The 67,332-nt window shown below is 47.3% G+C and overlaps 5 protein-coding genes and 1 long non-coding RNA gene across 21 annotated transcripts; 2 read left to right on the top strand and 4 right to left on the bottom strand.

Moving 5' to 3' along the window:
- The first annotated feature begins 26,704 nt into the window (after positions 1-26,704).
- On the top strand, positions 26,705-32,019 carry B4galnt1 (beta-1,4-N-acetyl-galactosaminyltransferase 1). Of its 4 annotated transcripts, none has more exons than XM_076854785.1 (10): positions 26,705-26,928; positions 27,466-27,630; positions 27,759-27,865; positions 28,291-28,331; positions 28,436-28,616; positions 29,597-29,695; positions 29,887-30,077; positions 30,536-30,676; positions 30,886-31,126; positions 31,673-32,019. In XM_076854785.1, the coding sequence occupies exons 1-10, from the start codon at positions 26,711-26,713 to the stop codon at positions 31,888-31,890; spliced, it is 1,602 nt and encodes a 533-aa protein (XP_076710900.1). In that variant the 5' UTR covers positions 26,705-26,710; the 3' UTR covers positions 31,891-32,019. The 4 variants fall into 4 exon arrangements, with proteins under 4 accessions (XP_076710900.1, XP_076710901.1, XP_076710898.1 ...); XM_076854783.1 differs by having other exon boundaries at positions 26,711-26,928; positions 29,597-29,704; XM_076854786.1 differs by lacking the exon at positions 29,597-29,695.
- Positions 32,020-32,486: 467 nt separating this feature from the next.
- On the bottom strand, positions 32,487-39,122 carry LOC143397960 (solute carrier family 26 member 10-like). 4 transcript variants are annotated; one of them, XM_076854782.1, is made up of 18 exons: positions 38,765-39,122; positions 38,271-38,381; positions 37,583-37,740; positions 37,223-37,387; positions 36,799-36,951; positions 36,014-36,096; positions 35,718-35,865; positions 35,508-35,621; positions 34,678-34,755; positions 34,495-34,590; positions 34,030-34,136; positions 33,846-33,915; positions 33,658-33,774; positions 33,495-33,528; positions 33,333-33,415; positions 33,189-33,243; positions 32,968-33,074; positions 32,487-32,657 (listed from the first exon to the last, which is right to left on the bottom strand). In XM_076854782.1, the coding sequence occupies exons 1-18, from the start codon at positions 39,105-39,107 to the stop codon at positions 32,619-32,621; spliced, it is 2,061 nt and encodes a 686-aa protein (XP_076710897.1). In that variant the 5' UTR covers positions 39,108-39,122; the 3' UTR covers positions 32,487-32,618. The 4 variants fall into 4 exon arrangements, with proteins under 4 accessions (XP_076710897.1, XP_076710894.1, XP_076710896.1 ...); XM_076854779.1 differs by lacking the exon at positions 37,223-37,387 and having other exon boundaries at positions 38,765-39,110; XM_076854781.1 differs by lacking the exons at positions 36,799-36,951; positions 37,223-37,387 and having other exon boundaries at positions 38,765-39,110.
- Positions 39,123-40,160: 1,038 nt separating this feature from the next.
- LOC143397959 (uncharacterized) lies at positions 40,161-44,993 on the top strand. Of its 4 annotated transcripts, none has more exons than XR_013091222.1 (4): positions 40,161-40,576; positions 41,141-41,505; positions 42,176-42,269; positions 42,586-44,993. It is a non-coding gene; the product is annotated as an uncharacterized LOC143397959 (long non-coding RNA). The 4 variants fall into 4 exon arrangements; XR_013091224.1 differs by having other exon boundaries at positions 42,176-43,047; positions 44,475-44,993; XR_013091223.1 differs by having other exon boundaries at positions 41,172-41,505; positions 42,176-44,993.
- On the bottom strand, positions 40,938-48,021 carry Arhgef25 (Rho guanine nucleotide exchange factor 25). Of its 4 annotated transcripts, XM_076854777.1 has the most exons (16): positions 47,858-48,021; positions 47,489-47,603; positions 45,048-45,262; positions 44,818-44,913; positions 44,661-44,737; positions 44,424-44,490; positions 44,142-44,245; positions 43,864-43,933; positions 43,655-43,744; positions 43,470-43,562; positions 43,236-43,286; positions 42,959-43,036; positions 42,557-42,757; positions 42,148-42,328; positions 41,643-41,854; positions 40,938-41,401 (listed from the first exon to the last, which is right to left on the bottom strand). In XM_076854777.1, exons 1-16 carry the CDS (start codon positions 47,954-47,956, stop codon positions 41,291-41,293), a joined length of 1,860 nt encoding a protein of 619 aa, XP_076710892.1. In that variant the 5' UTR covers positions 47,957-48,021; the 3' UTR covers positions 40,938-41,290. The 4 variants fall into 4 exon arrangements, with proteins under 4 accessions (XP_076710892.1, XP_076710889.1, XP_076710893.1 ...); XM_076854774.1 differs by having other exon boundaries at positions 42,557-43,036; XM_076854778.1 differs by lacking the exons at positions 47,489-47,603; positions 47,858-48,021 and adding an exon at positions 46,187-46,719.
- Positions 48,022-48,371: 350 nt separating this feature from the next.
- Positions 48,372-53,591, bottom strand: Dtx3 (deltex E3 ubiquitin ligase 3). Of its 3 annotated transcripts, none has more exons than XM_076853053.1 (6): positions 53,384-53,591; positions 52,008-52,070; positions 51,747-51,823; positions 50,662-51,391; positions 49,389-49,606; positions 48,372-49,042 (listed from the first exon to the last, which is right to left on the bottom strand). In XM_076853053.1, the coding sequence occupies exons 3-6, from the start codon at positions 51,773-51,775 to the stop codon at positions 48,967-48,969; spliced, it is 1,053 nt and encodes a 350-aa protein (XP_076709168.1). In that variant the 5' UTR covers positions 51,776-51,823; positions 52,008-52,070; positions 53,384-53,591; the 3' UTR covers positions 48,372-48,966. The 3 variants fall into 3 exon arrangements, with proteins under 3 accessions (XP_076709168.1, XP_076709170.1, XP_076709169.1); XM_076853055.1 differs by having other exon boundaries at positions 50,662-51,410; positions 53,384-53,590; XM_076853054.1 differs by lacking the exon at positions 52,008-52,070.
- Positions 53,592-54,752: 1,161 nt separating this feature from the next.
- Pip4k2c (phosphatidylinositol-5-phosphate 4-kinase type 2 gamma) lies at positions 54,753-66,211 on the bottom strand. Of its 2 annotated transcripts, XM_076854772.1 has the most exons (10): positions 65,968-66,211; positions 63,228-63,325; positions 62,164-62,260; positions 61,703-61,846; positions 58,807-58,953; positions 58,583-58,621; positions 57,851-57,964; positions 57,220-57,487; positions 56,957-57,060; positions 54,753-56,788 (listed from the first exon to the last, which is right to left on the bottom strand). In XM_076854772.1, the coding sequence occupies exons 1-10, from the start codon at positions 66,136-66,138 to the stop codon at positions 56,708-56,710; spliced, it is 1,263 nt and encodes a 420-aa protein (XP_076710887.1). In that variant the 5' UTR covers positions 66,139-66,211; the 3' UTR covers positions 54,753-56,707. The 2 variants fall into 2 exon arrangements, with proteins under 2 accessions (XP_076710887.1, XP_076710888.1); XM_076854773.1 differs by lacking the exon at positions 58,583-58,621.
- Between the last annotated feature and the right edge of the window lie 1,121 nt (positions 66,212-67,332).

Here is a 67,332-nt window from a genome sequence, read left to right as displayed (position 1 = left end):
GATTTGAACCCAGGGGCACTTTACCACTGAGCTACATCTTCAGCCCTTTTTATTTTTTATTTTGAGACAGAGTCTCACTAAGTTGCTGAGGCTGACCTGGAACTTGTTATCCTCCTACCTCGGCCTCCCAAGTTGCTGGGATTACAGGTATACACCACTTGGCCTGGCCAAAATAATTTTTATTTAAAATTTTTTTTTACAAAATAATTTTTAAAAAGAAGAAATTCAGAGGATTTACCCTAATCCATTACACAATTTAGTATAAAACCTCAATCATCAAAATTATCATCAGGGGCTGGATGTGATGGTGAATGCCTATAATCCCAGCAGCTCAGGAGGCTGAGACAGGAGGACTGTAAATTCAAAACCAGCCTCAGCAACTTAGTGAGATTGTAAGCAACCTAGTGAGAACCTGTCTTAAAATAAAATAAAAAGGCTGTGGCAGGTGCTCAGTGTTTAAGCACTGTTGGGTTCAATCCCTAGTCACCACCCCCCAAAAAATTGTCATACATGTGGCCGGGCATGGTGGCGCATGCCTGTAATGCTATCAACTCTGGAGGCTAAGGCAGAAGGATCACAAATTTGAAGCCAACTTTAGCAACTTAGCAAAATAAAAAATAAAAAGGACTAGAGATGTAGTTCAATGGTAAAGAACCCTGGCTCTTCCATTCACAAAACCAATGAAAAAAGTTGTCATCAACTTGAATCCACACAAAAACTCCACATGGATATTAATAGAAACTTTATGCTTAGTGTCCAAGACTTGAAAGCAATCAAGATGCCCTTCTGAGGGTGAATGGATAAATAACCTATAGTACATCCAGACAATGGGATATTATTCCATTATTGTGTATATGTTCTAATTACTCTATGATTTCTACTTTGAACCAATTAAAGTCTTGTGAAATGTCTTCTTTTCTAAATATTTGTGTTTATTCTGTGGGGGGTTGGGAGTATAGTTCAGTGGTAAAGTACTTGCCTATTATGCAGGAAGTTCTGGGTTGATCCCCAGTGTCACCCCCCCAAAAAAAACACAAACACACACACACACACACGCACACACACACACAAAATCACAAAAAACTACCATAATGGGGTAATATAGGCATACATATAGATTAATGAAATATATTTGCAAGGCCAGAATAATCTTCAATTGATTTTTGGCAAAGATGCCAAGGTAATTTAATGGGAGAAAGGGTGAACTTATTAACAAATGGTGTTGGGATAATGAAATATTCACAAGCAAAATTTAGATGCTTGACACACACAGAAATTAACTCCAAACAAATCACAGACCTAAATATACAAAGTAAAACTAAAATTTCTGCCAGATGCAGTGGTGCACGCCTGTAATCCCAGCAACTCAGGAGGCTAAGGCAAGAAGATCACAAGTTCAAAACCAGCCTTAGCAACATAGTGAGCCCCTAAGCAACTTAGTAAGACCCTGTCTCAAAATAATAAATAAAAAGGCTGGGGATGTGGCTCATTGGCAAAGTGCCCCTGGGTTCAATCCCTGGTACCAAAACCAAACAAACAAAACTATAAAACCTTTAGGTTTTATTTAAAAAATTCTTCATGCCTTAGGTTAGGTAAAGATTTGTAGATGTGACACAAAAATACAACCCATAAAATTAAAAATTATTAAACTAGACTATATAAAGATTTAACCCTTTGGTGGAGGACAGTTCTAACACTTTCTTGCTTGCATTTCTCAAGAATAACAAAAGAATGTGCTGCGAGTGTAATATCTGGAGATAGCGAGAAAATTCCTGAGAAAGCCAGGACTTATGCCTGCCCTGCTTGGAAAATGTAGCATTTTGACATAAGGAAGAACTGCCTGGGACAGCCCAGGCTTGATTCCTCTCTCCTTGGAAGCAGGACATCACTCACAATCTTACCAGGTAAGTCACATGGACCCTGAGGTAGATAAACCAGGTGGGTTACCCTTCCAGGTCTGTTAGCTGCGGTGTCAATGGGATACATGCAATCAAGGTTCCATCCATACCTGGCACCTTTTTTTTCCCCTCCAATTTTGGAGTTCTGGGATCAAACCCAGAGCCTCTCAAGCTAGGAAAGTGTTCTACCACTGAGTAACAAACAGTCCCAGCCCCTGCCAGCTTTCTTGAGTCTTGGGAAATTAGCTTACATGGATCTTAGGCTTCTGTTGACCCTTGTTATCTATGTGAAGTAATAAGCCTGATCCATGTAACTTGTTGCGTATGTGTGTCCTGTCTCATCAGACTGAGTCACCTTTGTACCCAGTGCACAATGAGCCTGCTTCACAAAATTGGCACAGCTTTCTCTGCTTGCACTGACAGGGAAGGCAATGGCCTCAGCCTCAATACGCAGAACAACCCCAGGTGATATCATGAAACTTCACCAGTATCCACATCATTGACCACAAGGACCACATGTTCATCCAGATGAATGTGGCCAAGGTTGACAAGGTATGTGCAGGTTTAACTGCCAGTTTAAAATGTAAGCTATCTACAGAGTTATCGGCAGGATGAGTGACTCAGAGATGACTCCATTCTCCAACTGGCCCAGGCCAGTGACATCATCTCAAAGAACTTCTGACTAGAGAGAATTGTGAATGTGGAATATTTGTCATGAATAAAAAGTGAGAAACAGAACAAGTAAACAAATTTTGGTATAGTGGACAGAAAGGGTCTGACAGACAGTAGCTCACAGTCAAAAAGGAGGCAGGCACTGACTATCCACTAGTACCTGGCCTAGGATAGAGACCTCAGCCTGGGAACACAGGGCTAGACGTGCAGCTGGATGACTGATGAAGCCTGATAAGTGGGACATAGGTCATTTACATAGACATACTCCTGCAGATGTGGGTAAGCTGACTGGGCCAGAAAGAAAGCAATGTGGAAATGGGTGCAAGGTGTACCCTTGATTGCTCATTTCAAGGGCTGAGAGCTTAGAGAGTGAGCACTCAGATGGACCTTGAGTTATGAGAAAGAGGGACTCAAATGGCCCTTGAAGCATCTGAGAGGGAACCAACACACACAATGTGGGTCTTCAAGAAAGGATACTCACTATCCAAAGGACATGGAGGCAGACCGTGGAAGTTTCATGCAGCCTGACTGGTGTGTTTGTTTGATAAAGAGGCATTGCAGATCCAAGTGCGTCTGTCTCAATAGCGCAAATAGAAATGGGGCCAAGGTCTCTGGGTCCTCACTGGAGGATAATGACCCTATACTTCTGTCAAAATAAAAGAGGAAATAAAAGGCGAATTCAGATTTTTCTGAGGTTCTTAGATACTGGAGCCCGCACAACAGTATTTCCATTTCCCTTAGGAGAAAAAAAATTAAACTGAAGACAGTGACAAGTTTTGGGATGGATGTGGTGACGGATACATGATGCTTATTTGGTTATTGACATTATCTGCTTATTGGTGGGGCTCTGTGGGCCATTCTGTGTGCCAGTGACTGTGACTCCCACCACTGAGAGCATTATAGGCATTGAAATTTTGGCTGCTTGTGTCACAGGACATCACCACCCCTTGAGGGGGTATGCTCCTCACAGCTGAGATCAAGCCACAACAGTGACACATATCCACTCTTACATGCTCCAAAGCAATCCAAGCCCCCATGTGTTATTCAACAAATGCAGTATTAAAAGCAGATCTTTCAGCTGCTTTTATTTTAATTTAATTTTAGCTTTTTGAGATGGGGTCTTGCTATGTTGTTCAGGGTAGCCTCAAGTTCCTGGGCTCAAGTGATCCTCCCACCTCAGTATCCAAAGTATCTCAAGGCCTGTGCATGCACCCAGCTGATATCCCCCCCCTTTTTTTTTAAGAGAGGTGAGAGAGAGAGAGAGAAACAGACAGAGAGAATTTTTAATATTTATTTTCCAGTTTTTGGCGAACACAACATCTTTGTTTGTATGTGGTGCTGAGGATCGAACCCGGGCCCCACGCATGCCAGGCGAGCGCGCTACCGCTTGAGCCACATCCCCAGCCCCCTGATATCCCCTTTTTGAATGGCAAACACTTGCTTTCTGTACAGGCTCAACAGAACTCAATAATTAAATGGAAACTGTACATTCATGATGGAGCTTTATCTGGGCATGGTGGTACATGCCTATAATCCCAGCTATTCAGGAGACTGAGACAGGAGGATTGCAAGTTCCAGGCCAGACGGGGCAACTTTGCAAGACCCTGCCTCAAAATAAAATTAAAAAAGGGCTGAGGATGTATCTTATTAGTAAAGCATCCCTGGGTTTAATTCCCAGTCCATACACACAAAAAAAGATAGGGCCCAGCCAGGACCCCAAGGGACTAGTGGTCTCCATAAACAAATGTTTACCAGGAGGGATGAAGCAACCTATAAAGGATGACCAGTCTCCTCCTGTGGCTACCTGAAGTCCAAGACTCAGAGTCATGTGTACCAACAACGTAACATGGTTTACTCATGGCTTTGCAAACATTAAATATGACCACCATCTGGCCAGTGACTGAATATTCTTTGATTGACACTAGACAGAGATATTCTGCCCAATGGCAGAACTGTATGCCAAACTACATACAATGATGATGGTCATGCAGGCCACCTTTACCACCAAATCTTGCCAACATCTTAGCCATCTGATCAGAAGAATGGCAACTGAATGACTGACTACTAAAGGACCCCCAGTGTGCAGACAAAGACTATGGTAACAGCTTACTACCTAGAAGGGACAAAACATGTGTCACTCATATGGATAGTGGGACTGCAATGACAATGAGAGAAACAGGTTACATTTTTGGATATTCCATGGGAGTTCACTCTTACCAAAAATCATCCTTCACTGTCCAAACAACATGATAATGGGCACACTCTCATGGAGTGTGATACATTATACCCTGTCATCCACAGGTCAACAGAGCTTTAAGTGATGGAAAATCCATCACATAGCAACTGAAGAATGAACATCAAATGGCTTTGTGGTGGAAGGGCAACCTGTATGACAAGGACAGTATGGACATTAAGTACTTCCCTCCAATGCAAGGGAAACACAACCCTGAATGCATGGTGAGAAACACTGAACTTGGTGGGGGTGGAGGTAGAGCAGGCAGCCACCAGACTAGGCTACACTTTCAAAATTCCAGTATTCCCAGCCATTCTTTTTCTCTTTTTGATCTTTGGAATGCATGCTCTCAGGATGGTTTGCAGTTTAGGTCACCATAATCCCCAGCCACAGGCCCTCAACTGTAATCTGAATATGATGCCTCTCAACCTTCTTCTCCCTTACTTTGCCTCACCTCTGTGGGATCTTTCAGGGTGGGAAATGGGACCAACGAATATAAGGGTGCTGGAGTCTCTTTAGTGGTACCAAGGCTATCTGGTCTTTCCTTCTATTACCAGGCACATCAGGTTTGTACAGACTGAAAGTTCTCTTCCTGAACTGGATGGTTGAGTCTAAAAGGTCTGGGTCAAGAAATAAGAACAATGGATGTCCACAGAGGTAGTAGCTTCAGGACAGGGACAAATAGGCTGGGTCACTACACCAATGCAGCCCAACCCCTATCTAATAAGTAAGAAACACCTGAGACCTGAGGGGATAGGTGTGCAACATAACCTATCATTCTGCTTTTTCCTCAAGGATGAAGCAGCAGAAGACTGGGAGCATAATGCCCTTATTAAGTTCTCCTAAGCTGTGACCGCCAAGATAACCTGATGAAGTGCTGGATTTGCCATCCAAAACCTCATACTTTTACCACCAGAGTATTCTTCTCATCCTGCCAGTGCTAAACAACATCGGCATTCCTAATGCCACAGTGCACCTTGACTAAACCCTGGCTTACTGAGTGAAAATCTGACACCCAGTGTACAGGACAGAACTGAAAGCGCCCTGTTATAATTTAATTATCTCTGTGGCAGAGTGTCACAACCACAACAACCTGTTTTAGGCAATTCCTCCTCATTTCAGGATATTGCTTTCCCAATATATTCTATAATTATTCTTAAGAACTACAAGCAAGATAGGGAGGAAGACTGGGCAGGTCCAAAGCTACCCGGGGAACTGTCCTTCAGACCCCTCCCCAACAAGATATCCTCCTTAGCAAAGCTAGTCCATTTCATGTGCCCATAGACCACCCAGTTCTGGAGGCAGAGGTTTGTCTTCTCAAATCCTTGGAACACTTTGACTGACACAGTCTCAAGGCAGCTCCATTAAGTCATAGTCAGGATACATTTTACAGACCCAGGAGAGCCACTTAGTACTACTACCACCAGCAGGACAGCCAGACCTGTCCAAAGAAGTGGTCTAGCCCAGGTTCTAATGATTGAGTAAAAAGGCTGTAATGGTTAATTGAGATTGTCAACTTAGTTGGTTTTAGAGATGCCTAGGAAATGCCTAGGATTAAAAGACTTCTAGGTAAGTTTTTGAGGGTATTTCCAGAGGCAACTGGCATATAGGACATCAAACTGAGGGATGAAATCCACCCTGAGTGTGGTGGGCAGCACATCCATTAGTCTGGGGTCCTGGGTTAAACAAAAGATGGAAGAAGGAGGAAGCTACAGGGTCTGCAAATGCGATTCTTCTGGAGCAGGTGAATATATTGCTGCCAGGGGATATCAAACTCACTCTTCAGTGTGAACTCTCACCAGCCATTCTCCAGGGAGTTTCCAGGCCTTCTGTCTTGGTCTTGGACTGCATCAGGTCAAAGGATCTTTGGCCCCCTGTAACAGGAGTTCACTTGATGCTTTGACTATATCCCTTGTGGCTTTGAAACTAACATGCTTTTTTCAACCTTCTTCTCCCTGACCTTCTCCTCCCTGATCTTTTTCCTAACCTCTTTCCTGATCTTCTCCTCCCTGATTTTCCTTTCCCTAACCTTCTCCTTCCTGATCCTCTCCTCTCTGATCTTCTTTTCCTTAAACCTCCCTGATCTTCTCTTTCCTGATCTCTCCTCCCTAATTTCATTTTATCTGAATCACCCCTTTTAAAACCCCCTGTTTCTGCTGATGGGCAGAATCACACAGCCTTTGGGATGGGAGCCCCCTGTGTTTCTTCTTTGCTAGCTGTGTTTCTCCTTTTTCTCAAAACCTTGTCCTCATTATTGGATTGGCATTGGAGACAAGGACTAAGCTTTTGGCAACACCCGCATCTGCACCAGCAGTCCTTCTTTCAGAAAACTCTAACTTGTGTTTCAACAATGCTTGAGGTGTTGCTAAGCATGGTGGTGCATGCCTGTAATCCAAGCAACTTTGAAAGCAAGGCAGGAGGCTGGTAAATTCAAGGCCAGCCTGGGCAACTTAGCAAGACCCTCAGCAACTTATCAAGACTGTCTCAAAATAAAAAATGAGAAGGATTGGGCTGTAGCTCAGTAATAAAGTTCCCCTGGATTAAATTCCAAGTTCTGAAATAAAAATAAAATACAATAAAACACAATGCTTGAGGTGTTTATATAGGTACAGCAGGTGTTGACAATCCCACACACACCTTCCCAGAAAGTCTATAGCAATTCTGTTGTTTGGAGAAACAGTCCAGAGAGTGTTGAGGGATTTCTAATGGACTGCCAACACAGCAGCAATGAGGGAGTGGACACTGGCTCCTATGTATGGTAACAAAGATCTCCTAAAGAACATAAGCCCAGTCAGTTACACCTCCTGGCAAGTCCCAGGAAAGCCTTATATACAGCCACAGACTGCTGACCCTGCAACATTTCTTTTTTCCTTCTTTTTTTAAAAATTATTTTTGGTGTTGATGAAGCTTTATTTTATTCATTAATTTATATGTGGTGCTGAGCCACAACCACAGCCCCCCCAGCAACATTTTTTATAAGGCCCTTGCTTAGCATCTGAATGGCCATCTTAAGTGACAATTGCCATTTTAAGGAAAAAGTTTCACTTTCCCACCCAAGGGCATTTCTGAGAAAGACTCACCACTCCTTCATACCTATCCAACCCTTAACTGCCCGCATTAGGACTCGCCCAGCTATGATTCCTGAGCCTCCCCAATGAAAGTCCCAGAACTCAAGCCTGTTTTGCCTCTCTCTTCTATAGAGAGATGGCCTTTATTTGTCAGCTCTGACAAACTCTTGTGTGTATCCCTGCCTGGTCTCTGTCTTTCATTTCTTGCTTACCTGTCTCTCCTTCCTCACTTTCCCTTCAATTCTCACTCTCAGGCTTCTATCTAGGGCATTTCCAGTAAGCCTGCTTAATGTTTTGCATTTCAAAAGTTATCATTAAGAAAATGAAAAGAGGGGCTAGGGTTGTGGCTCAGCAGTAGAGGGCTTGCCTTGCATGGGTGAGGCACTAGGTTCAATCATCAGCACCACATAAAAATAAATAAAATAAAACAAAGATATTGTGTCCATCCATAACTAAAAAAAAAAAAAAGAAAAGAAAGAAAATGAAAAGAGCTGGGTATACGGGCTGGGGATGTGGCTCAAGCGGTAGCACGCTTGCCTGGCATGCGCGGGTAGCTGGGTTCGATCCTCAGCACCATATAAAATAAAATAAAGATGTTGTGTCCACCGAAAACTAAAAAATAAATTAAAAAAAAAAAAAGGGGGCTGGGGATGTGGCTCAAGCCGTAGCGCGCTCGCCCAGCATGCGTGCGGCCCGGGTTCGATCCTCAGCACCACATACAAACAATGATGTTGTGTCCGCCAAAAACTAATAAACAAATAAATAAATAAATATTAAAATATGTATTTAAAAAAAAAAAGAGCTGGGTATGGTGGCCCCTGTCTGTAATCCCAGCTACTCAGAAGGCTGAGGCAGGAGGATTCAGAGAGTTGAGAGTTTGGAGCCAGTCTAGAAAATTTAGCAAGGGACAGGCATGTAACTCAGAGGTAGAGCATTTACCAAGCCTGCATAAGGCCATAGGTCCATAGATCCAATCCCCAGCACAACTCAGCACCCTCTCCCCTAGAGAAAAAAAAAAGAAGAAAAAAAAAACACAAAAAAAGTCAGATGCAAAAGAATGCATATTTCATGACTCAGTTTCCACAAAATGTGCAGAAAAAGCAAATGTCCAGAGAAAGAAAGTAGAACAAAGTTTAGCTGGGCAGGGAGTGGGAGAGGGTGTTGACTGAAAATGGGCACCAGGAAAACTTTTTTGGGGACAGAATGTTCTAAAATTTTATTGCTGGGTTGAGTGTACAACTATACATCAAATAAAAACCACAAAACTCACCCTATGTGCATATATGACCACCCGACCAGTGTGACTACATCTGTACAACCAGAAGAAAGAGAAGTTATACTCCATTTATGTATGATGTATCAAAGTGCATCTGTCTGTCATGTGTAACTAGAACAAAAAAAAAAAAAAAACTCAAAAAACTACACATTTCAAGGGTAAACTTTATAGTTCGTAAATTATATCTCAATAAAATTATTTAAAAAATAAGTGTTGGGGCTATTGCTCAGTGGTATAGTACTTACCTTATACATGTGAGGTACTGGGTTCGATCCTCAGCACCACATAAAAATAAATAAAGATATTGTACCAACTACAACTAAAATAAAATTTTTAATATTTTTTAATTGTTGATGTACTTTATTATTTATTTATTTATTTATATGCTGTGCTGAGGATCAAACTCAGTGCCTTACACATGCCAGGCAAGTGCTCTGCCACTGAGCCACAGCCATAGCCCCCCCTTTTTTTTAATTATAAAAAAAAATTGCCAATAACAAATGGTGAAATAAAAGGTAAAAACTAAAACGAGGTCTCAGGCAAGTCAATAGCATCTAGGAACTCACATTTGGAAATTTAAACTATAGAAAATATAAAAGGTGATTAGTACAAAGCTGGAAAAATGGTCAGTTTGGGGGAGAGTAGGGCTGAGACTGGAACAAGGCACATGGATGGATTTGTGGAGAGGCTGGCAAAATCCTGGCTTTTAACCTGGCTAGTAATTAGTTTCTCTTCTTGGAATAACTCAGGATTGTCTACATGTAATTTGTGTTGTATTCTTTTAGAATTATATTTTTAAACTCACAAAAAATTAAAGGAGAATATTTAGGCTACTAAATATAAAAGTGATGTACCAAAATCAATCACATTTCCACATACCAGCAAGAAATTATGAAATTAATCATTTAAAGAGATATTATTAGCTGGGCATGGTGGTGGTCATCTTGTCATCCCAGCTACTCAGGAGGCCATGGCAGAGGACTTCAAATTCAAGGTCAATTTAGGCAATTTAGCAAGACCTTGTCTCAAAATATAATTTTTTAATAAAATAATAGAGGATCATAGCTCAATGGTAGAATACTTACCTATAGCATTTGCGAATCCCTGGGTTCATTTCCAGTACTGGGGGGAAAAAAAGATATATTACAAAGACATAATGTACCTAGTAAATTTATCAAATTTGTGAAGGTCTTTGGAGAGAAAACTGAAAAACTTTATTTTCAGTCATAAGCAAGATCTACAAAAAAGCCAGATACGGTGGCACACACCTGTAATCCCAGTGGCTCAGGAAGCTGAGGCAGGGAGATTATGAGTTCAAGATCAGCCTGAACAATTTAGCAAAACCCTAACCAACTCAGCAAGACTCTATCTCTAACTAAAATACAAAAAAGTGCTGGAGAGCTGGGGTTGTGGTTCAGCAGTAGAGCTCTTGCTTAGCATGTGTGAGGCTCTGGGTTCAATTCTCAGCACCACATACAAATAAATAAATAAAAATAATTAAAATATATATATTTTAAAAAGGGGGCTGGGGCTGGGGATGTGGCTCAAGCGATAGCGTGCTCGCCTGGCATGCATGCGGCCCGGGTTCGATCCTCAGCACCACATACAAACAAAGATCTTGTGTCCACTGAAAACTAAGAAATAAATTTTAATATTCTCTCTCTTTCTTTAAAAAAATACTTTTAAGATGTAAACAATTTGAAATTATAAATGTATTTATATAAAACATAATTGGTAAAGAAGTAACATCTGTGGTACACAGCCTTATTTACTAGGGACATAAAGCATATGCTATAACATTGAACAAATAGAATGTCCACCAATGTCTAAAATACTCAAAAATACAAGCTAATGTTAAAATCCTAGCCTGGGGCTGGCAATGTAGCCAAGTGGTAGAGCATTTGCCTAGCTTTGGGTTTGATGCACAGCATCTCAAAAAATAAAAAAAGAAAAGAAAGGGATATCTGTGAGAGCATATTTACAAATCATGTATTTCTAATGGACTTGTACCCAAAACACATTTTTAAAACCTCCAATCTCCTTTAACTCAATAGTAACTCAACATTTTAAACAAGAGTCGAAAAATTGAATAGGTATTTCACCAAAGAAGATAAACAAATGACTAAAAGGTAGAGGAAATGAAGTGAATCATCAGGGAAAATGAAAATTCAAACCACAATCAGATACCACAAGAATTACTATAATGAAGCTAGGTGCAGTGGCACACATTTGTAATCCCAGCTACTCAGTAGGCTAAGGTAAGAGGATCACAAGTAGGAGGCCAGCTTTGGATACTTAGTGAGACCCTGTCTCAAAATAAAAATAAAAATAGAAGGGACTGGAGATGTAGTTCAGAGTAGAGTTCCCCTGAGTTCTGCATGGTCTCTCTCATCCAGCGAGGAGGTCCACGGAACAGGGTAGAGGAGAATGTGGCTGCAGAATTGCTAGTCAAGACCTCCGGAGACCAAGTGGGAAGCAGGTCTGATTTTATTGCACAGTTACCATGTATATGTACTCAGGCAGTAGCTAAGCAGATTACAGGCAGCCACCAATGCAATGTCTGGCCAACTGTCCCTGCAGCAAGCAATCAAGGAGTAGGACGTGGAACAAGTGGAGGTACTGCAACACACAGCCTCATTCCCAGGGCTGTTCCTACAAGGGTAAGTGATTTGCCACTCACACACCTAGCACGGGGAAGTGGTTTGTCACTCAGACACCCTTAATGTATGCCATGTATGCAGTATTGCATGCACTTGTCCCACATCCCCCTCTGACTGCACTGAAAGGACTTCAGCCAGCATTGCTGTTTTTTGTTCAGGGGCCTTTACATGGTTACATAAGCATCTCACAACACAAGAAAATATTATCAATATTATAAACAGTAGGGCCAGGGTAATTGCATTATAAGGATTAGTTAATTTGGCTATCAGATTTTTCCAATGTTCAGTCAATCCCTGGAAGAAAGAAGAAGTTGTCAAGATAGTCACCTTAGTCTCACTCATTTTGACAATTGCCTTAGTAATGTTATGCATAGTCATAACATAGATAACATCCCAAGCACCCTTAATATACTGAGAAAAATTGGAGAAGTGTAAGGTTACATTGTCAGATAGAGCATATTGGGTTACACAAAATGAAATTCAGGGTCAGAGTGAGCTTTTGCACATAAACAGAATATCTAGTTGTTTCTGGTGGAGGTCTAGTTCTTGCTTAATGTCTAAAATATCTATTGGCTCAAGACAGTTTATTTAAGTCATTTGGAACGGCAAAGGCTTCTGCTATGGTAGTAGACAAATTGTTTACTGAAAGGCAAGTGACTTACCTGAGATGGAGATTCAACCAAGAGATTTTATTGGGGGGCTGCCCAAAGAGAAAGAAAAGGAGAGGCAGAGAACAGAGAGAGGAGAGGAGGGGGGCAGAGAGAAAGAGAAAGAGAGCAGAGAGAGGAGAAGAAGAGGAAGAGGGCAGAGAGCATGAGCTTGCAAGCTTCCGCTTAAGAAGGGTTGTGTAGGCGACATGGTGGGTGCTAATTGACAGAGTGACCCAGGAACAGCCAGTGAACACTGTGTCCTGCAGGGATTGATCAAAAAAACTTTTGAATTTGGCGCTCTTCAGCTTGGCACCCTTCAGAGAAGAGGGGGAGGGGTAAGGGGTTCTGTGATGTTCTCACAAGATGGAAACTTAACTTTAGCAGGGGTCTCCCACACACCCAATATTTACAGTCTGAGCAATCTGAATACTCTAAGGAAGCCAAGCAGTGGCAATGGCTGGGGCAGCAATGGCGGCTATCAGGGTAATAATTCCAGAGATGATGAGGCTAATTTCACACCTTGTCTGGTGTAGGATCTCATTCAGAAGACTCTTCATCTCCATGTACCAAGGACTCCTCTACTTTCTGGACAGGTTCACTGGAAGCCAGATTGGTGCTTTCATAGCAGGAGTTAGACAATTTGTGAGCCAGCAGGATGTATTGACTGCACAAGGGATCTCTGTGTGAGTGATATTTATGCCATCAGTATCATTATTAGTATGGCAAAGGGTGGTATAACACAAGCTTGTGCATAGTGGGTATGGGTATAATTTGGCACAAAGGCAAATCCATGGTCAGGGTCTGGACTCAATATAGACATTCATCCAGCCAGCTGCTGCCCATTTGTGGGTCTAGCAGCCAGCAATATTGGTGTGACAGCCATCATGCTATACTGATTTCCTGCATACCAGTTGGTAACGGCTTGTCCCGTGTAGCAGTTACTGCAGTAGCCCATATAGTTTTGGGGCACATCAGTTACATTCCAGGGAGCTGTGCCTGACCAGGCGCACAGATCTTGTTCTTCCCCAGAGAAATTCCTCTTATCAAGAAGATAAGGTAAGGCTGTGACAGATTGATTCCATGGGATGCTATTATTATCTGAGGGGGGGTTGCCAAAAAGCATTGTTGGGCATGTTGGCAACAAGGGTTTCTTGCATTTGCCATAGGGGAGTCAATGGCTATAGGTAGCATTAACTATAACTCTAAGGTCAATGAGAGATAGTCCAACATATGGATTATTATTTTTTTAATGGAATTTTATATTTAATGGATATTTAATTGTAGTTGGACACAATAACTTTTATTGTATGTGGTGCTGAGGATCAAACCCAGGGACTTGCAAGTGCTAGACGAGCACTCTACCACTGAGCCACATCCCTAGCCCTATATGAATTATTATAGTTATCTACAATAGTTTCATTGGCAAGAGCAAAACAGAGGGGACTGCCTGGATTATATGTCTCATTATCTATTATAGAGAAATAAATAGAGTACGTATGGGAAGGCTGGTATTCCAAGGTAAAGTTACCTCCTAGATGGATAACTCAGGATCAATAAGGTTGGAATTATTGAGCTCAGGTAAAGCCCCTTCCCAATTAGCCACTGCTAAAGATGGTGGCCAGTGACCAATGCTCAATTTTTTTTCTTTTTTTTTAAAGAGAGAGTGAGAGAGAGGAGAGAGAGAGAGGGAGAGAGAGAGAGAGAATTATTTGATATTTATTTTTTTAGTTATCAGCGGACACAACATCTTTGTTTGTACGTGGTGCTGAGGATCGAACCCGGGCTGCACGCATGCCAGGCGAGCGCCGCTACCACTTGAGACACATCCCCAGCCCCCAATGCTCAATTTAACTCATGGGAGACTTCACTGTTAGCAGTAAGCAATGCACACACTAGGACCATCATCATAGGCCCATCTGGGGCTGCCCGGGATGAGGCGCTGGAGGCAGAAGATGGCCTGCATCCCTGAAGTTTGATCATTTCCAAGGCCAGTAACTACAATGGTTCTCCCACACCTGGAGGCTAATGAGTAATGAGTACTATTAAGGCTTATTTCAAATGTAAAAAACCTTGAGATAATGTACTAAATTGTTCAGAAGGTTGTTTTCTTAGTGGAATGCTATAGGATTTTCTTTAGCCTTCTGGAGTTCCTGCCTTCATCCCAGTGCCGGTGAGGACGAGGATGGAAGAATTTACAGTGTTGCTGAGAACCGGAGGAGACTTCGGAGCTGTTGCTATTTCTGCTGCTACAGCTTAGGGCAGCTGCCTGCAGAACTTACCTGGACTGTGATTTAAGCTAGCTGCCTGCAGAACTTACCTGGACTGTGATTTACCTGGACTGTGAGTTAATCTATTGAGACACTGCTTTACCTGGACTGAGACAACAAACTGTAATCTACAACAAATTGTAACTCAGTATCTTTGCAAACGGTGTCATTGCTGGTATAATTTTTCCAAGGGCTTCTTACATGGAGCCATCAATTGGCTTGGTATTGTGACATTTTGTATCCTCCCCTTCTGCTTGTAGCAGATTATTTATGGTGTTTTTGTAAAAACCACTATGGTCGTTATTTAAATTAAACAAAAGGGGGAAATGTTAGAGTCTGTAAACAAGTCTGGATGGCGCCTGGCAAAATGCCAGAGGGAGTGGTTTGTGAAGTAATGCCAGCGAGCCATTAAGTGTGGAGATTCCTTATTGGTTGACTGCTGTATCTAGTTTATGTTAATTAGATAAGCTGTGTGGAATGTATATATACACCTCCTGTCCTACAATAAACGGCTCCTACTCCTGCTGTATCAATGTACACAAGTTGTTCGTCACCCCCCCCCCTTATTTTGCCCAGCCAGCCGGGCTGCGGCAGGGAATTAGGGCCATAAACATCACAAATGTTTTTTTTTAACTCTTTTATAGTTTTAAAAGGAATTATAGCATGTTCACAGACACATACATGGTTTTGTGAAAAAGAATTACCGGATCTGCCTACTTGGGAGAGACTAGGGAGAAAATTACATAAGGCCTGTCTCTCTGCCAAATTCAGAGATCAGACACTGATCTTTCTCATTAACCTGTTAAAAAACTGGGAAAAACTGAAACCCAGTAATGTCTTCCCCTGCCTCCTGCACTCTCCTGAACCCATGTTGTAATGGTGTAAGCAAAGTGATAGCCAGTACCTATCAAAATTCCTTCTCCCAATTGGAAGCAGCTGAATTCGGATGGCTGGTGCCCCTCCCGCTAAATGTAGTCTAGCAAAATCCCCTGATAATTCCTGGACTTCGTCATCTGACTGAGATTGATCTCCTTCCAACTGGGATTCCTCGCCTGTCTCCTGCCTGTTCAGTTACTTGCCATTTTGAATCCGCCTCCCAAAGCTCCAAGGGGAACTATCTATCTCTCTGGAATCTGCCCCTCAATGTTCCTCCTAAGAGTGTTCCTCAAAATTACTAATCTGATCTAGTTAGGTTGAGACTAAACCCTTATTTTTTGGTCTTGCCCCAAGGCTATCTGCCTGATGGGCAATTTGAATGGGATTTGATTCTGTTCTCAGACTCAGTAGAGGAAGAGAGATTCTTTTTGAAGAATTAGCCTCAGGCTATTATTCTTGTTCCATAGACTTAATGGCCTTTTGGAGTCCTTTCAAGAGGTCCTCTGGGGGCCACAGACCTTGATCTAGGTCATCAAAAAGACATATTTCTAATGTAGTCCAAACTTTCTGAATACTATCTATTGTACTTTTGGACAATTTGGCAGAGAGACAGGTCTTATGTAATTTTCTCCTTAGTCTCTCCCAAGTACATAGATCCGGTAATTCTTATTCACAAAACCATGGACAAAACTCGCTAACCATTTTTTTTAAACTGTAATAACTGGCTCGTTTTAATTTGCTTTCCTTTCCAGTTACTTATAGTTTCCAAAATAGTTAAATAGATGTCCTTATCTGCTGATACTGAACTTCCCATTATTAATCTTTAATATCCTTGGCTCTAAAACTGTCTGCTACCTCCATGACCCTTCAAAAAATTTTTTCATGATCCAATAAATTTTTATAGCGCGCTTCTCAATTCTACCTGGAATTTCCCTTCTAGTGCCCTCACATTGGGCGCCACTCGCTACCTGCGTCCAGCATAGATGGCTAACTAAAGATCACTCAGGGGAAATTCCCAAGGTATTAGAAATAAAACACACACAATTTACCAAGCTCTGGGACAGCTCCTTTGCCCTCAGCCTCAAGATCCCCAAGTGGGAAAGCTAGGAACTGCATGAGAGGCTGGAGGGAGAGGGAGAGAGAGGGAGAGAGATGGAGAGGGAAGAGGGAAGGAAAGGGAGGGAGAGGGAGAGAGGGAGAGAGTAAGAGGGAGGGAGAGAGAGAGAGGGAGAGGGAGAGGGAGAGAGGGAGAGAGAGGGGAGAGGGAGAAGGAGAGAGAGAGAGAGAGAGAGAGCGCAAGCATGCTTTGGAGTGGACTTTTATTAAGGGAACTCTAAATTCTTAGGAATTCCCATCCAATGAAGGTCAAGGGAGCAGGATTACAAGGACAGGTGAAGTAATTGGATCCCTGGGGATGTGGGAAGGCAAGCCCATGCACAGAAGACACAGTCACTGGCACCCTAGAAGATCAGGACAACCGTCTTGGTTACCTAGGCAACCAAATCACAGCATTACCGACAAATGCAGCACTGGTCAGCAGGGGAGTCAGACACAGTCATGTGTTAGTTTGGCCTCCCAAGAGCTGGCAACTTCCTCCAGGCTCTCAGAACATAGAGCCACACCTGATGGAAATAATTTGGTGGACCTGTGGCTTGTACTGCAGGGGAACTGTAGATTCCTTCTCCCTGCAAGCATTCAGCTCGGAGGTTCACATTTGTGGTGTGGTTACAATCCCTCTGCTGTTCACGTTCATCGTAGAAGAATGCCTTCCATTCCACAAATGTTACAGGCTCAAGAGCTGCTCTGACTAGGTCTTTCCAGTCCTGAGGGCAATTAAGTTCAAGACTGAGTGATTGGAGCATTTGCTCTGCAAATGGCCACCTGGGCCCATCCTCTTTTACTGCCTTCTTTAACTCCTTCAGGGTACCCAATGTGTGTGGATACCAAGTGGCAGGGCACTGTGGTGTGGGGGCCATGTTGACTGGGAAGGCTTGTATTCCCTTACCCCACTTTTTATCTCTTATCCTACATAGATCTTCAAAAGGATCCCTGGCCTCCTGGAATGGGTATCTGGCTTGGGCCAGGTTTGGGCCTGTCTGGCAGCCTGGTCATTTCTAAGCTGTCTTAGTCTCTTGCTGGCTTTGGTGCTGCCTCATAAGGAGGCAACTGCCATTGATTCAGTGAAGGATATAATCTTTTCCTGTCAGTAGAAGGCACACCTGCACAATTTGTGGTCACCTCTTCCTGCACAATGAAGACTAGTGGTACCATTTCCCACCTCTCTCCCTCCTGAACATGTTGTGGTTGTTTGCTTTGAAAAAGATTCTTGCCCCTGCTTTCCTGTGCCTGCTGCAGTTGCTTGCTCTGGAGATTTTTGCCCCTGCTTTTTTTCCCTTTTCTGTCTCTCACAGCCTCATCTTCCTGCAGGGCCATCATTATATGGCAAGGGTCTGTTGCAAGGCCCCCTAAACTTTGCTGAATGGCTGTCACAATAGGAAAATAAGTATACCCCTGTCTCACTTCAGCTTGCCACGCATTTACCATTATCTTGTTTCATCTCCTAGGATCAAAAACATCAGCAATATTGATCCACAGGTTAGTGTTTGTATCCCAGAACTTCTGGGCTTCTCTCTTTTCAGGGTTAGACCTCTAGTATCTAAGAGAGTGTGCAGAATTTGCAGCTGTGAATCTTTGGTAGAACTTGGTAGGTTCCCCATTTCCCCTTCCTCACCACTCTGTGAGGGGCCATGCCCTGTCTTATAGGTTTACCTCAGGTCCCTGTTCGGGCGCCAGATGCGTGGGCTCTCTCTTCCAGCAAAGAGGTCCACAGAACAGGGTACAGTGTGGCTGCAGAGTTGCTAGTCAAGACCTCCAGAGACCAAGCAGGAAGCAGGTCTGATTTTATTGTGCAGTTTCCATGTATATGTACTCAGGCAGTAGCTAAGCAGATTACAGGCAGCCACCAATGCAATGTCTGGCCAACTGTCCCTGCAATGACCAATTGAGGAGGGGCCATGGAGCAAGTGTGTGGACTGTCTGCAGCACGCAGCCTCACGCCCAGGGCTGTGCCTACAAGGGTAAGTGGTTTGCCACTCACATGCCTAGCATGGAGGAGTGGTTTCCCACTTAGACGCCCTTAACGTATGCCATGTATGCAATACTACATGCACTTGTCCCCACAGATTTCAAGCCCCAGTGTCCCCCCTCCAAAAAAAATAAAGAAAGAAAACCATCTCCTTGAACTGGAAATGAAAATATTGTAGCTGTGGGAATGACAGGACAAGAAGCAGCAGCTGCCAAAAACCACAGCCCCTTTTGAGAACTCACTGGAGATTCTGCTGCATGATGGTTGACTGTATGATGTAGTGACCCCTAGCTGGGCTTTTATTCAGTAATAGTTGCTTTCCTGGACTGATTGCAAAGAGCAGAGAGGAAAAGGCTAGCCAGCCCTCACGGTTACCGTGATGAATGGGATCAAGCCTGCAGCTGACTGAGGGCAGAATCAGCAACATTCTCTCTGAAAGAAAAAAAAATTATCCCCCTCTACATGTCAAATGTAAATTCTAGTCATGGACTGTGGAAACATTCTCAAAGCCATTCAACATGGAAGGTCATAGTTGGGAGAGAGGGAAAGGTGGTGTAATGGGTGCTACATGTGCCAGTCCCACTTACAACTCCAAATTGAACTGGCACATTTAGCACCCATTATACAACCTTTTTCTAATGAATCTGACTATGCTGGAGTGCTAAAAACTACATTTGCCAAACTCGCTTGCCGATAGTGTTCTTTGTGTCAATGAAATGCCTCCCCAAGAAACCTAAACTGGGTTAGGCCTTAAATTGGGGGAGGAGGGAGGATCCTGAGTGGGAGGAATCTGCTTTTCCAAGGTGAATGGTGGCAGAGGCTTTGGGGTTCTACAGTTAGTAGCTTCCTGTTTTCGGACTGCAGTTGTGACCTCTGTTTTTCTGACACCAACAGTTGTGTGTTCCTGGAGACTGGGATCTGTTCTTAGAAGTTCTGCCTAAAGCAGTGTCTCACAATTGTCTGTTGGCATCTAGAGAAGGGCAAAACTTTGTTACACAAGTTTTTTTCTAGTCATTGTGGGACTTTTAACTCAGCTGACACCTGCTTGCCAATTGCTGGTATCTTGCTCAGCCATTGTAAGAACAAAATGCTCCCCATATATTTCCAAAATTTTGGGATGCATTATCACCCATTCCAAAACCCAACCCCAGACTACATCATATGCTACCTAATGCCAAGCAAGAAATCCTCAGGGTGTTTCCGTTGCCTAATAACAAACCCTCCAGAATATTTGTGCAAGAAACTCACACAAAAGAAAAGTTAGCGAAGTAAAATTTATAAGTTCATTATGAAAATTAATACCAGGGAAGAGAACATGCTCAGTAAACAAAAGAATTCACACTATAGTAAACGGAAATAACCACCAACCTGAAAAAATTTTAAATAGCTACATGTGTTTAAAATCTTCAAAGAAAGTGAAAAGACAAAATAATTAAATACAATAAGCCATCTTCAATTGGAATTTTTTTTTTTAGTTATAAAAGACTTTATTGAAGGGCTGGGGTTGTGGCTCACTGGTAAAGCACTTGCCTAGCACAAGTGAGGCCCTGGGTTCAATCCTCAGCTCCACATAAAAATAAATAAATAAAATAAAGGTTAAATTCATTTTAAAAAATAAAAGACTTTATTGAGACAACTGGATTATTTAGGAAAATTTTCTTGTTGTTAGATGATACATATGGAAGTATCAGGAGTGAGAAGTCACAATGCTTACAACAAGAAAGAAAAAGAGTATCCATTAAGGCTAAATACCATTATAGAATAAAATGCTGAGATAGAATAATTAATATGAAAAAATAAAATTTTAATTATTAGAATTCCATTATAAAAATAAAATTAATTTTGGGGGGAGTACTGGGGATTGAATTCAGGGGCACTTAACTACTGAGCCAATCCCCAGCCCTTTTTTGTATTATATTTAGAGATAGGGTCTCACTGAGTTGCTTAGTGCCTCACTTTTTGCTGAAGCTGGCTTTGAACTCTTGATCCTCCGGCCTTGGCCTCCTGAGCCATTGGGATTACAGGGATGTACCATAGTGACTAGCTTAACTGGGTCTTGTTGAGTTGCTTAGGGCCTTGCTAAATTGCTGAGGCTGGCTTTGAACTCACGATCCTCTTGCCTCAGCTTTCAGAGGCACTACACTGGTCACTTTCAACCAGCATAAAAAGAAGAGTGATTTTTTTTTTTTTTACGTTTTTATTTATGTGATAGCACATGCCTATAATCCTAGCAAGTAAGGAGGTCAGGACAGGAGGATCTCAATTTTGAGGCCAGCCTGGCCAACTTCTCAAGACCCTGTCTCAAAATAAAAAACAAAAAGGAATGTGATGAAAAAATAAAGGCAAAGTGGGCCTGGTGAAGTGTCCCTGGGTTCAATCACTGAAAAATAAATAAGTGAATATTGACTTTGAAATAATTTCAAACTTAGAAATTTGGAGAATAATATAGAACACTCCTATGTAGCTTATATCCAGTTTCATCAGTTTTTAGCATTTGTTCACATTTGTCTTATCATCCTCCTCTATGTATATATAATTTTATGTAATTCATAATAAATTAATAATTATTAAACTAGCATACTTTTACTACTTTATGTATCATATGCATATTTTATTACATCTATCTCATATACATTATTGTTTTTCTGCATAATTTGAGAGTAGGTTGAATATATCATGCTACTTTACTGCTTAACATTTTATGGTATAGCTTCTAAGAACAAGGAAATTTTCTTAGATAATCAACAAACAGGAAATTTTCTTAGATAATCATAATTATCAACTTTAAAAATTTAACGTTTACTGTTTATCTTGACCCCCCATTACTGGGGATTGAACCCAGGGCCTCACACATGTTTGGCCAGTAATTACTCCTGAGTTATACCTCCAGTCCTCTTTTGTTTTGAGACGGAGCATCCCTAAATCCCTAAATTGTCCAGGCTGGCCTTAAATTTGTGATCCTCCTGCCTTAGTCTCCCTTGTACCTGGAAATAGAGGTATGTGCTACCATGCCCAGCTCTTTATCTTTTAATAAAGATAAAACATTAACTTTTATCTAATCTATCATCCACATTACAGTTTTGTCACTTGTTTCCCAAAATGTCCATTATAACTTTTTATAAGTTAAAATATCCATGGTGCATTTTGTTGTCATGTCTCTTTAGTCTTGTTTAGTCTAGAACAATTTCTCAGGTTTTACTTCTGATCAGTCCCTCCCCAAGAATCAGGATTAATTTGATGATTCTTGACCATATCAATTTTTATTTTATTTATTTATTTTTGTGGTAATAAGGATTAAATCCAAGAACTTTTTACCACTGAGCTACATCCCTGGCCCTTTTTTGTTTTTCATTTTGAGACACGGTTTCTCTAAGTTGCTGAAGCTGACCTCAAACTTGTGATCCTCCTGACTTGGCCTCCCTAGTTCTCAGATTATGGCATATACAATCACACCTGGATCCCAAATCAATCTTTACCATGATGCCCAAAAAACGGTTATATTCCAAATCTGTGAATTCCCTCCACATTTCTCAACTGGCATTCTCCCTTCCCTTTCATTCACTTACTTAATTATATATTACCAGTGTGGACACATGATTCCTAGTGTTTTAGTGTGAACTTACACATTTCTATTTTCCAGTGGTTTATGTTTCATTCCTACCCTAAATTATTTTGGTGCTTAAACTGTCCTAAATTCATAGATTCAGCCAGTGCAAGCCTCTTCAAGCTGGCTCCTCTGTGTGTCCTTTTTATTTTATTTATGTATTTATTTATTTATTTATTTTGTGGTGCTGGGGACTGAACCAAGGGCCTTGTGCATGCAAGGCAAGCACTCTATCAACCAAACTATGTCCCCAGCCCCACTCTGTGTGTCCTTTTGACATACTCCTACCACTTTTTTTTTAAAAGCACTTCATTAATTTCTGATATTTCAGGTTTTTCTGTGACTTTTTCTGTCTCAACTCTGGCATGAGACCTGGAGTGAGTCCAAGGAGGCCTACCTGTTGGGTTGGTTTGAGGTGGCTAAAGGAACAAAGCACCAGGCAACCCAGGCAGAAAAGAACAACCAATGAGGTGCTGACAGACAAGCAGTGCCTCATAACCACCTGTCAATCAGTAGGGTCTCCTGACCAATCCTGGAAGGACACGGTTCTCAGCAAGATCCCCAGACCAACCCCAGAAGCACAAGGGACTGAAAACCTCCTTTTCTTGTTCCAAGCCCTCCCTTCCTGCCCTAAACCCAATAAAATCCCAATCTGGCTGAGCCTGGGTGCAATTCTCCCGGACCACCTCTGTTGGACTGGAGGGTCTCACCCAGGAGCAAATTGAAAGACCCCAGCCCAGAAACCCCAGGCCCCATTGTGAAACCGTCAGGGCGTGTTGCTAACCCACATAAACACCGGAGAGGTCTATCTGTTAATCAGTTAAGGGTAGTCTATTGTGAAAGGACAGGATGGTTGAGAAAGAACAGAAAAACAGATCCCAAGGCATGCCTGAACAAATAGGAACTGATAATGATAAGCAGGAACAGAAAAACCAGAGTGTTAATATGTAACTGTCCAGGAACATAAAGTGAAAAACAACTTTGCCCTTTAGGTAATCTATATGTGGGTTCAAAATAACCAATAAGAAACCTGTTACTTCCCGTGCGCGCGAAACCTGCCCCTTTATCCTATAAAAGACCTGTACCCCAAAGCCCGGTGTGCCAGTTCACCAAAGCTCCGGCTGAGGTTTTGCTGAGCACCCACAGGCACCTGTGTATCAATAAACTGCCTCTTGTTTTTGCAGCCAGTGTCTCGTGCGTCTTTCTTGGACAGGGAATCGGAGGGTCTTTCAAAATCTCAGTAAAGCCTTGTTCAGTTGCTTTTAATCTGTCTCCTTTTGATCACTGGTGCTGACCTTACACTATCCTTTTTGGTGGGAAAGGTATTAGAAGATCTGGGTATCTGTGGCTCATTGTTATTGGGATGACTTTAATTCTAGGCTCCTTAGCATTTATAGCTCTGCCATTTCAGAGTTTTTCTCCTTGTAATGTTGACACCACATTATTAACACAGTCTTCCTTTTTAAAAGTATTTACTTAATTGCTCCTGTTGCTGTTAAAGATTTGTCAACCCTACATGGTGGCACATGCTGTTAATAACATGCCGTTAATTAATTCAGGGGACTTGAGGCACAGGTTTGAGCCAGCCTCAACAACTTAGCAAGACCTGATCTCAAAAAAAAAAAAAAAGGGCTGGGGCGCCTGGCAGGCATGCGGCCTGGATTTGTGTTGTGTCCGCCAAAAACTAAAAAAGAAATATTAAAAAAATTCTCTCTCTCTCTCTTAAAAAGAAAAAAAAAAGGATTGGGACTGTAGCTCAGTGGTAAAGGCCCCTGGCTCTTTAATCTCCAGTACTTTGGAAAAAAAAAAAAAAAGACATTAGTGATATTGGAGGATTACAAATGGTCATAAATTCTTTGCAGTCACACTAATCAGGAAATACAGCTTAACAACTCATATATGCATACATGTATACAGACATTCATATGTGTATGGAGAAATAATACTGCATGAATTATAAGCAATACCTCAAAAGGCATAACCTGAAATTAGTAAATTATATGGCCTGAGATAGCCATATAATGAAGTTCTTTCTCTGGTGATGATGAAAGATCACATGAAGAGAGAATTTCAGCTAATAGCCAGCACCAAATTTCCATCATGCAAGGAAGGCAATTTGTATCATCTAACCCCAGTTGAGCTGCTACACAGCTGCAGCTATATGTGTGATCCAAGATAACCATAAACAAACAAACAAACAAACAAAAAAAAAACCCCACCCAACTGGTGTACTTCTTGAAGAGATACCTTTTGAATATTTTCAAAATCAGATAATTGTTCTCACATATTTTTAAATGTTTTATTGATATATTTATATTGCATATTTTTATTGTGTACTTTAATCTGTATACAGAAAAGTGTACAGTGAAATATACAACTCTGTATTTTCACAAACTAAACACACTTGAGTAATCATCAAAGTAGATTGCAAACGTTTTCTCACAGTTTGACACTTCACAAGTTTTTTTTTAAAGTAATTTCTTCAGTCAAGTATTGCTTTTGTTTTTGTGGTGCAGGACATGGACCCCAGCCAGGACCCTATGCATGGTAGGCAAGCACTATACTCCTAGGCCCTTCAAGTATTTTTATATAGGCAAATTTATTAATATTTCCCTTTATCTCCTGCTTAGAGATCTCCTCTCGACTCCAAGATTATAAACAAAACAAAACAAAACAAAAACTTGATTTTTATCTACTTTTATGGTTTAATTTCTAACAGAATATTTGATAGGTTGATTTTGGAAAGTGGGATTCCCCCTTTTCCCCCAGCTGATGAATCATTCTTTTGTATACAATTCATTAAATAATCAATCCTTCCCTCCACGCACATATTTTCATCATGTTCTACATTTCTTATTATATATTTTTCCCATTAAATCTTGATACATCTTTTATGAGGACCACAGAACCATAGTTCTTTGATTCTGGACAATGTCCGCCTTCTATGGCCTAAGCTTGGCAGCACAGCTACTACCAAACTGGTTGCTCTTTGGCGTTCCCCTTCTGCTGCAAGTTTGCGTAAGGGGCAGTTAGGGGAAATAGGCCCCTGAATTTTGCTTACCTGCTGAGTGTTTGGTAGGTAGTAGGGGTTGCCAGAGCGGGAAGTGGAGGTGGAGTCTGGAGGGGAGGGCGTGAATCTGTCTCTGTCAGCCATGCAGAGGGCTTATTTTCCAGGGCTTGTTTCCTTTATCTCGCCCTAACCACTTGGAAAGGGGTTATAGGAAGGTTGGGAGCGTCCGCCCGCTCCCAACGCCCTATTGCCCATCTTTGTCTACATGCTCAGAGCGAATAGGTAACAGAATGCCTAGAGTTGGGCATTGGCAATTGAGAAGCCAAAGGTCTGGGGGCGAAGGGATGCAGGGCTAGGAGGGAGGACATTCCGGTGTCTGCTCCGCGCCGGGCGATCTCCTCTGCGCCCACCAGAAGGCGCCGCGGCGCTCTCATTCCCCGCGCGGAGCCGGAGCCTCTGCCGCAACCATCCTGGGAATCGAGCCGCGCGGCGCTGCGGTGTGAAAGCCAGGCGGCGGCCTGAGCCCTCCGGGCCCTGCAAGTGGGACACCGTGCCAGGGATCCTCAGCTTTGTTCCTCGAACTGGTGCGGCGGATTCTTAATTTCGTTTTCCCTCGGCAGGAGACAACCAGAACCACCTCCGCGCCGCGGTCTACAAAGCCCGGAGAGTCGAAGGCGGGAGGGGTCGGGCGTTCTCCGGAGGCAGGAGGATCCCTCACACTCTCAGACACGCCCAGCTCCCGCATAAAGCCACCCTCTGCTCCATGAGGACCCCCAGGCAGGGGCTGAGAGCCCGGAGCAGCCGGCACCGAAATCTTGCGGCGGCCTTAGAGCGTTAGACAGGTCAGTGCCCAGGCGGGATGAGGGGCCAAGGTGGAGGCGACCGGCGACACGCTCGCCCGTCCATCCTGTCCCCCGCGCAGCTTCCTAAGGCCAGCCAGGGGGTCACCTCCGCCGGGACACTCAATAGAAGGAGCGTGATTCTGCATTTTTCCTGAAGGGAAGGTGTGGAGCCACCCCTCTGCAGCCCACCCCAGCCCAGGTGATGCTCGGACTGGGGGAGGGGGGAGGGGCAGGGCGGTCAGCGGCATAGGGACGTCCCCCGCTCTAATAAAGCGGTGCTTTTCTACTTATGCATTGCCGCGTTGAAGCCACAGCATCCAAATGCCTCTGGCATCAAGAGGCCAGGCCTCGGGTGCGAGAGGAAAACGAGATGCGGAAAAAGCGAGAAGAAAGGAGACCCGAGACCCTTGAGGCCGAGGGAATGAGGGGAAGGGTACTGGGAAAATGACTCGCGATGAAAATCCTAGTGCGATGTATGGAGAGAGCCCCTGGGAGCCTTCAAGAGCCTCCGAGGTCGCCGGGGTCAAGGACTCCAGCCCTCACCTTCCCTCCCTACCCCCAACCCCAGGATGCGGCTGGGCCGCCGGGCCCTGTGCGCGCTGGTCTTGCTGCTCGCCTGCGCCTCGCTAGGTCTCCTGTACGCAAGCACTCGAGAGGCGCCGGGCCTCCGGACCCCTCTTGCTCTGTGGGCGCCCCCGCACGGCCCCCCCAGGCCCGAGCTGCCAGATCTTGTCCCGGAGCCCCGCTACGCACACATCCCAGTCAGGATCAAGGAGCAAGTGGTCGGGTGAGTGCGGACAACTGCAGCAGCGGCACAATGCTTGCTAGGGGGGTGGCCTGGGGAGCTTTTGTTTCCTCTGTTGCTGGGCTCTGATGCCTCCCTTCTCCTGAGTGGTTGTGTGGAGTAAAGTGGGACGTGGAGCCGGTAGCTGAAGCTTGGACTGGGGGAGGTGTGGATATTTGTCTTCCCTGAACCTCGTCATGGCCGTGGGAATGGGAGGGTGTGCAGGCAGAGGAAGGCCCTTGAAAGATTCTCTGATGTCCAGATTCAGACATGAAAAGAGATTCGAGAAGGGTTCCTTAATGATGGGTACCAATTCGTAGGTCTTGAAATTTTAGTAACTGGTTCTATTCTACACCTCTGTGAATTCCAGATTTAAGGGATGAGTCATACTCATGATCTCCCACTCCTGGGGATTATCTGAAGAGCAATGTTTAAGGGAACACATACTGGATGGGCAGAATTGAGGGGCCAAAGTGTGGGCCCAGTGTGTTTTGTGAGATGAGTGTGGCTGGACTCTGAAGATCCCTCTCCCCTCTTCAGGCTGTTGACTCAGAACAACTGCAGTTGTGAGTCCAGTGGGGGGAGCTTCCCCCTTCCCTTCCAGAGACAGGTCCGAGCCATTGATCTCACCAAGGCCTTTGACCCTGAGGAGCTGAGGGCTGCCTCTGCAGAAAGGGAAAGAGAGTTCCAGGCCTTCCTTTCAAGGTACTAGAGAGAAAGGAGAACATGACTTGGTGGGGGGTGGTAGTGAAGGATTGTGGTGACTGAGCCAGGAGAGCAAGCCCCTCTGACTCTTTCTGTATCCTCTCTTCTTCTGTCCTCTCCTACTCCAGGAGCCAGTCCCCAGCTGACCAGCTGCTCATAGCCCCTGCCAACTCCCCACTACAGTATCCTCTGCAGGGTGTGGAGGTTCAGCCCCTCAGGAGCATCTTAGTGCCAGGTGGGGAAGAGGATGGCCTGGGTCACTATTAGGGTGGCAGTGCCCAAGGTTGGGAAGAATGGGAGGTGAGGATGACTTCTGATGAAAGGGAACTTGAAGAGGAGATGGGGGAGAAGGGATTCTAGGGTTGTCAGAAATTACAGAAGACTGTAACTGGGGAGGTTTGGGGAAAAGGATCTATTATTTGCTAACTGACCAAAAGTTAGTTGGATATGTAGGTTAGGCTATGAAAGAAATACCATTTTGATGGCAGGAAATAAAAAATCAGTTACTCTAGGCTGTGTTATATTCTAGGCTTCTTGCTGAAGCCTCAACAAGATGGATGGGTGAAAAGTTCTGTGTTGTGTGTGGTGAAAGAGGCAAGAGAAAGTGAAAAAGAATTTAGGGTTGTCTGTGTGGTTCTAATCCTCCATCATTCCTCCCAGGGTTGAGCCTGCAGGCAGCTTCTGGTCAGGAGGTATATCAGGTGAGAGGAAACAGAACAAGGAGACCAGGGGAGGGACGGAAGAATCAGGGAGACAAGAGGTGGGTCTGGGGCCTGACCCTACACTTTCTGATCTCCTCTGCCAGGTGAACCTGACTGCTTCCCTGGGCACCTGGGATGTAGCAGGGCAAGTGACTGGAGTGACTGTCACTGGAGAAGGGCAGCCAGATCTCACCCTTGCCAGCCCAGGGCTGGACCACCTCAACCGGCAACTACAACTGGTCACTTACAGTAGCGGAAGCTACCAGACCAACACAGCAGACACAGGTGTGAGACCTGTATAGAGGTAGGGGAAGGCTGGATGAACAGAAAAGATGGAGAAAAACTGCTGTAGGCAAATATCACAGGGTGTGGGAGGTACCAAGGCAATGGCCAGAGCTGCCTGGCCACACAATGGGTATTTCAACAGGGCAAGCAGGGCCAGAGAGGGAGAGAAGGGGCCTTTGTTCATCTGGGGCCAGAGCAGGTTAGAAAGAAACCTGAGTCTTGAGTGTGTCCCCACTTCTGGCCAACCATGGCAGGCCCCAGGAAGTGACCTGCTCTTAAACCAAAAGACTCAGGCTCTATTCCCAAAACATCACTTGCTAGAGGGCAAAGGTCTTAATTTCCAGAACTCCCATTTTTCCTCTAGCAAAAGGGGCATAACACGGCCCTCCTGCTCCTCTCCAAAGTTTGTTACATGAAATTTTCTCCTATCTTAGGGCCTTTGCACTTGTTGTTCCCTCTACCTGAAATGCTCTTCCCCAAGATTTTTGCATGGCTGGCTCCTTCTTGTCATTTAGATCTAAGCTCAAATGTCTCCTCTACACTATTACTTTGTCTTATTTTCTATTTGGTACTAAACAGTATCTGAGCTTTCTTACTTAGCCTGGGACAAGATAGACTAGGTTCCTATCAGCTTTCTTGTTGTGTAAATGTGGGCAAGTTACTTTTCTGTACTTCACCTTCTTTTTCTGTAGTAGGAATCTACTTACTGGGGCTACCTAGAGAATTAAAGTAATTCATATATTTAGCATGATTTAAGTGTCTGGAACATAGTAAATGCTCAAAAAAGCTTAGCTTTTAATTAACATTTTTTCATTGTCTTTTTCCTCACCCATTAGGAAGTCCCATGGGGCTAACAACCTAGTATTCTTGTCCACTAAGACCTAGAAAGGCAGGACAAAGAGTAGGCACTTAAATATTAATGGACTGAAAAGAATGTTGTCCCAACTTTAAGGGCCCAATCTCATGTCCTTTCTCCCCAGTCCGGTTCTCCACCCAAGGACATGAGGCTGCCTTCACCATCCGCATAAGACATCCCCTCAACCCCCGACTGTACCCGCCTGGGTCTCTACCTCAGGGAGGTGAGGCTAGTGGGGGCAGGGAAGTAGTAGTACAGCTTTGGTGAGAAGTAAGTTGGGCTGGTGTGGGCAAGGAAGTAGTAGGTCCTGCCCTGGTGGGGAGTAAGTTGGGACAGGGTGGCCCTAATAAGGGTTGTCTTCCTGCTTCTCTTTCCTCATTCTTCTTGTCTGCATCCAACCCTATGTCCTAGCAGGCCAGTACAACATCAGCGCTCTGGTCACCATTGCCACCAAGACCTTCCTTCGATATGATCGGCTACGGGCACTCATCGCCAGCATCCGCCGCTTCTACCCCACTGTCACCGTGGTCATTGCTGACGACAGTGACAAACCAGAGCGCGTTAGTGGTCCCCACGTGGAGCACTATCTTATGCCCTTCGGCAAGGTATGCTGTCAGCCAGGCTGACCTGGGGTGCGAGAAGACTCTGGGAGGGGGCGTTTCTTCAGCCTGCAGCCAGGTTAGTGATTCCAAGAATCCTCAGAATCCAGAAGGTGCCTGTTAAGCATGAGGATTCCTGGACTGTGAACTCTGTGGAAGAAAAAATTGTTTCTCTTATTCGTTCTGCATTCTTAGAATGATGCTTATTAATGCCTACCAAGGCGTTCAATAAAATAATTAATGAAGGAATAAGAAGCATTCCAAGACCCTCCCCCAGAACACTGACTCAGAACCTCTGGGAATGGGGATGGGAATCTGAATTTTTTTAAACCTAGCTTCTGGTCATTGGAAAGTCTGGAGCGGTGCACAGGCTTTTGTGAGGAGTCAGGGGAAAAAAAAGAAAGGTGGCAAAGAGGCATATTCTATTTCTCCAGACGCGCCAACTGTACACACCTTTTCTGCAGGGCTGGTTCGCGGGCCGGAACCTGGCCGTGTCCCAAGTAACCACCAAATACGTGTTGTGGGTGGACGACGACTTTGTCTTCACAGCGCGCACGCGGCTGGAGAGACTTGTGGACGTTCTGGAGCGGACGCCGCTGGACCTGGTAGGAGAGGGGCCGCGGAATGTAGGGTAGAAGGGCCTTAAACAGGTTAGGGCTCCAGTGGGAGAGCCACGGTTGAGCCAGCCTTGGCACAGAGAGAGTCCACAAAGTGGAGTCTGGGGGACGTCTGCATTCTGTATGGGTGAAGCAGAAAAGCATGTGGCAAGGTTAGGAGCCTAGTCCCACCTGGAAACCCCCTCCCATTCCCGCAGGTTGGGGGAGCAGTGCGGGAGATTTCGGGTTTTGCTACTACTTACCGGCAGCTGCTGAGCGTGGAACAAGGCGCCCCAGGCCTCGGGAACTGCCTCCGGCAAAGGCGTGGCTTCCACCACGAGCTCGTTGGCTTCCCAGGCTGCGTGGTCACCGATGGCGTCGTCAACTTCTTTCTGGCGCGCACTGACAAGGTGCGAGAGGTCGGCTTCGATCCGCGCCTGAGCCGCGTAGCACATCTGGGTGAGTGGCGCCTCCTCCCGGCAAGGTCTGGGAAGGACACACGCACACACACACTCCGCAGGAGCTGGGCGATGCTTGGTCACCAGGATTCGCTGGAGCAGTTCTGCAAGGATTTACCAAGACCAGCACCCGGGCGAGAGACAGCTCTCATCCTCTCCTTCCACCCCACGCATTCCTTTTAGACTCCTGCGCCTAGTACAGCCGCTGGGTTCACCTTGAATTTCTCTGCCATAGTCACTACCCTTTACTCCACTCCCAGCCGCTTCTCCTGGTTCAAACCACATTCAAAGCAACTCTTGCGGCACTTATTGAATCTCTTAAAGTGGGGAGGTCATGTCTTTCCATTTTCAAAGCACAAGCAAATCGATGCCATGTTTTACACAGAGTAAAACTGAGGCTCAGAAGGGTTAATGTGCATGCCAGAGTTCTTAGAAACTGAGTCTTTGTAGGCACCCTCAATACCCTACATTTCAGTTCTTCCTTGTGGGTTGACCTTCTGCACTCTCAGGAGCCGTCATTATTTACACCCCTCCCCTCCAATCCCAGAATTCTTCTTGGATGGGCTTGGTTCCCTTCGGGTTGGCTCCTGCTCCGACGTCGTTGTGGATCATGCATCGAAACTGAAGCTGCCATGGGCATCAAGGGATGCTGGGGCAGAGACTTATGCCCGGTTCCGTTACCCAGGATCACTGGACGAAAGTCAGGTGGCCAAACACCGCCTGCTCTACTTCAAACACCGGCTGCAGTGCATGACTGCGGAGTGATGGCCACTTGGGCCTTCCCCCTATCAGGCTGGGCCTGCTTCCTTGTCCCTGCCATGATTGTCCAACCAACCCTTTCATCCAATGAGCACTCCTCTGAAGATCTCTGACCACTTTGCCCCTCCACCCTCCCCCTCAGAACCTGATCCCAAATAGGGGTTTGTCCTGGTGACACCCCTCCTTTCTGTGAGTGCCCAGGGGCCTGAGGAGCCATAACCTCTCCCACAGCCAGTGCCAAGTCCTCCCCCCACCCCATTCTTATGGGGCAGGAAATGGGGGGTGGTAATTTTTCCAAGTGCCAAAGAGCCCAGGAGGACTCTAAAACCCTGAAGTGGAAACACTCTCCTCTTGCCTCCTTGGGACTGAGGGGGTGAGAAACCTCCCCATTGTGCAATCCCAAGGCTGTGCCTCCCCACCCCCAGCTCGGGATCCAGGACTCTGTACCAGCTCCAGCCCACCCCCACAGAGACAACTTGTGACTCTGGAGTTGGGTGGGGCTGGTGAACACATGGTGAAAGCCATTTTTACTCGTGTCTCTGTGATGCTGTGGGCAGGGAGGGAGGGGCACCTGGGGGCCATGAGGAAACACCCAGACCCACTTCATGGATCCCAGAGGGTTGCAGCTTCATTTTATTCATTACATTAGGTAAGGGAGCTGAAGGATCATGGCCCTCTTCAAACACACACATACACACACATCATTGGAGACCTTCATACTCCAAGTGACATGGTCATATCCATACTGTGCAAATCGTTGAGCCAGTGAGTTCCTGGAGACAAGAGTGGACAGGTTGGGAATAGTTTGAGTACCCCTTCCCTCATGGAGATTTGGCAATGCTCTGAGTGGTACACCACCCACTTTAGAACGTTAGTTCTTTGTTTCTTCACTCATAGCTTGGCCCAGTTTTCCTGACTTGTCTTGAATCTGCTAATCATCTCTTCCCCATCCTGTCCTTCATGATCTTCCCTCTTTACTGAAACCTTTCCTGAAACTCTCTGAATCTTCAGGCACTCACCTGCCCCACCCTTGTCCTCGTGTAGCACCTCCTGGCTCCCACTCCAGATGCTGCTGCCCCTTACCAGTTTCTCCAAGGCATGAGCAGCTGCATCCTGGACACTCACAAACAGCTGTTGTGGGGTCACTCTGTCCAAGACTCCTGCCCGGGCCAGTGTCTCCAGCACAGAGGCTGTGTAAGGAAAGTATCAGGCTCTGGGGCCCTAGATCCACAGTGTTCTCTTTTATCCCCCAAGTGTCCAGTCATTCTCTAGTCAACAGTCCCTCCATCCTCCATACCACTCACCATTACATTGAGCTAGGAGAAGGTGGATCCCCACATCCCTGCATCGGCTAGCTAGCTGCAGAGATGAAGCAGAGGGGTTGAATCCCAAATCAGAATATAAACAGGATGATAAATGGGTTTTCGTCAACCTACCCCCTCCCTCACCTGTGCCACTTCCCTGGCCCCAGCAGCATCTGCAAAGGTGACGCCACTGAAGTCTAGGACCACAACTCTGACAGGCTCAGCAACTAGGATGGGAGAAGGCAGGAGTACCAAGATACCAGCATGGGTCATGCCCAAATCTCCCTCCGTGTCATCTCATCTTACCTGTGTCTGGTAAGTTATCTGGCTTTGGAGACGCCTATAAATAGAGAAGAGTGGCCAAAATAAGCATGAATGTATACACCTCTTGAGCACAACAACCCACCTCAGAACATATCTGCTTCCAAATCCCAGAAGACTCACTCTCCTCCTTGGCCAAGTTCCTTACCTTGCCTCCTTCTCCAAGCCCCAGATGCCACTCCAAGATGCGGCGAAAGTTCCCACGAGTCCCAAAGTAGAGTGGTGTTGGATATCTCAAGATACAGAGACCTGGGACCTGGAGGAGCTAAAAGGGAGAGGGTCACAGAAACATCCAGGTCTAATATTCTCTTCCTTTTTTGGTCAAAGCCCACTCACCCTATGGCTCTCTCTGAGTGGCCTGTAGAGTTCTGTTCCCTCAGCCAATCCAAGAGCTAGGCACTGGACCCTAGGGAAAAAGCTGGGGTCAGATTTTCAGCCTAATCTGGTCTGACCAGAGAGTTACCCCTCATACCTGGTCTCTCCCTCTCCTCCTCTCAACTCTGCCCATCTTTTTGCCTACCTTTGTGTGCGGCAGACCACCATCATCATGGAGAAGATCACACCCACAGCCAGACCCAGGTCCACATTCAGTGTCACTACAGCTACCCATGTGACTATCCACACAGCCTGTAGGACACAAATAGGGGTGGACTGCCCAGAAGAAAGACTGATCCAATGGCAGTGACTACCAAGGCAAGTGAGGGAAAAGGGGACGCAGAAAAAAGTAGGAAGCATGGTAGAAGGAAGAGGCAGGACTGACTCACTGATATACACCTTGGATCTTGTGCCAGTTGGGAGGTTACAAATATTCTGAGGAGTTCAAACCCCACCCTTTAAATGATTTTAGGAAGTGTGTGTGGTGGTGGAGGATGAGTTGAAGGACTTAGGACAGGACAGTTAGCATTGGCCCATGGTAGAGACTGGGGATACAGAGGATGCTGGGAAGATGGAAGGGGCAATCTGGGGTAATGCCACCACTTCTCACAAAGTCCATGCGACTGATGTGCCATAGCTGTGGAAGTTCCTGCATCTGGAAGAACATCTGGCGCATACTGGAGATGTTGATGCAAGCCAGGACAGCCTTAGGGCAGAGGAGGTGGGATGACTGCCACAATGTCCCGGAATACACCACCACCCCTGATATGGCCATGCCTCTTCAGCCCCCTACCTTTGGCAGATAGTAGAAGTAGGGTCCCAGCCACAGCAGCACCAAAAGGACAACTATACAGGAGAAGAGGCCTGCCAACTAGCGGGAAGGAGGGATGGAAGCAAGGAAGGCGGGTAGAAGATTGGTAGATATGCCAGTAGCATCCCTCACCTCCATGAGAGAGCTGGTCTCTCTGCCTGCTCTGCTTCATCTTCCTCAGGAGTCCCCCTCCTCCCAAACCTCTTTCCACATGGGTAGACCACACTCCTCAACCTCCTACTTGATATTCAGCTATCAACATCCCTCCCTTTCCCCCAATTAAATGTCCATCATTCTCCAGACTACCCCAGATGTTATGTAGTTCACCTATTTTGTTTCCTATTTTGGTTCTTTTATTAAGATTCCTATTTTTGCAGCCTACCTCCATCTTAAAAGCCACTGTTGAATCACCCTATAAGCAGGCTAAACATTGCTTAGAGCACCAGCAGAATGAGGAAAAAAAAATATTAGGAGAAGACTTTGAAATGTGATACTTCTTTCTAAACAAAATGTCCTCATGGAGGAAAAAAACAATTTCATCTCTTAGACTTGTAGTTTAGTGTTATGTTTATTTATATTAGATCTGGGGCATCATAGACTTTTTTCAGTGTTTAAACTCTACAAAGGTCTTTATGGAGCCTTGTTATCATCTATCTCTCCTCTCTATAATCCCATCCCCTCACTCATCCTCCCTCTGATTCCCATTCTCCTCTCTATAGATGCGATTGGGGTATCTACAAATCTACTACCTGTTTCTCCATTATAGCCATCCCAGCCTGAATGTCTCTCCTCACCTAAGGACACCCTCTTACCTGTGTATTCCCACCAGCGTCCACTAGTAGGCTCGTTGTGGCCAGTGAAGCAGAGTTGGGAAAGCAAGAGAAGAAGGAGGAGAGGAGGTTGGAGATGCCATGGGCCAAGAGCTCCTGGAGGGATGCAGTGAGATGAAGAGAGATACATAGGGGAATAAGGCTAACGGGGTGTCTTCTAAATAGGGCTGGGGTCCACAGTTGGAGTCATACCTGGTTGGGGTCAATAGTGTAGCTATACTTGTCTGCATACATGGAGGCCAGGGAGGCCGACACAGCAAAGGTAACCAGTGCGATGGGCAGCGAGTCAGCCAGAATCCTGGGCAGCTCAGCCAGACTGGGGAGGAGGGGTTGGGGAAATCTGGAAAGGGAGGGATCCATGGTAAGGATAGGTTGGGTGCTGCAGGGAGATAGAGGAGGCAGAGCAAATAGGGTGGGGCAGGACAAGAGGAGATATTGGTGAGAGAGGTGGGAGAAAAAAGTACTTGTGTCTTTTCATTCTCTCTTACCCTTCAGGCAACAGCCCCACTATCTGAACGTTGTATTTTGTGTCCAGGGAAGAGGTGAAGCAGAGCACGGAGGCCAAAAGCACCTGGGGAAGACACCACATTGGGGTCTAGGAGGAGATGGGGCCCATGGCAAAGCTAGAAGGGGCTCAGCATGAAAGAGGGTCACATGCAAGTCTAGGCAGTTTGGAATGGATGTTTGACAGCTAACTCATTTAGAGTGAAGGTGTGTGGGCATGGGAAAGAATAATGAAGTAAGCCTAGAGCTATGGAGAAGTAAGAGGGAGTTCCTATGAAGGTAAAGAATATCAAGAGGTGCAACAGCCATTTTAAGCAGGGAAGCTGGACCATATCTGGCCATATGTGGGGAATCTGTGGAGACATGTAAATGTCCACATGTAAATAGTGTGGAGACATTTATTTAGTTGGGAAGAGAGCAACCCAGGTAAGGAGTAGAAAGGGAGATACACTGAATTACAGTGAAGGATCCCATGAGGAGCTGTGAGAGGAGGTGCTAAAGCGAGCGAAACCGCAAGGGGGCTCTGCAGGGAAGAAGAAGGCATTCTAAAAGAGTTCTAGAGGGGGGCTCTGAGAGAGGAGTGGTTCAGTGAGGATGGGGATACTTCAGGGTCAAACTGTTGTGGGAGGAGGCCTAGAAAAGTATGACTATGTGCAGGACCTCTCGCTTGTGATCTCTGAATTTCACAAGGGGGCGGCAGCAGCCAGTTCCTACAGGATAGGGGGCGGTACGTGAGGGGCAAGGAGTCTCGCCCCTAGGCCATCCTCACCATGACGATTTCCCCTGGAATCGGGGTAGGTAGCCTGTCTCGGAATCTCACGTTCAATTCCTTGACCGGCACAAGCAGCGCCAGGCTGAGAGCCGATATGGTCAGTTCGGCTGGACTGCTCCGGGGCAGTGATGTGAGCACAGCTGCCAGCGTCTGTGGGCAGGGGCCGTGAGCAAAGGGCCACGTGCCAGGTTTGACTGCCCCCTCTCTGCCCCAGCGCCCACCCACCAGACCAGGCAAGGCCTTCTCTCCCCGAGGCCACTAGGGTTTCCAGATCCGCAGCGCCCCCACGTAGTAGTTCTACAACCTCTTCCCTTCCTCCCGTTCACACACTACCCCTTCACCCTCATCTCTTCTCCCTTTTCGGGTTTCCCTCTTCCCGAGACCTCTAGAAGCCTCTTCTCCGCTGTTTTCCCACCCCCACCTTGAAGAGAGAGAAGCAGCCGATCTGGCGCGGAAGAGACAACCCCAAAAGGCTTGGAAGCTGGGATACAAGCACGTGCAGCGCGGCCCCGCTGGTCAGCGCCTTGACCACAGGTTCCGACAAAAAGGTGGACAAAACGCCAAGCTGCAGCACGAACATCCCCAGCTGCTGGGGAGAAGATGTGCACTCACCAACAGAAGTAGGAACCGACCCACCAGGGTGCAGTGCTCCAACTTCCCCACTGCACCCCAGCCCAGCTGAACCTGAGCGGAAGATTTCCGCCTCTCTCTTCCTTTGTCCAATTCCCCTGGCCCCAGCGTGGCTCCATTCCCCCAGGGGCTTCTTGGGATCCTCCCTCACCATCAGCGCCCCACTCCCGAAGGCCACTGCGGCGGCCGCCCCAACCCGCTGAGCGTCCAACTGCTCCTTTTCGATTCCACTCAGGTTCCGGCTGAGGGGTTCGGGCACCAGCCGCTCTACCGCGGAGCCGGTCATGAGACTGAGTACAGCGAAAGTTCCTGAAAGCCGGGGAACAAACGGCGAAATCACCAACTGTGCTGGATCAGACGGCCAACAGCCCAGGCTCCGCTGTTTGGAGCCAGGGTTGCTGCTGCCTGACCCCGCTCTCCTAGAAAGCAAAACCGCTGCCCGCAATGAAGACCGTGGGGGCCATGAGCTGTCAGGAAACCGTGGGCAGGAAGGAAAGGAGAGCGCACTAGGCAGCAAAAACTGCCCCTCGGCAGACTCCCGCTGGACTGGGTGCTCCTGTGAGGGGTCTCGCATCTCTTCTTCCCTTTCAAGTCCTGGAGATGTTCATGTTAACCAAAGTTCACGAGGGGAAAATATCCAAGTAAACTCCCTCATCTGTACCGGCTCCAGCAAGTATGCCTGGATCAGAGTTCTGTGGCAGAGTGGCATCCAGAGGGAAGGGAAGGTGGAAGAGGTGAAGAGGAGAATCGAACTGGGAACTTACAAGAAAGACGCTTCAAACCCTGTTCATTCTCACCCCAAAGAAGAGAAGAGTCATTAGTAGTCCCTGGCTACTCACCTGTGGACAGGTGTCTCCCAGTACCCAGCAGGCTGTAGATGAGAACGGGAAAGAAAGAAGTGTAGAGTCCGAACACCGGAGGTACCGAGGTCAGGAGGGCAAAAGCCATACCTGGGGGAGAAATAGAAGGGAAGGTCTGCGGAGGGCTGGGGAGTCCAGCCCTGGTCCTGGCACCAGGGATACTAAACTGTGCTGGCATGAGGGAACTGAAGGGGTTAACGGGCCTCCCTGGGAGGCCCCGAGGCTGACAAGGTCAAAAATCGGTGGTGTCGCCAAGCTCCTGGGGGGCAGCCCTATGCCTCTCTTCAGTTCCCAGAAGCGGAACCAGTCTCGCAGGATTGAGCAGATGAGGAGAGGTGGGGGTGGGGATCTGATGAAACCCCACAGTCCTTCTTGGTCCCACAACCTCACTCCCGGGTTCCCAGGTTCTCATGCCTCCTCCTTGAATCCCTTTAAAGTTTGAGCTGTCTCAAGCTGGTATTGGGGCCTCTCACCCTGGGGTACGTGTACAACGCCCACGGTCACTCCGGCCACAGCATCCCCGAGTAGCCAGGCCCGCCAGCGGTAGAGGGGCAACCAGCGCAGTGGGGGCAACCGAGCCTGCAGCAGGCGCCACGCCCCCAGCCTGGAACAGGCGCTGGCGGGTCTCCTCCACATCCTGCACAGCCTTGGCCCGCCGGGCTCAGTCGGTAGCTCCTGAACCTGCTCTTCATCCCCGAAGAGCTGCTGGAACCGAGCCTCGGTAAGGGGCTCCCTGAGCCTGGTGCCCAGTGGGTACTTAAGGTCTGAGGCCTCTCCTGGGCTTGAGCAAGTCCTGGCACCCAGTAGCCCACTCATTTTGTCCTTGATTCCTTCCAACTCCTCACGGTCTTAAATACACCTTCCTCGGCTAGCCCAGAGTCCCGCCTCCAAGAAGCAGGGTCCAATCCGCCCAGGAGAACGCCAATTCTCAGGGACCTTCAGGTCAGCCTTGGGAGGAGAGAGTCCTCCCCTTAGGCGTTTCCTCGGACATCCTTGGCCGGATCTGACAGCTAGACCTGCTATGAGGGTAGCTGAGGAAAGATGTAGCCATCAGAGACAGGCCAAAAGACAAGAGAACTAACAACACCCACTCTCAGACACTCCTAAGCCTTTTGATTTCCACACACCACACCCCGCTTCACTCTGGGTTCCTTTCACCCTCTGTACTTTAAGCAGAGACAGAGTCAGGCTCCTCTGGAGTCACTGATCCTTTCCTGGCGGGTTGCATTCTCATAGTTTCAGAGCATGAAAATTCAGCACTTGTTGGGAGTCCCATCCCAGACCTAAATCCTGACGTAGCACAGATTGCCACAAGAAAGGGGTTTTATTGGATTCAACAGTTTCACAAATTACTGAAATGGGAAGCAGCTACCTGTATTAGACAAAGACAATGACAAACTACTACCCCACACCTCTGCTGGGAGTGGCTGGGCTGAATTTAAGGGAAACATTGAACTAATAGGAAATTTTATCTTCAGTGCCAAAACAATGAAAAAAAAAACTCTGAAGCACTTACTGTTTATTACATTTATTACATAATACCTAAATGCTATTCTCAAAGTAGACACTGAAAAATACATGCATGGTTAAGTACAATGGGGTCAACCACACACCTAATGTATTCCTGTGGACCATAAAGAAACACAAAGGTTCTGAGCTCCAGAATCTTGCTATTTGCTGCTATCCCCTCCTCCATTCACAAGAATCTTTGGCACCCCTCCCCATCAACCTCTGGTCCCCCATCCCTGACCCCAAAGCCCCAGGGGTGGGGTGCAGAGAGGGTGGGTCTCCCCTCTTCAATTCCTCCTATTGTTCCCCAGAAATCTTATCTGGGTCCTACGTCCTGTCTCCCCATTACAGATCCCTCCCTTCATTGTCAGCTAGAGGGACCTGGGGCCCACAGGGAGACTTCAGCATCTCCTCACCCTCCCACCCCAGCAGTCTATTGTCTGCTGAGGAAGCCCCAGTACACGTGATGGAACCCAGGGGACAAACGGACACAGTGGACATACAGATGCACAGGACCAGAACAGGGCATGTGGATCTCTGTACATTTGACTCTGTGTTCCAGGGGCTGTGCCAGAAGTTGGTAGGGGTGAAGACCCCTTTGGACTCTCCACTCTTGGATCTGGGTTTGAAGAAAATCTCTGCCTGTACAGCATGGACATGCCCTATGACCTCCCAGAAAGCAAAGAAGACCCAAGTCAGGAAGGGGCTCAAAACTCCAGGCTCTTCTTCACCTTTCCATTCTACATCAGCAGAACACAGAGACCTCAGAAGGAAAGGTATATTGGGTATTTTGTGCTTTAGTATCTGGGTATTGGAAGAATGATGGGAAGTCACAGGATACTGAGTCTTCTGGTGGGTCTAGACCAGAGGGTGAATGGGAAAGAAAGAAGGGTTGGATAAAAGGGAGAATACATAAAAAATAATGTAGGGTTTTCTAGTGGCCCAAAGTCCCAGCTCTGGATTGTGAGATGCTGCAACTGCAGTTAAGGGAAAAAGATAACAGTATCTTTTATCTTATACCTTGTGCCCTGCTCCTTTCACCAAACCCCTCCTAAAATAACGGGGGCCAGCTGATCTTTTCCATAACACTTCATACCCACTGCAGCCTCTCCTTCCCTCTGCTAAGACAGCAGCCTCAGTGATATAACAAAACCTTTATTCTCAGAAAACAGAAAAAAACAAAATCAAAACCAAAACCAATAATTTCTATCTGGCCCCTGCCCCAGCTTCCCTCTGGACCACCCATATATCTTCGTTTTGGAGGGACCATGATGCATGCATAGGGGTGGAGCTGAAGGATCCTGGGTTCCTGGGTTAGAAAGAAGTCCTTTTGGATCTAGGTACTGTCCTCCAAGTTGACATCTTTCCCAGCCTTGCCCACCCTGCAGACATAATAAGAAGGAAGAACTCTGGAGTGAAACCAGAGGATTGCCCTGAAGTTCCTTGGGGAAGAGGTGGCTGAATCAGCACCACCCCGTGGCCTTCATCAGTTACAGCTCATCTTCATCCAACTTGGCAAGTCTGGCCTGACAGGGAGGGGTGTTTGGTGTTGGAAGGACTGGAGAAGAGCCATGGGGTGCCTGGGAGTTGTCACCAGGGGCCTAAAGAAAGATTCAAGTCAGAGGATCAACAAAGACCATCAATCTACCCTCACTCCTCTTTTCAGTTTAATCCCCTAGCCAAGTCACCTCCCCTTTCCCAAAAGGTAAATGGAGGGATAAGAAGTAGAAAGGGGTACACAAAAGGTGGTGGAAGAAAGGAATGATATGGAAGGGGTTGGGGATCCACAAACAAAAGAGGCCCTCCCCATTCTGCTTATACAGAGAACTGTGTTCCTTATACCTGTGTGTCCAGAGACAGCGGGGCTCTGGCCACTTCCCCTTTGGGCAACAACAGCAGGGAGGGGAGAGAGCCGTTGATGGGTGTGTGTGTGCTGACTTGAGATCGGTCTCCAGTCCGAATTCTCCCAGGGCTCCCTATCCCAGGCCCTCCTAGCCGCCCCAGGCTGTTGGTCTGGCTCTCCCGTCTCTGGTACTCAATGGGTGACTGCAATGCTGAGGCAAAGAGAGGAACAGAGAGAGTGTTACAGCAGAGACGGGTCCCTTTCTTTAAGGGCTGTTTGTGTCATCCTCCAATTTTGCCCTCCCTCCTGCCTGAGGACTCTCAGTCAATGTAAAGTGTTGGGGGCTTTAGAGGATTTTGAGTTACCAAATCTTGAGTTAATATGCAAAACTGAGGTGGAAAGAAGCTGGAGTCAGAAAATAGGTGCTAGAGATTGGATGGTGAAGGACTGAAGAGGTCAAAGGGCTGAGGGAGTATGTGGAGGAGGGGGGAATGAGAGCCTCACCATTGAGAAAGTCCCGCTGGCTTTCCAGGATCTGAGCCACTTGTTTGATCCAAGCCTGACTGACTGTAGGGTCTGAAGCCTGTAGGACATAGCGCTGGATCCCACCTTCTGGCCCTCTGGAGGTCAGTGCAAAGCGGCAAGGGTCACCTTGGAGGTTCCCCTCCAGTCCCAGGCAGCTCACCTGGATTGGCAAATAAGAGATAGTCCCCTGGGCTGGGGCTGCAGCTTAGTGGGTTCAATCCTCAGCACCACATAAAAATAAAGAAAAAAGCTACGTGTGTCCATTTACAACTGAAAAATATTTTTTAAAAAGAGAGAGAGTCCCCAGATTCTTCAGATGCCTCCAACAAATCCAAGAGCCAGATATCATCTCAGAGACCTCACCCCGTCCCAGTTGTCATCTCCCCACCTTAATGCTGCTCTTGTACACATATCCAGGTTGTGTGCCACCTCGAGTTCCTCCTCCCAGAGCCTCACTGAAGATGATGATTTGCTCAAAGAGGAAGACTCGCCTCTCTCGACTCCGGGAGGAAAGTAGCCCGAGAGCCTCAGGTTCCGTAACCCAAAATGTGTCCTGGCCCAAGAGCTTCCCTTGAGCAGTCAGTTTGCCCTGGAACCAAAGAATATGGCCTTTAAGCTCAATAGGAGGAAAAAGGCAACTGTCTGCTCCTCCCTCCCTTCCTTCCTCAGTTCTCCCAACCAATTGTGGCATCAGTCCCAAAGAAGAAGATAATTCTCCAAAAGGACCTCCAGAGTGCCAAAACCAAACACAAAAGCACTGGGCTGCCAGACTCCTGCCCCATCTCCATACCTCAAATCCTCGAAGTCTCCCCAGAGTCATCATATCATTGCAGCGCTTTGGCACAAAACACATGACCTCTACGGCTTGCTGGGATGCAGGTGAGAGGAACATTGTTGGGCAAAGAGAGGCATTATTGGAAAAAAAGGTTTATTCAGCCAGCGGCTTCTTCACACATCTCCACACCAACTGCCCCCCGCCCCAACCAAAACCAGACAGTTCCAAACCACCCATGGGGCTGGAGGAACTCCCAAATATGGTGTGTCCTTGAGGATCTGGAGGTCCTTACCTCCAGCTCTTCAGTATCCATCCCAGCTCTACTGTAATACTTGAGAAAATCCTAAAATACAGAGAAGAAATGCTCAGGGTGGTCATGGGACACTATCAAATGCTCTCCCCGCCTCTCCTAAGGACACAGGTGAGGACCTCCAAGAAGTATGGGGAGGCTTAAGAACCCTGGGGAGATGACAGAGGAAACTGCTGTCCCAACGAGCTGAACCCCCTGGGAGAAGGTGATCCTGACCTTGAGCAGCAGTTGGTATTTCATTATCCGCTGCACAGGTTTGATGAGGAGGTCATTGAGCTGAAGTCGGTGCCCCAGCTGCTGCCTGAGCTCCTGAGGACAGGGACAGGGTAGTTACACAGCCTGGAAAACCTGGTCATGTTGATTCTCTGTCTTCCTTCCCCCAAGGCACCTCTGCCACTGACCTCAAAGTAGCTGTCCCCAAACTCTGACACCACGTGCTCTGACTTGGGCTTATTCTGACAATATACCACATACATATGCAGCCGACGCTCCTAACAGGAATAACAGAGAAAAGAAAGTAGGGTTAACTGGGAGGGAGGGCACTTCTCCAGATCACCCTAACCCATTCCCCAGCCCTTCCCCTCCTAAGCCCCACCCTCTGGAGCCTCACATGTTTGATGAATAGCTGAGCCAGCCAATCAGGATCCTTTAAACACCGCTGTAGCTCTTGCAGGAAATAGCTGGGAGGGTTGGTAGAGAAAGGTAAGTCAAGTACATTTCAGACTCCTTACCTCTCTAACACGTCTCTGGTTTCAAGCTGTGTGCCCTAGTTGTGTCCCCTACAACTCCAAACGTTCCTTGGTCTCATTGGGCTGGAGGCTGAGATACAGAGACTACCAGATGAATTGTCCCTCCCCAGGAACTGGCTCTCAGGGCTCCACAACTCACTCTCGGTGCCACTCAAAGATTTGCTGGATGTTCCCAAACACAATCCTGTCACGGCCTCGAAGACTCTCAGGGACCCCCTGAGCAGCCATGGTGGCCATGTAACCCTGTGGGAAGGTTGGAATGGAAGCATGAGAATGTAGCCCAGTCTTGGTGGTTTCCCCCACCCCAGGAAGTCCAGAAGTAGGGAGGACTGAGAGGGTGGGAAAGACTAGCACCAAGGCATCTCTCAGGCAAAGGGAAGGGGGCAGGGGGACCAGGGCTGGGAAGGCATAAGGGAGCTACCTCCACAATCTGCCCCAAGTCGTCCACATACATTTTCTCTGTTTCTACCAGTTCACTCAGGACATACCTAGGAGGGAAGGATGAGAGTGCCCCACTTCAGAGTCTGGACACGTTCTTGGTTTAGCCAGTTCCCTCTTGGACTAGAAGCCCTTTCATCACTACAGCCAACCTCAGAGGTCATTCCATTTACAGTCTTGTGGAAGTTCTGCAACTGAGGTGGGGGGTATGGACACTTACATACTCCTTTCCAGAGCCTTCTTCTTCTGTTCCTCTTCATTCTCAGGGGCTTGAGACAAAGTCTCCTCTTCAGGTGGCTGGAAGGTAAGAACATCTTAGGGTAATAAAATGAATACCTCTTGGTGATGGGAGCCTCCCCATACCCATTTCTTCATACCTGTGTCTTATCTCCAGAGCCCTCCAACAATGTGGTTAACAAGGTCAATTCTGGCAGCTCCTCTCCTGTGGCTAGAGCTGGCTCCAGCATCCAGTTCTGGGGCCAAAGGTCAAGTGTCAAAAGAGCAGGGATAGTAGTTGGGTCTCCTAATGACCAATGGTCCCAACCTGCCCTTTCTCCCAGTGTCATGCAAGGATGTCTTACATGCTTCTGTGGCACTCCCTGCTCACCTCATATGGTCCTGCTTGACCATCATCTGCCTCAGTTTCCACACTGAGACAATGTTTGGAATTATCCAACCATCTTCTCAGGCTACTAGCTGGCCCCGGAGGGCCTGGGGAACAGGGCCCAGAGCTGAGGCCAGAGCTGGGGCCAGAGGGGGCAGCCAGACCAGAGACAGCAGAAGCTGATACACTCCCCTCACTGCCAGCAATGGAATAGGATTCTAAGGGGGGACGGAAAAAGAAAGGAGGCAATAGATACTGCTCCAGCTTCAGACTCAGGGTCTCCAGGGAAACTCCCAGGTTCTCCTCTCTATGACAGTCAGCCCCCTCTCCCAGGGTTCAATCTTTTGACATCTTCATTTGAGTTGGCTAGGATAGAAATTTCATCAGGGCACCCTGGGGAGGAAGGACAGTAAACATCTGGCTCTCTAGCTTGAACCCCATTGCATGTGGAGGTTCCCCATATCCCAAGTATAGCACAGATATGGGGGTGGGGGCAACCATCTGGGCAGACACTGGAAGCTGGGGGTAGCCATCTGCTCTTCTACAACCCTCCCCCTTCCGATGGGTACAGACCATTCTCTGGGAAAGGGAGAAAAAGAGCTAAGAGTCTATCTGCTACCCCCAAACTCCTTCCTCCTTCAATTGCAGTAATCATTATAAAAAGAAAAGACTTCTGCAGCCCACCTCTCAACACATGCACATGCCAAATTGAGGAGGCCAGTGAGGAGAGTTCATCAGGGTTATCTTTGACCAGCTATTGAGAAGAGCTGTGATTTGAGTTTTTATAAAGCCTCTTATAGAATCCCCTCCTTCCTCAGTCCTCCATTCCCTGTCCCTCTTCAGAAGTAGAGTCTCAACAAAATGATTTGAGTGAAGATATTTTAGGGCTAAGGGGGTTGTGGGTAGGTTTTCCTCATATATAAATGACTATAAGAAAGAGTTAGGAGTTCCCTGCCCCTTCCCCAATTTTCTTAACTTGAACTAATACAAATCTGAAGGTAGAAGAGCCCTTACAGATCAGACCATCTATTAAATCACTTTCTGGAAAACACACCTAAACCCCTAGGGCCAGGACAACCAGATGCCTAGAACCCCGGCCCGCAACCCCACTCAACATTGGATCCCTGCGACCTCGCACTCACCACGTCCCCCCCGGGCGAAGCAGCAGCCGCATTTTGCCAGCACTTTCCGAATCACACGGGGACAGGCACAGCGACCCGCCTTGTGCCCCCCGCGCATGGCGCCCGGGCCCCCCCGCGTCCCCCACCCGGGCCGGCCATGCAGGGGGAATCACCGGGGCCGGGGCGGGGACGGCGCAAGGCGCACACCCCCCCTCCCTCCTACTGGGTTCCAGGCTGGGGGAGGGGGGGAGGGAGAGCACGGGAAGGGGGTGTCCAGGAGTAGAGCCAAGTCTGGTCTGGAGGGGGCTGGGGGTTTTAGAGAGAAGGTGGCACGGGGCCTGGCCGCGGAGCTAGGCGGGGAGGGTTTCCGGAACCCTGTCGGTGCGGGGCCCAGGGTCCAGATGTCCAGCCAGGGGGAGGGACGGTGAGGGAGGCTGGGCCGGGATGCGGCAGCCGCTCCAGCTTGATCACCGGCCTCTGGTTTTGGGTGGCTCTAGGCCCCGGGCGGGGAGGAGGCGGGGGCCGATTCCCCGAGCCAGTGGCGCTGCGCGGGTCCCGGCCGAGCCGCGAGCGCACAACAGGCCCGGCTGCGGTGCCGTTGAGGGGAGGGGCTTCTGCGGCCCAGCTCCGCCTCTCTTGCGTGTTCCCCCTCCAGCCCCCGCCGGGTTCCTGGCCTAATCCCCCCCTCCGCCCCCAGACACCACCACGTTCCCACTCCAAGGCCCCAGCGCCTCCGCCCCACCTCCCAAGTCTGGGCTCCCCCGCCTGGGTTTCCCCTCCCTCTGCCATCTCGGCTCCGACTGCACAGCGTTGAGGTGGGGGATAAACGTGGCTGCGGGGTCTGTCAGGGTCGCCCCTCGGCTTCTGCAGTGGAGAAGGACTCGGTGGATGGGCCTCGGCCAGGTTGAAGATGTCTTCGGGTTGGGGCTGTCCCCGGCCTAGCAGGGAGTGGGCCAGGACCCCCGGTAGGGGGTACGTGTATAGGGAGCTCTTTGTAGGGAATGCACCCCCGCTCTCTCGCCGGACCCTTCTTTCCTCCAGGCCCAGGGACTCCAGCTAAAACTAATCACCAATTAAGGCGAAGTCCTGGAGCCTGGGCTGGCGAAGAGCCAGGGGTGGGGCGCGGGGACACTCTGCCTGCGGGGGCTCGGGACTGGCTGAGGTGGGGGACACACATCGGACTGGAGGGCGAAGAGAAGCGAGGAGGTCTCTGAGACTAAAAGAGTCTCATGCAAATTACATGCTAATAAGAACAGAATATTTTTGAAATCGCCACTTGGCGCAGGATGGCAAACTGTGCCCCACCCCATCCCAGTTTCTTACCGGGCTGCGGAGCCCAGGCGAGGACCTCACGTTCGTGCTCCCTTCTCTGATCACCCTCGGTACTGTCACACTCTGGCTTGGTACACCCCGACCCTAGGGAGCTTCTCTTCGGGGGCTGCGGGGACAGAATGACTGTAAGCAACCCTCCAGTCTAGGTAGCCTTGATCTCTCCTTCCCCTTATTCCTCCTGTCAAAATCCACATTGTTATGAAAGGTCTCCGAGAACGTGGCTATGTCCCTCGTAATTAAACTCATGGATCCTTGAGTTCATCCCGAATAACTCTTTTTACGGGTAAACTGAATTGTGGATTGCAGCCCTTCTTAAAGCCCCTAAAGACCCCCGACCCAGCACTGGTTCCCCCTTCTTACCCCCTCCTGCCCGGGTACGGCGCATGCGCGTAGCATGCCCCCCATGACCCCCAGTATCCGGTCAGTGCGGCCAGGGGCGGGGCGGTCCGGGGGCTTCATGCTGGACCCCTACCCTGCTTCAAGTTTCAGGGCCGAGGGGGCACGGAAGCTGGGGGGCTCTGAGGCCTGCGTGCGTCCGGGGAGTTGCTGCTGTGGAATCCGCCCCCTGCCCGACTCCGCCCCACTCCCACCCCAGCCAAACTTCGCAAAAGGGGGTAGGGTTGTTCCTTTCTCTACAACCATAGTTCAACAACAAAACAAACCTCTCTTAATCCCGATTAAGATCGACGTGTGGCCCAGGATTATTACTATTATTACAGAGCCCACCAGTTAACACCATGAAACCCAGGGTTCTCAAGAGGCAGAGAGACTGAAGGCACGCGGGGATTTCCTCACCATCCCGTTCCCCTTCTCAGCAGGTCCTGCTCCTCACCCCACCCCCACCCTGTCCACGGAACATAATGGGTGTGGCATAGAGAGTTGCATATTTTACTTTATTTTTATTAAATTAAAAGCTACAGTCTGGCGGCGATTCCAGAACAGGGTAAGGAGGCTCCTTATAGGGGGCAGAGAAGAGCGAGAGAAAGACAGACTGACAGACAGAGACACAGGAGAGAAAGGACAAAGTTAAAGTAGGAGAACTGTATCTTATGAACACACAGCTGGCTCCATGGGGGTGGGGGACTCACATTAGCCCAAAGTGGAGCAGTATGTGGGAGCGGGGGTTCAAGTGACCCACCCAGGTCCTTTCTCAGCTTGGTCACTGGAGCACAGCACATACCAGAAGCCAAGAGCAATGGAAGGGCAGGGGAACTAGGAGTATGTACATGGGGAGCAGAGAGCAGAGCCTTGGAGACCAGCCTCTGACAGAAGGGAGTGGCTCACAGGGCACTGAAGCACTTGGCCATTGGGGGATGGGGAGGGGATTGCCCCTTTCCCCTCTGAACTCCCTCCCTGTCAGACAGGTCCCCTACTAGTGTGGTGTGGGGGCAGGGGGAGGGAGGAGAACAGAGGCTTCCGCTGGGTCCTAGAAGAGGAGGATGGCAGGGCCTTGGCATGGGGGCTGTCCTTCAGTCATCTGTGATACCCTTGGCTCTCAGTTCCTCTTGAACCCGGGTCAAGTAGGTGGGGTCCGGGTACCCAAACCTGGGAGCAAAGAGAAATGTGGGTCAGGGTTCATTGTTTGGGCTTGCTCGTTTTATTCTCATGCCCACACTCATTCTAGGCCACTCAGTATAGGCCCCGTTCAGAATCCTCCCTGCCTCCCCTAATGAGGGACCTCCAAAACCAAGCCCAATTCTGCATATTTTGGTAGGTTAAACTGGGCACATCAGGATTGAAACTAGGAGAGACTGAGATGACAGAGTTGGTTGAAAAGTTTGGGGTGATCTTCTACAGTTAAGAGGCTTCCAGAGGGAGGGGTTTGATATTGTTCCCTCAGTGGAAATACAAGGGGAGAATCCAAGAGAAGGAAAATGAACAGGAGTCGCACAGCTGGGGTCCCCCTGTGCAGCTGGTCTTGTGGTGGATGTCGTTCCAGGTGATGACATTTGGTCTCCCTGTGGTCATGGACGTGCCAATAGTGAAGGTGAGACGCTGGTCAAATGCCTTTCGGAACAGGGTCAGCACCTTGTTGCCCTCAGGGCAATCCGGGAGGTAGGCCACCCGTGTGGTGCCAGGATACCGAACTCCTGGGTTTGGGTGTTCAGCCTGGAAGAAGAAGAAGCAGAGTGGAGAGTGAGCAGCTGAACTTCTTAAGGCCTAGATGCTAATGGGGTGGGGGGAGTTGGCCAGCCTTTTGTCTATGCACCCCCAGCTGGTGCTGACAGGCAACAGCAGGCTGACAGCCTTCCATAGAAGGAGTGACTCTCAGGTCTGGGCAGCAAAAGCCTGTTTCTGGACATAATCCTTATTGTTAAGAGGTTCTTTTGACCGTCACAATCCCTCAAGCCTCAATTCAGCAACAAATGGATTCTCAAAAGTGATAGAAGGTAGCTGGTCCTTAGGACTCTCCAAATAACTCAGCAGAAAGGTGGAGACAGAATAATTTATCTTTCTGCCTTCCCTCCTTCACCTGAAAACACTCCTTATGTTTCTGCCACTGTCTAACCTGCTCCATTTTCTATTTCTCTTCTCAGAGCTTCCTCATCCCTCTGTGAACCAGAATTGGACATTACTCTTTGTTCAGCAGGAAGATACTTGTAGGCTCTTGACCACTACTGTTTTTACCTTTCACTCCCATCAAGTTTTTAGTATCTCATAAATCTGAAACAAAGAACACTCCCAGCTGTTAGGATAGTCAGATCCCTATCATTTGTGCCTGCCTACACTAGGATCACCATTTCCACAGAGTTTACCTCTATTGAGAATATTTATCAACAGCCATGTCCATCAGGGAACTAGTATGCAATTCCTTTCTCTCATACCATTTTGGGTTTTTGTTTTGTTTTTGTTTTAGTTTATTATTGCAGTGCTGGAGATTGAACCCAGGGCCTCTGCATATTGGGCAGGCACTCTACCATTGAGCTACAACCCCAGCTTCTCGTATCTGATTTTTATATGTGTGTGTTGGGGGTCGTGGAGATAGACAAAGCTGGGCTTCAAGGGGAACTCCTAGTTCCAGGGCACTGAATAGGAAGGCATTCTGGGAGACAGCAGGATATATCACATCTAAAAAACACACCCACCCTCCGCTAGTTTCCCTAAATCAGAGACAAGCTTAGGGAAACCAGACGGATGGTAAGGGCAGGCTGTGGTTTTCTTACCCCCTGGACACCGGGCGGGAAGACGTACTGGATGACAATGGTGCCATACTTCTCATAGCTGGGCAGTAGGAGGGTGGCGTCCTTGGAAACCAGCATCCTCCCATTCTGAGGCTGGTTGCCCACAAGCTGCCCATAGAAGCGGCCACACATGGGGCAGGCCTTTTTCACCTGCAGTGCCCGGGTGATGCAGCCCTCGCAGAATGAGTGCCGGCACTTCTCCAACGTCTTGGCATTCTGAATCTCCCCGAGACAGATGGGGCAGGTGCTCTCCTGCTCTTCTGCCTCCTCCCGAAGACGGGGAGGAAGAGGAGGAGGCAGGGGAGGGGGAGGAGGGGGGAGCCCCCGTGCCCCTGGGGGCAGGAGTGGGGCTGCTCGAAGAGGGGGTGGGCCTGGGCGGTGCAGCTCAGGGTGTTCCCCACCACCCCCCAAAGCCAGGCAGCCCATAAGCTCCCCCTGCCTCTGAGCTTTCTTCAGCTCTTTCTCTGCCTCTTTCAGCAGCCCCTTAAGGGCCTTCCGGGCCAGGTAGAGCCCATTGGGAGGGGCTGGGGGAGGACCCTGTGGGGAAAGCTGGAGAACATAGATGTCAGAAGTCTCGCCATCTATGAGGATGGACACTCGGTGCTCCTCCCGAAGCCGGGCCAGCCGGGCTGGGGTCTCTTTGCTCAGGAAGTCCCACACAGGCTTGGAGACAGTCACTTTGTTCTTGCAGGTGCCTCCACAGGCTGCCATTCTGGACAGGACGAACGACACTGCCCCCAGGGTGAAAGGGACTCAGGGTGGGGGGTCCCCCATTTGACACATATAAGTGCCTCCTACTTCAGGTACCTTCCAATCCATCCATTACCTCTATTCTCTCAAAGTCCAACCCCCAAGCCCTCCCCTAAATTCATTTTCTATTTCCCATATTCTGGCACCCCCTAAAGAAAAAGAAAACTTCCATACTTTATTTTTACATGAGACAAGCATCAGTCTTGGTTCTCCTTTCATTTCTCCCAAGATCATAGAAACTTGCCCACCCCCACCCTCTGGGTGAAAAATGGGCTCTTTAAATGGGAGAGAGAATTTGGACCCTCTTTTTTGCTCACTTTGATCCTGAAGAGCTTAAAATTGGCATGCAGGCTCACTCTCTCTTCCCCTGCTCCCTACTTGTAGGTTGTGTGACCTGTGGGGTGGGAAGGAAAAGGAGGGAAAGTGAAAAATCCCTTTCCCAACCCCTACAGGCCCCCATCCAGCAGCCCACATAACAGATAGGAACCTGGGTGTAGGTTATTGGGAACAGGATTACTTGGAACATTTGAGAGAACTAGTGTAAGGGTTGAGGTTCTCTTGGGAGTGGGGGCAGGTACCTGGAAAGCCCATGGAAGATGATGGCAGCAAAAATCCCTGTTTCTACACTCAGCTGACCAGGGCTGGAGTAAGGGGGAAGGTAAAGGGTTATGATGGCAAATGTGATCATTTCCACTAACCAGCACAAAAACAAAACTTCTCATCCATTTCCTCTCTTCTGCCTGCAGAATCCTGTCCCCTGCCTCTCCCCAAGTTGCTAAAGGAACTTCGACATGCTAATCTCCCCCAAACCCCCCAGCTCTGAGGAAAAGAGGAGGGGAGGGAGGAGACTAGGGCACAGATAAGTCAAAAAAGAAAAAGCCCATAGACAGAGGTCATTCTTGCTACCTTTGTCAAATCACATGGATAGGAATATTATTATTATTCTTTCCAACTCTTTGCCCTACTCCATATTCCCAAATAATTCATCCCTGTTGTTGAGTGGGAGCCTTGAGAGCTAACTGAATCCCTGCAGCTGAAGTCTGTTAGGGATGCCAACAAAGTGGTAGCAGCCCCTGCAATAACAAAGTTCTCATTGTCACCTTTTAAACCTAGCGCAGGCAGCACTGCCAGTCAGTTCCCTATCTGCATTTAGGAGGGGTGGGGCTCAGCTGGAGGGGCCTGATGTTTCCCCTAAGTCCAGTCAAGTTCAACTATAGGAGTGTCCCCAAAACACCTCCAAGTGCAGCTCAATTAGAAAGAGGGGCCATTAGCATGACCTCAATTTCTTGACTGATCCAAAAAGAAGTCACCATCTGTTTGTGCCTCCATGACAGTCCCCTCAAGGCCATATGCCCCTCAAGATTCAGAAAGTGAAAATGGAACCCTAGAGTCTCAGCCCATACTGTTTGTGCATGGTAGGACGCCCCCTCCTCATCAGAGGAGACCCAGGACGCAGGTGTCCTAGCCCCAAGTCCCGCTGGCACAGCAAAGGGAGGCGGGGCCACAATTTAGGCTGGTTCCGTGATTCCTGTGGGGCAACCCAGGCCGGACACCAGGCCAGTCCCTCCTCCAGACAGCGGCCAGAGGCAGGGACAGCCGGGAAGGGCAAGAATCCCTGGGGGCATCCATTGAGGCAGCTCCACCCTTCCCCCCACGACCTCCTCCAAGACCCGACCCGGAACCAACTCCCCGCATCCCACTCGCGGAAGCCCCCGAGCCCCGCCGCTGGGTGGGGGTGCACGGCGGCCCGCTTGCGGCCCTCGGAACCCCCAAATGGAGGCCAAGGCTGGAGGCTGCTAGAAAAATGATCAGACCGGCCCCAAAGAGGGCCCAGGCGCCGCGTGCAGAAGAAGAGGGAGGAGGCGGGGGTTCAGGGGGAGCGGGGGGCTTGCGAGAGGTGCGAGCGGGGTCCGGGGGACACGCGGTGGGTGTGGGGGGCGCCGGGCTCACCTACCTCTCGTCAGCGCCGCCATTGCCGGTCACATGACTGAGGCTGTTGCTGGGATGACGGTCCGGGCCTTAGCAACAAGGGCGGGGGGGAGACCCCGAGAAGGTAGAAGTGGGTGCAGGGGATGCAGACTGAAGGAAAGGGATGGAGGGAAGACAGCACCCCCTTTCCCTTCCCAGGTGATAACCGTTTCCTTTGACCCCTTCTACCCGGGAGCCCCTGCCCTTCCGCCCCAAAACAAAAATGGAGGCTCAGTCCCAGTCTTTGGAGGGAGGGGGTGGTGTCACGGAACCAAAGGTAGGAGGTTAAATCCCTTAGAGACGCCACCCTTCTCGCTTGTCCCTCCTAGAGGAACCCGCTGCCTTTTCTTCCCCAGCCAGCTGCGTGGCAGCTCTTGGGATTTGGTGGTAGATGGGCGGGTGACAGTATCGGTGGGTAATGGGGATTTGAAGGGGTGGGCAAGTTTTTTGAAATGCTTTTGCTAGAAGGGCCTTTGAGGAACAATGCAAGATGCCAAGTCTTCGTAAAAAGCAAAGCATTGGTGTTACAAAACAAATAAGCCCCATTACTAAACTTCAATCCCCACCCTCATCTCTTGCCACTTTCTAGATTGTTACCTTCTGTGACCCCCCCTGCCCCAAACATACACACAAATCTGCTCTCCTCAGATGGGCCGTGATAAGTGCCTTTTTTTTTTTTTTTTTTTCTTTCTTTCCACAAATAGAGACTGAGGATGGAGCAGAATGGAAAGCGATCAAACCTTTAAATGGCTTGGGGTGGGGGGTGTCAAGTGTATGGTTCAAATAGAGTTAAAATTTCTCAAAGGAAAAAAGCTCTGCTAGGCTTCCCACATCAGAGCAGTCTCCGCCCCCAGTCCAACTCACTTCCCTGGGGCCACTCCAAGCTAGGTTTTTCCACCAACCGAAAGACCTCCTCAACCAAGACATACTCATCTCCCAGGCTAGCAACAACCTCTAGTTATCCACCCCTTTTCTCACTCCCCTTCTGGCCTGGAGGGGTAGTCGCTCCCATCTTTTCCAGGAAGCCTGGGAGACTACCAAATTCCTTGATTAGCTGGTGCCCTAAAAGGCCCACTCACCTTTACAAAAACTGTGATTGAATCCAGAGTCCTGGGGTATAAGGGCTATTTCATCCCACTCCTCCCTGGCTCCCACTGCTGCTTAGCTCCCACAAAATTTATGTTTTCCATTCCTTGTCCACCCTTCACCACCTTTTAAGTTTATAGCCATATGAGAATCTTCATCTTTAGTTAGGGCCCAACACTTCCAAGACCAGAATTCCTCAGTTGGGTCTTTGCACTCCTAAGCATTGGATTCGTCAGAAAGGGGAAATACAAAGCGTTTCTGTGAAGGAATCTGGATTGAATAATTTATTTTCTGTGTTGTGATAGTAATGGAAGTAAATACACAGGATTTTATTTTATTAATTAAAACAAAAAAAGACAAAAAAACAGAAGCAACAAAGGAAGACCATAATACCCATGATACATCAGTCTCATGGTCAGAAAAACCAGTTTTGTTTTGTTTTCCTTGAAGTGCTGGGAATTGAACCCAGGGCCTCCCACATGCTAGGCAAGCACCCTACCACTGAGCTGGACCTTGAACATGCTAGGCAAGCACTCTACTGCCAACCCCCACCCCAAAATCCAGTTCTAAAGAGCAACAGCTGCTGGTGTCATGGAGTTTTATTGCATTCAACAGGGGAAAAGTAGATGGTAAGAATGGAAAAGATCCAGCAGGCCCCTGAAAAGAAGATATTATAGGGGATCCAATCCCTAACTGGGGACGACTCCTCCTGCTACCTTCTTTGGAAAAAAGATGAAAGCAAAGAGAGAGCTTCTCCCATATGACCTCATGACTTCTTGTGAGATTGATCATCCCAGCTAGATGCTGAGAAAAGCAGCTTTGCATCCCCACAGGCCAGCTGCTGGTACCTAGCTTTACAAGGAGAATAGAGGATAGCAAGTCAAACGGGTGTCTTGGTCCCAAAGGGGGGACGGGAGAAAAATCCATCTCTTCTCATCAGGGTCCTCTACATTCTGAAAATATCATGTGTCAAACTCAGCTATCTTTGGAGGGGGCTGGGTGACTTGAGTTATGGCTCTGACTCCTCTCTGGGGGTGGAGAGTGAAGATGACAAAGAAGGCCATCTGTCCCCTGGGAGACACAGTAGCAGTATAAGACAGAATAGAAGAGAACAGAATAATAAAGTCAACTGGAAAAATTGTTTGTGAAAGGGCAGGGGAAGGAAGTATGCTAGGTGCACACATCCAGAGAGAGGGGGAGGTCCCTACACTTGAGACCTCCATCCTCTTGAAATGACCAGAATTGACCCAGGTAGAGATATTCCTTTGTACTGGAAATAAACATCGGGGATAGCTAGGCAGGAAGAAAAGAAACTTAACATGGGAATAAACCTTACGTTACATCCCATTATCCCAGCCTTCAGAACTGGCCACATACCCTCTGTAGGGTTCCAGCCCTAGGAAAGGCCATGTACTGGGATAGCACAACAGTAGTCAAAACACCTTCACCCAAACCTGAACACTTCTGGACATCTCCGGCTCTTGTGACAGAAGTGCGGATGGATGGAGGTGGAAATACAGGGGGAGAAGAAACTGGAGAGTAGTCAATCCTTGACAGAGACTCTCCAATTCCCTGCATAGTCACAAAAGTCCTCTTAGGTCCTGCCTCTGTGAGGTGCCAGTCTCCTGACCACTCCCCACCCTACTTCCATGTGTCAGATTGGCCATTTTCCATCATGTGTGTGCAGGCCTGCACTCACATCTGTAGATTCTGAAAGTCCTCCATCCCAGGGCCTACCAGGAGGGAAGCATGCCACAGTGAGTTCTATAAAGTTAACAGCAACATTCAGACACTCTTAGTTCATCCCAAAAGCAAAGTGCATCCAGAGTAGTTGCTTGAGCCAGGTCCATTTGTCCAGTCAGGTCCTGAGGATGGCAAACAACCCCCTGCCCCCAGCTCCTCCTATTTTATAGAAACAACAGGATATTTTACAAAGCTCAAGGCACTTGGGAGAAAGTCAACAATACCTCTCTAATGAAGCAAGAGGGCTTTTTGTGAGGAGGGAGAGAGGGGGAAAAAATGGATAAAGGGGAGAAAGAACAATGTATTTCTGGGGGCCAGGATGAACCTGGAATGGAGTTATATAGATGGAAGGAGCCTGCAGCCTGAATTTAGCAAAGGAGGAAGAGAAGTAGTGGCCAGAATATCCACAGTTCCCCCAAGCCTCTCAGAAGCCCACCACCTTTTGAGTAAAGCAGCAATCACCACAGAGTCAGGCAGGCTCTTAGGCAAAGATGTTGGTAATAAAATCCAGGAATCGCTTCGCATACTGCTCTGGATGGACAGTAGAGATCTCTGCCCCTGCCTGTGAGAGGAGATGTGGATCAGTGTGTCAATCCAAACCACCACCTTCCCCATTCCCTGTCCCCCAACCCATCCCAGCCCATTTTTCTCCCTTTGCCATTCTACACATAAGCAGCTCTCTTCCCAAAGAATAATCATTACAGGATAGGAAAGGCTTTGGGAAACTCACCCCATGTTTGACAGTTTTGGCTGCATGAGCTGCTTTTTTCTTGGCATCATATTGTGTTAGGATGTCAATGAGGCCCATGAAATATACCTCCTTCTGGGGGGCGCCTGGGGAGAGACCAACAATGAAAAGTTATAGTCCCAATTCCCTTTCCCAGGAACTAGTCAGTTTTGTTCTGAAAAGCTAATCTCTCCACCCACCACTCTAGTCTCTGTCCCCAGCGACAATCCTCCCTCTCCACCCTCAAAATTTCCAGTATCTCTCACCCTCAGCACTCCGGATGGCATAGACATCGATGAAGGACTCAAACTCTCCAGGGCCCAAGGGCCGATGGGAATGAATGTAGCCTCCAATACCCTCAGGGGAAGTACCATAGGAGCCCACCAGAGCAGGAGGTCCAGTCAGGTTACAGTCCCCATCCCACTCTGACTCATCTTCCCGTATGGACCCTTCCTCCTCTGGTTCAGAGCCCCGGATGATGTCGTGGATGCCCAGCAGAAGGCTGTAGTCCATGATCTTCAGCTGCACTAGAAACTGAGACCCATTGACAAATCAGACACCCCAGATCTCCCTCCCCACTTCCAGGTACCACCCCTACCAACTCTTCTCTTTCTGGGGCCCTTTTAGGGAAAGGAAGAGTAAAAATTGAGGCTGGGGTGTACTACTACCCTGTAGTACCTAAATATTTTGAAATCTAATATCACCCTTTTATTCATTCCAGGCACCCCCTCCACAGGTCACCTCTAGATTATGTAACTGTCTCACATCCAACCCCGCTACATGCAGAGGACCCAAAGAATAAGGAGAAAGGGGGAGCTCTCTCATATTGTAAATGGAAGAGACAACTAAAGGAGGAAAAAAAGGAACAAAGGCATTTCAAAGCACCCCAATTCTCACCTCCACATCTCTCTTTAGCTTCTCCAGAAATACTTTCTTCTCCTCCTCACCAATATACACTTTCTGGTTCTTATTGAGGAAGTCTATATCCTTAAGGGTAGGCAATTCCTTAACCTAAAATAGGGAAAAAGATATCTTGGAGTCCCATCCCCAGGGCTTGAAGAATCCTATCTCCAGGACTCTATGTTCACCTCAGTGGCCTCGAGAAGAGAGCTCCTATGATCACTGACTTCACACTGATGCTTTCCTAGGCTGTCACTCAGCTGTACCTCACATCACAGCTTATTGTTTTGTTTTGCAGTGCTGAGGATTGAACCTAGGATTCATGCATGCTAGGCAAGTGCTCTACCACTATAACATCAGCTCACACCCCACCACTTTCAGTCAATACCCTCTATGCTGAATTTTCTTCCTCCTTCAGCAGGTAGTTACTTGAATACAAGCACCCATAATAGGGAGATTAAAGGGTGAGCACTTAGTACTCTTAAAGCCTGGCACCCTTCCGCCCATCCCCAAATCTTCTGTGTGGAATAACCCATGCCAATGACAATTCAGTTGTTCTTCTTTCCCTTCCCAAACCATCCCTGGAACAGCCAAAGTTCACATCTCTCTTCCTTTCAGTGATTTAAACATCTGGTGATCACCATCTGTTATGGAGAATGGCCTCTTCGTCTAAGAAGATCCCTTTCATTCACCCCCATCCTTCACCCTATCACCTAAAATGAGTTTCACCTTTTCCTTATCGCTGGCTTCCCGGGATACTAGGGAACCCTGTGGAGAGACCCAAAGACCAAGTCAGCAGAAGTGGCTAAAAGAACAGAACCCAGCACCTAAGATGAGTACTCAAATCCACAGCCTTCTTTCCTGTAAAAGGAATCATCCAATATCCTCCCAGTCCCTTCCCCATTCTCAGGCCACCAGGATACTCCCCTAAATCCTAGCTAACCTGTCCTTACCTTGAGGTCATACTTTCTGTGCACAGGAAGACGGTGGCTAAACATATTGCGCATCACAAGCATGTAGCTGTCTTCGTTGTCCACGCTGACTCGGTACATCCCCAAGAACTGAGGAAGCAGTGTGTTGCCATGGCACTTTACAATGTACTAGGGTGGGAGGGGATGAAGAATAAAGACAGACTGAGTAGCAGACACACAAACAGCCCAGGGATGGGAATCCAAACACTACCCTTCTAGGATGGGGCAGAAAACTTCAAGTAGAGAGGTTATAAGATCAAAAGTTTTGGGTGCTTCCTAAAACTGCCCAAAACAGGTTTTGAATCCCCATCTCCACTGATTTCTTCCATGTGTATAATGACTCTTAATTGTTGTGGAGATAGGGGTATGGTAGTAGAGATTTAATCCAGGAGTGCTCTACCATGAAGTTACACTCTCAGCCATTTTTTAATTTTTATTTTGAGACAGGGTCTAAGTTTCCAGGGTCTTGTTGATCCTCCTGCCTTCCTAATGTCTCTTAATTTTAAATTGCCTTCTCTCATTTGACCTGTATCATTCTTTGAAATGTGGAAGGCCAGGTTTTCTTATCCTTGTTTTAGGACCTCCTAAAGGCAAGTAGTCACAGAATCAGGATTAGAATTTACATCTGCTTATCAATGAAATTATTCCTAGGCCGCTGTTTCTTGGTGGGCTAAATTCCTGTAGTATAAATGCCTACATGATGACCTGTAATTGAATTCTTTTTTTAAATATTTATTTATTTATTTATCTATCTATCTATCTATCTATCTATTTATTTTTATGTGGTGCTGAGGATTGAACCTAGGGTCTCGCACATGTTAGGCGAGCGCTCTATCGATGAGCCACAACCCCAGCCCTGTAATTGGATTCTTTTTTTTTTTTAAAATATTTCTTAGATATAGATAGATATAATACCTTCATTTCATTTATTTACTTTTATGTGGTGCTAAGGATCAAACCCAGGGCCTCATGCATGTTAGGTGAGCACTCTGCCACTGAGCCACAACCCCAGCCCTGTAATTGGATTCTTAAAAAAATTTCATTTTTCAGGGCTGGGGCAACAGCTCAGTGGTACAGCATTTGACTAACATACTTGAGGCCTTGAATTTGATCTCAACACTGCAAAAAACAAACATACAAAAGACAAAACAAACAATGCCTCTTTCAATGCTTACCATCTCTCCATCTCTGTTTTTTTTTTTTTTTTTTTCAGAAAGAGAGAACATTTTTTAATATTTATTTTTTAGTTTTCGGCGGACACAACATCTCTGTTTGTATGTGGTGCTGAGGATTGAACCCGGGCCGCAAACATGCCAGGCGAGCGTGCTACCGTTTGAGCCACATCCCCAGCCCATTTCTGGTTTTTTTTTTGTTGTTGTTGTTGTTTTTTGTTTTTAGTAAGTTGAGGAGCATTTATTCTTTAAAAATTTTTTTTGTAATTATATATGAACAGAATACCTTTATTATTATTATTTTTTAAAATTTTATGTGGTGCTGAGGATCAAACCCAGTGCCTCATGCATGTTAGGCAAGTGCTCTGCAACTAAGCTACAGCTCCTGCCCCCCATCTCTCAGTTTTGCTGCCTACTTCTCTTCAAAGCAAACTTTCACAGAAAAGTGATTAACAATCAGACCATTTCCTACATCTCATTGACATATCAAATCACTGAACTTGAATTTAGACCTTCATTTCCCTCTCTGAGATCTCCCCCAATCCCTCACTTGTCATATCCAATAGGTATTCTAATCATTGTTATGTTCCAACGGTGTGGCACCCAATTTTGTTGACCAGTCTCTCCTTAAATTGCTCTTCAGGCTCAGCTTCCATTGTACCACTCTTCTGATTCTGTTCCTCTGTCTTCAAATCCTTTATGGAATGTACTGGGGAATAAATAATGAAAAGTGCCCATCTACTCTGAGCCTCCTTAGGTTCTATCTTCAACCTTCTTCTCATCTTATTCCACACATTTTCCTTCAATAATCTTATCTATATTTCTAAGTGATTTTAAGTGGTAACAAGTGATTTTGATGATCACTTACTCATGTACAACTCCCAGACTATACTTTTAGCCTACTCTTCTTCCCTGAATTCTATACTGGTATCCCAGCCACTGACTGGACATCTGTAGCTGAATAAACTATAGAAATCTAAACCTCATCATGTCCAAATCAGAACTATCTTCCTCCAAAAACCTGTTCCTTTTTCTGTTTCCCAGTTCTTGGTAAATGGAAGTCCTAAAATTTGGAGGCTCCTTTGCCTTAACTCCCACAATCTTACCAGAGATCTTCCTTAGCCACTTCTGCTGACTTGGTCTTTGGGTCTCTCCACAGGGTTCCCTAGTGTCCCAAAAAGCCAGCCATAAGGGATAAAGTAAGGGATGGAAGGTGGGGTGAAAAGATCTTCTGAGGATGAAGCAGGTTTTTACCAAATGGGAAGGGACATATAAAATTCTTCTGCCGTTAGGTTAAACACAAATAGGTATGCCTTTTCTTTTCTTTTTTTTAACTCCTATTTTTTCTTTTTTTTTTTAAACTTGCTACTGGGGATTGAACCTGGGGGGTCATTCTACCACTGAGCTACATCCCAACCCTTTCTGTTTTTGAGATAGGTCTCCCTAAATTGCTGAGGCTGACCTTGAACTTGCAATCCTCCTGCCTCAGCCTCCATGAGTCACTGGGATTATCACTGGGATTACAGGCGTGCACCACTGTGTCCAGCTTAAATTCCTAGTTTTCAAAAACATGATATCAAGTGCTTCTGGGGGAGATACTTTGCAGGGGAAAAAGGGGATAGGAAGTCTCCATGTGCTCTGGCAGCTGAGTTATGAATGAATAGGGAGGAGGAGGAAGATAAAATGGAGCTGGAGAGAGGCCTGACCTGGTGGTAGTTGGAAAGGTTGCTATGCATGTCAGCAATGTCTTCACTGGATACTTCCTTGATGACTAGAGTCCGATCATAGGAGATAAGAAAACGGCCATCGCTCCCTTCACTTTCACTTGGGGGGCTTCGGGTAAGGGACACCTGGAAACAAAAGAATAGGCTAGAGGCTCTTCCTCACATTTTACGTGGAGATACAAATCATAGGATAATGGCCACCCAAATGCTTCTGAAAGTGAATAAAACCCTTAAATTGATATAATTTTTAATGTACCTATATTTTTCCCCAAAGACAGCTTCATTAAATTAGCTTCATGAACTTTCATTAGATTTTTAAAAGATGTCTGTGACCACTAAAAGATAAAGAATCATATTTGCTGAGGCTTTCCTTTTACCAAACATAACTCTCCCAAGGACTCCCAGTTGCTAGGGATTACCCTCATTCCATAATATGTTCTCACCAAGTAATCCTGGTCATCAATGCCAAATCGATCACGAAGGTTCCTGAAGACTTGGGGACAATACTCCTTGAACTTGAAATGACTGGGCAGATTTTCTCTGTTAATATGAGTTTTCAAGATAAGACAACAAAGTGTCAATATCACTTTGCATTTATATAAGGCTTGGAAGTTTATAAAGCACCTTTACACTTTTTGGGAAGATGAGATATCGGGGATTGAACCCAGAGGTGCTTAAGACTAGCCACATCCCCAGCCAGTTTTATATTTTATTTTGAGACAGGGTCTTGCTAAGCTGCTTAGAGCCTTGCTGAGTTACTGAGGCTGGCTTTGAACTTATGATCCTTCTGCCTCAGCCTCCCAAGCCACTGGGATTATAGGCATGCACCAATGAGCCCAGCTGCTCATTTGATTCTCATAAAACCCCATAAGGTACTTTAAAGGTACATTGTTCCCATTTTAGAGAAGGGGAAATTGTGTCTCAAGTTAATTGACTGACCTGCCCAAGTCACAAGGCTAGTAAGTAGTATAAGTAGATCAAGGATCTACTGTCCATCCAAATAGGAGCATTCCCCCAATCTCAAGCAAGTTAAAGACATTCTAAAGTTGGAAATAGGTATCATTGTTTTGAAAAGTATATTCTAATAAAAGGGTGCTAAAGTACTTCAAGGAATTCCTATTTGAAGCTAATGGTAATGCATCTGAATACATTTACTCTATGCAACTTCCAGGCTAAAAGAGAAATAGCACTGGTAAATACAAGTATGAAGGCAATATTAGAAATTATTTTAATATTTTTTTCCCCCACCAAACTGAATTTCTGCATTGAGAAGGATATTAGATTATACAACATTTTTTTTTTTGTATGTGTTTGGTGCTGGGGATTGAATCCAGGGTCTCATACATGCTAAGCAAGTACTCTATCACTAAGCCACATCCCCATCCCCTAGACCATACAACTTGTAAATTGACTTCTAAATCTAAAACAATTTAACTCCCTGAATCTTTAAAAAATTATTATTTTTCTAAGAGATTGCCATAAGAAGGGCAAGGATTCCTCCACTTACCTGTGGAAAAGATGATTATTAACCTTGATCTTGGAACTAGCTTTAAAGTCATCTGGCAGCAGCATCACTGGGGGAGGCACCTGGCTGAGCTCATTGATCTGATAAGTCAAAACAAGAATAGCGAGGCAGCAAGTAAGGGTATGGAGAGCACTTATATACTGTGTCTGGGCGGGAGTCAGGAAAGGGCAACTCAAACCTTTTTCCTTTAAAAACACTGGCTGTACATAATCTTGAAGTGAGAAAAATGTGTCTAATCCATTCTGCTGCCCAAGAAGGACTGTGGTAAGCAATCCTCACACTCCCTCCCCCATGGAACTTCATGCTCACAACGGGAATTTTATATTAGGCAAACCCTGTAAGCAACTTAGGACTATTTTTAAAGCTGTGAGAAATTCTAGAAAAAAAAATCTGCAGACTCAAGACAAAGTTACATGTGTTCCATTAAAAAAAAACAACATTTTTTAAAGCGCACAGAGTTAATAGGACTCTTGAGGAGATCAAAAGTGGCAAGAAAATGAAATGTTCATATTCTATAAAAGGTATCTCCTTTAAAACAAGACAGTCCTTCCAGAGCACTCTGACCCAGTTCTCTGCAGCAGGTGCCCACCTGCCTAAGTATAAGGTAAAGGAAGAGCAGCTGATCTCAGAGGGAATGCCGGCCCTCAGAGAATATGAGTCCATTAGGTGTCTATTCCTTAAAGTTAAGCCAATACACCACCCAAAAGATGCAAGTATCACATGCTGTCCTTTACTCCCAGGATCTGCAGCCTGCTAACTCAGAGTAGATAGGGGGCTCCTGTATTTAAGAATCCCAAGGAGATGTGCTTTCTACTTGGTGTTGCTACAGCACCTTTTATTTGCCTTTAGCAATGCATGTACCACATGACTCTTAACATCAGTTTATGCAAGTATATCCCTCAAGACTGTGAGCATTTCAAAGCAGGACCTGTCCTTATCATGTACATTTCTCAAGTGCCTAGCTAGCACAATGACCCTCATTTAGACCAAATACTATCACTCCAGCCAGCAATGGGGATATGTGTGTGTGTATTTATTTATTCCTGAGTTAGTACAATCTCTAGGCTCAGGGTGGGTAGGTTTTCTGAAATCCCATACCTCTGGAAGGGAAAGGAAAGTTGTGAAATGTTCATTAGCTGAATAAATAAATGCCTTACTTATATTTACTTGATCATTTGAGAAAGGTTGAATTGTGGTTTAACCTAAATCCCACACACTGAAATGCATGTAACTCCTCCCATTCTCAGTAGAAAAGGAGGACAGAACATATTCCTCTAGGAAAAAAAGTCACTTGAGATTCCCAGCCTAAAATTTAGATATAGCGTTTCCTGCCCCCTCCTCACCACCTGCTAAGCAGGCTGAATCACCACTAAGGCATATGTTCAAGGAATTTCTCCATTCCAGACACCTGAAGTAGATGTATGTTGGCTGGAGGTTTCGGTGCTGGAGCTGAAGTTTATATATCTAAAGAAGCTGAGGCAGGTCTTACATGTAATCCCCCCAATCCTTACCAAAGGGAAAACCTTCCTGTTAAGCTTCCCACAGGGATGGATGAGTCAACTGGAAGGGACACATGGAGAGGCAGCCCTTCCTCCATCAGCCTTGCCCATACCAAGTGCCTTAGACTAGATACTTGATAATAACACATGACCACTCCACAAGCTGCAAATGCAAAAGGGGGTCAAATGACCCCAAATGATACTCTAAACTACAAATCAAAAATGTGATTAAAAACTGCATTCATCTGCACCCCCTTCCACCTCCACAAGTCTGCCTTGACTATAACAATTCAAGGAAGTTGACTACTAAAATATTCCCTGCCACATTAAGATCACTGCATCCCTCCCACTCCAGATCTGAGGGAAAGGGAGCAGCCCAGCTATAGGCCTCCCAGGAGAGATATACTAGCGTTCTTGGCATCCTCCTGACTCCCAGGTCATACCCTTTAGAGCAGTTTCCTCCTTCTAAAGTTCACCAACAATTGGTGTCTCTGGGACCAGAGCTCCTCAACCTTTTCTTTGTACAAGAATAAGCCCCACTTACACAGAATACCATCACTCCAGTCAGCAGTGGGGATGCAATTAAGACCAAATGCATACATACATAAAGTACTGAGTACAACCTCTAGGCTCAAGGTGGGGCTCAGAAATGCTGTTCCTCTGGAAGGGAAAGGAAGGGACAAGCAGGATTAGAAGGTCCAAAAAACCTGGAGCTTTCCCCCAGACAACCAAGGCTCCAAAGTCAAGGACTGAAGCTAGAAAGCAAGGTGGAAAGGAAAGTGAATAATCTCCTTCACCCACCTACTCCACCCCTCCTCCACACCCTTCCACACACCAAGACCTCACCACCAACAACCCAAAGAACCACTCCCCTAATGTCCCTCCTGCAGGAGCTGATCAGGGCTAGTTTCCGTAGCCTGGGGTTGAGACTGGACTAGGTGTAAGAAGCCAGGGAAGAGGAAGCTGGATTTCAGGTGGGGAAGGTGGAACTCTAGGGGAGGAGTAAAGGGCGGAGCGGGAAGACTAAATCAGCAACCCGAAGATGACCTGGGGGTACAACTGGGGGTTGTTGAGCAGGGATCTGGGCAGCCCGGGCGCAGGGGGTGGGGGCGGTGGAAATGGCAACGCGAGGGGCTGGGAATGCTGGAGCAAGGAAAACAGGGACACCCGAAGGCGCGGGAGGGACTTTTGCCAGGGTTGTGAGGGCTAGGACTGGTTCTCACCGAGTGGGCTACGCCCCAGAGGAACACGCCCACCAGCGGGTCGGCAGCCCGGAACACCTTCACCTTCTGCTGCACGAAATGCTTCTTCTTGGTTTTGGAGGCGAAGCCGAAACCCGGGCCTGGGCCCGCTGTTGCCGCTGGTGCGGCGGCTGGCGGGACCGAGGACGCCATAGTCTCCCGCGCACCCGACCGAGTACAAGCAGGAGCCGGTCGCGATCCCAGCACCCGACCCCGGAAGCTGTGCTCACCTGCGCCGCTATCACGTGACCGGAGGCTGGACCGCAGGCGCGCGAGTGGGGCGGGGCGGAGCGGAGCCACTGCTCCGCCCCCTGTGTCTGCTTGCCCAACGCCCGCGAGGTGGGTGGGCTCACCTGACGCCTGGCCTGCGTTCGGGAACTCGGGGTCTCAGATGGCCGCCCCCGGCCCGCCAGGAGGCTGAAGTGTGTCCTGTGCCAGCTTGATTTACTCCCAGGTCGGGAACTTATTCGCTGAAAAGTCACCGCCGTCCAGCTTTGCCCAGTTTCTAATGAGTAACCTCCAGTCTGAGGCTAACGCGAAAGCGTTTCCTTACCAAATAGGAATAGGGTAGGAGCCAGAATGGGAAATCCAGAATTGTTATCAGTGGCCTCAAGCTTTTTAAAATTCGCCCATTCATTCATCTATTCAACAAATATTTATTGGTCACTTACTTGTACCCAAGTAAGTGGGAGGCAGCCCTTCCTCCATCAGCCTTGCCCATACCAACTGCTTTAGACTAGATAACTTGATAATATACATGACCACTCCGCAAGCTGCAAACACAAATGGGGGCCAAATTACCCCAAATGACACTGTAAGCTACAAATTTAAAAATGTGATAATAAGTGCATTCATTTGCACCCCCTTCCCAGTACTGTTCTTTGGATTCATTCTCCTTAGATTGTAGCAGGGAGATATGATAGTTTCCGCCCAAAAGGAGTTGGGAGTCTCATGTTACTAGCTGGCCGGGGAGATAGTTGGCAACATTCAAGATAAGTGCTGCACTAGAGTTCTGTAAGACAAAATGCTAATGACAGAAGGAGGGCAGTGGAACTGGCAGGGAAGCCTTGGAAGAGAATGGAGACTCTGTGCTGGGTATGGGAAAGCTGGATAAAGTTCAGAACTAGGGGTTAAAATGCTCTCAAAGAACGGTGTAAAAAACCTGGAGATGAGAAAGAAATAATGTGTTTCTGAGAGATGTAGGTATAACGTAGAACTAGAATTTGATAACTAGTTGGAAGAAGCAAGACTTAAGGTTAGGGAGGGTAGGCACTGAAGATCCTTCAAGTGGTTTTACTCTGTTAAATGTGCTTTTTAGAAGGACCATTCAGGCATCATTCTGGAGGG

Source organism: Callospermophilus lateralis, chromosome 4, assembly GCF_048772815.1.
Source record: "Callospermophilus lateralis isolate mCalLat2 chromosome 4, mCalLat2.hap1, whole genome shotgun sequence".
In the NCBI taxonomy this organism is placed as follows: Eukaryota; Metazoa; Chordata; class Mammalia; order Rodentia; family Sciuridae; genus Callospermophilus; species Callospermophilus lateralis.
This window is presented reverse-complemented; position numbering and strand designations above follow the sequence as displayed.

What these genes read in the sequence shown, in the direction of transcription:
- B4galnt1 (XM_076854783.1), top strand. Translation starts at nt 26,711, where the DNA reads ATGCGGCTGGGCCGCCGGGCCCTGTGCGCGCTGGTCTTGCTGCTCGCC. An exon ending in CAGGAGCATCTTAGTGCCAG is followed by an intron (nt 27,866 to 28,290) that starts GTGGGGAAGAGG and finishes CATTCCTCCCAG; the next exon opens with GGTTGAGCCTGCAGGCAGCT. An exon ending in CTGGTCAGGAGGTATATCAG is followed by an intron (nt 28,332 to 28,435) that starts GTGAGAGGAAAC and finishes CTCCTCTGCCAG; the next exon opens with GTGAACCTGACTGCTTCCCT.
- Dtx3 (XM_076853053.1), bottom strand. Translation starts at nt 51,775, where the DNA reads ATGCCAATTTTAAGCTCTTCAGGATCAAA. An exon ending in TTAAGCTCTTCAGGATCAAA is followed by an intron (nt 51,392 to 51,746) that starts GTGAGCAAAAAA and finishes CGTCCTGTCCAG; the next exon opens with AATGGCAGCCTGTGGAGGCA. An exon ending in TGCACAGGGGGACCCCAGCT is followed by an intron (nt 49,043 to 49,388) that starts GTGCGACTCCTG and finishes CTTTGCTCCCAG; the next exon opens with GTTTGGGTACCCGGACCCCA.
- Pip4k2c (XM_076854772.1), bottom strand. Translation starts at nt 66,138, where the DNA reads ATGGCGTCCTCGGTCCCGCCAGCCGCCGCACCAGCGGCAACAGCGGGC. An exon ending in TTGATGACCAGGATTACTTG is followed by an intron (nt 61,847 to 62,163) that starts GTGAGAACATAT and finishes TTTTGTTTCCAG; the next exon opens with GTGTCCCTTACCCGAAGCCC. An exon ending in AAGCCAGCGATAAGGAAAAG is followed by an intron (nt 57,965 to 58,582) that starts GTGAAACTCATT and finishes TCCCTATTTTAG; the next exon opens with GTTAAGGAATTGCCTACCCT.
- Arhgef25 (XM_076854774.1), bottom strand. Translation starts at nt 47,956, where the DNA reads ATGAAGCCCCCGGACCGCCCCGCCCCTGGCCGCACTGACCGGATACTG. An exon ending in CCGTACCCGGGCAGGAGGGG is followed by an intron (nt 47,604 to 47,857) that starts GTAAGAAGGGGG and finishes CTGTCCCCGCAG; the next exon opens with CCCCCGAAGAGAAGCTCCCT. An exon ending in GCTCTGGAGATAAGACACAG is followed by an intron (nt 44,738 to 44,817) that starts GTATGAAGAAAT and finishes CTTACCTTCCAG; the next exon opens with CCACCTGAAGAGGAGACTTT.
- LOC143397960 (XM_076854782.1), bottom strand. Translation starts at nt 39,107, where the DNA reads ATGAGTGGGCTACTGGGTGCCAGGACTTGCTCAAGCCCAGGAGAGGCC. An exon ending in ACATCAGTCGCATGGACTTT is followed by an intron (nt 34,137 to 34,494) that starts GTGAGAAGTGGT and finishes TGTGTCCTACAG; the next exon opens with GCTGTGTGGATAGTCACATG. An exon ending in CACTCAGAGAGAGCCATAGG is followed by an intron (nt 33,775 to 33,845) that starts GTGAGTGGGCTT and finishes TCTCCCTTTTAG; the next exon opens with CTCCTCCAGGTCCCAGGTCT.